The sequence below is a fragment of the Oryctolagus cuniculus genome, chromosome 1 (genome assembly GCF_051225735.1).
Source record: "Oryctolagus cuniculus isolate XC-2025 breed Fujian yellow rabbit chromosome 1, ASM5122573v1, whole genome shotgun sequence".
Classification (NCBI taxonomy): Eukaryota; Metazoa; Chordata; class Mammalia; order Lagomorpha; family Leporidae; genus Oryctolagus; species Oryctolagus cuniculus.
The window spans coordinates 117,484,335-117,556,423 of record NC_142867.1 but is presented as its reverse complement, the minus strand read 5'-3'; the positions used below and the strand labels follow the sequence as shown (position 1 = coordinate 117,556,423).

Sequence of the window (72,089 nt, the reverse complement as noted above, 5' to 3'; positions counted from 1 at the left end):
AGTGAGATGGCATTGGTACATGCCACCGTGATGGGAGTGAATTGGAATCCCCTGGTATGTTTCTAACTCTACCATTTGGGGCAAGTAGCTTGAACATGTCCCGAATTGCACATCTCTTCCCTCTCTTATTCCCACTCTTATATTTAACAGCGATCACTTTTCAGTTAAGTTTCAACACTTAAGAATAACTGTGTATTGATTACAGTATTCAACCAAAAGTATTAAGTAGAACAAACAAACAAACAAAAAAACTAAGAGGGATAACGTATTAAGTTGTTCATCAACAGTCAGGGCAAGGGCTGATAAAGTCACCGTTTCTCATATGTTCATTTCACTTTAACAGGTTTCTTTTTTGGTGCTTGGTTAGTTGTCACTATCAGGGAGAACATGTGGTATTTGTCCCTTTGGGACTGGCTTATTTCACTCAGCATAATATTTTCCAAATTGCTAAGAGGGATCACTTTTCAGTTAAAATTTAAACACCTAAGAATAATTGTGTGTTACTTACAGAGGTCAACCAATAATACTAGAACAAAAAAAAAATACTAAAATGGATAAAGTATTACATTGTGCAAAAACAGTCAGGACAAGAGCTGATCAAGTCACTGTTTCTCATAGTGTCCATTTCACTTCAACAGGTTTCCCCTTTGGTGCTCAGTTAGTTGTCACCGATCAGGGAGAACATATGATATTTGTCCCTTTGGGACTGGGTTAGTTCACTCAGCATGATGTTTTCCAGATTCCTCCATTTTGTTGCAAATGACCGGGTTTCATTGTTTTTGACTGCTGTACAGTATTCTATAGAGTGAATATCCCAAAATTTCTTTATGCAGTCTACTTTTGATGGGCATTTGGGTTGGTTCCAGGTCTTAGCTATTGTGAATTGAGCTGCAATAAACATTAATGTGCAGACAGCTTTTGTGTTTGCCAATTTAATTTCCTTTGGGTAAATTCCAAGGAGTGGGATGGCTGGGTCGAACGGTAGGGTTATCTTCAGGTTTCTGAGGAATCTCCAGACTGACTTCCATAGTGGCTTGACCAGTTTGCATTCCCACCAACAGTGGGTTAGTGTCCCTTTTTCCCCACATCCTTGCCAGCATCTGTTGTTGGTAGATTTCTGTATGTGAGCCATTCTAACCGGGGTGAGGTGAAACCTCATTGTGGTTTTGATTTGCATTTCCCTGATTGCTAGTGATCTTGAACATTTTTTCATGTGTCTGTTGGCCATTTGGATTTCCTCTTTTTAAAAATGTCTATTGAGGTCCTTGGCCCATCTCTTAAGTGGTTGTTTGTTTTGATGTTGTGCAGTTTCTTGATTTCTTTGTAGATTCTGGTTATCAACCCTTTATGTGTTGCATAGTTTGCAAATATATTTACCCATTCTGTCAGTAGTCTCTTCACTTTCCTGACTGTTTCTTTTGCAGTACAGAAACTTGTCAATTTCATGGAATCCCAAATGTTAATTTTGGCTTTGACTGCCTGTGCTTCTGGGGTGTTTTCCAAGAAGTCATTGCCAGTACCTATATCTTGCAGGGTTTTTCCAATGCTCTCTAATAATTTGACGGTGTCAGGTCATAGATTTAAGTCTTTAATCCATGTTGAGTGAATTTTTGTGTAAGGTGAAAGGTAGGGGTCTTGCTTCCTGATTCTGCACATGGAAATCCAATTTTCTCAGCACCATTTATTGAATAGACTGTCCTTACTCCAGGGATTGGTTTTGGAACCTTGATCAAATATGAGTTGGCTGTAGATGTTTGGATTGATTTCTGGTGTTTCTATTCTGTTCCATTGGTCTATCCATCTGTTTCTTTACCAGTACCATGCTGTTTTGATAACAACTGCCCTGTAGTATGTCCTGAAATCTGGTATTATGATGCCTCCAGCTTTGTTTTTGTTGTACAAGGTTGCTTTAGCTATTTGAGGTCTCCTGTGTTTCCATATGTATTTCAGCATCATATTTCCAGATTTGAGAAGAAGGTCTTTGGTATCTTGATTGGTATTACATTGAATGTATAATTTGCTTTTGGGAGAATGGACATTTTGATGATACTGATTCTTCCAATCCATGAGCATGGAAGATTTTTCCATTTCTTGGTATCCTCTTCTATTTCTTTCTTTAAGGTTTTGTAATTTTCAAACAATTCAACCTAGAATACTATACCCTACAAAGCTATCATTTATTAATGAAGGGGAAATAAAGATCTTGCAAGACAAACTGAAACTGAAAGAAGTTGTATCCACATGTCCAACCCTACAGCACTTGCTCAAAGATGTGCTGCACACAGAAATACAAAAACAAGAATATCACTATAAACAAAAGCAAATGTAGAGTAAGGTACAAACAAAGTTCAAAATACATAAACAGCTGATTTCAGGAAACATGACTGGGAAAAGACAGTACCTGACAATAATCACATTGATGTGAGTGGTCTTAATCTATTACCAAGAGACACAGACTAGCTGATTGGATCAAGAAAGAGAACCCATCTATATGCTGCCTTCAGGAAACACACCTTATCAGTAAAGATGCATGCAGACTGAAAGTGAAAGGATGGAAAAAGATACTCCAAGCTAACAGAAATCAAAAAAGAGCTAGTGTGGCCATGCTAATATCAGAAAAAATAGACTTTAACATAAAAACTGTTAAAAGAGTCAGAGAAGGCCTCTATATAATGATTAAAGCATCTATCGAACAGGAAGACATTACTATTATAAATGTATATGCACCTATTACAGGGTGCCTGGCTACTTGAAAGAATTACTAAAGGATTTAAAGGGAGATATAGATTCAAATACAATAGTAACAGGGGACTTCAACACTCCATTCTCACTAATGGACAGATCAACCAGACAGAAATTCAACAAGGAAACAACAGAGCTAATTGACACTATTGACCAAACAGACCTAATAGATATCTTCAGAACTTTCCACCCCATAGACACAGAGTTCATGTATTTCTCCCCAGTACATGGAACATTCTCTAGGATCGACCATATACTAGGCCATAAAGGGAGCCTCAACAAATTCAAAAAAATTGAAACTTACCATGCAGCTTCTCAGACCATAGCACAGTGAAACTCGAAATCAACAACCCAAGAATCTCTACACCATATGCAAACATATGGAGAATGGACAACATGATCCTGAATGAACAGTGGGTTATCAAAGAAATTAAAAGAGAAATCAAAAGATTTCTAGAAACAAATGAAAATGATAACACAAGCTATAAAAACCTGTGGGACACAGCAAAAGCAGTGCTAAGAGGAAAGTTTATAGCAATTGGTACCTACATCAAGAAGCTGGAAAGGAACCAAAGAAATGAACTCTCCATGCACCTCAAGGATTTAGAAAAACAGCAGCAAATCAAGCCCAAACCCAGCAGGAGGAAAGAAATACTAAAGAGAAGAGAAGAAATAAATAGAATTGAAACAAACAAACGAAAAAACAATACAAAAGATCAACAAAACCAGGAGCTGGTTCTTTGAAAAATGAACAAAATCGACACACCATTGGCCCAACTAACCAAAAAAACGAGAGAGAAGACCCAAATCTGTAAAATCAAAGATAGTAATGGAAATGTAACAACAGACACAACAGAAATAAAAAGAATCATCAGAAACCACTACAAAGAGATGTATGCTAACAAATTGGGGAGACTTGAATAAATGGATAGATTCCTGGACACACAGAACCTTCCTAAACTGAACCGTGAAGATATAGAAAATCTAAACAGACCCAAAACCATGGAAGAAATTGAATCAGTAGTAAACGCACTACCAAAAAAGAAGAGCCCAGGACCAGATGGCTTCACCGCTGAATTCTACCAAACATGTAAAGAACAAATAACCCCAGTTATTCTCAAATTATTCAAAACAATTGAAAGGGAGGGAATCCTCCCAAACTCTTTCTATGAAGCCAATATCACCTTAATTCCTAAGCCTGGAAGAGACACAACAGAGAAAGAAAACTACAGACCTATCTCCCTGATGAACATAGATGCAAAAATACTCAACAAAATTCTGGCAAACTGAATTCAACTGCACATCAGAAAGATCATTCACGCAGACCAAGTGGGATTTATCCCTGGTATGCAGGGATGGTTCAATATTCTAAAGTCAATCAATGTAATACATCACATTAATAAATTGAGAAACAAAAATCATATGGTTATCTCAATAGATGCAGAGAAAGCATTTGACAAAATACAACACCCTTTCATGATGAAAACCCTAAGCAAATTGGGGTTAGAAGGAACATTCCTCAACACAATTAAGGCAATTTATGACAAACCAATGGCCACCATCATATTGAATGGGGAAAAGTTGGAGGCATTTCCATTGAAAACTGGCACCAGACAGGGATGCCCACTCTCACCATTGCTATTCAATATAGTCCTAGAAGTTTTAGCCAGGGCCATCAGGCAAGAAAAAGAAATTAAAGGGATACAAATGGGAAAGGAGGAAGTTAAACTATCCCTATTTGCAGATGACATGATACTATATATAGGTGACCCAATAAATTCCTATAAGAGACTATTGGAACTCATAGAAGAGTTTGGTAAAGTAGCAGGATACAAAGTCAATGCTCAGAAATCAACAGCCTTTGTTTACACAGTTAATGCTGTGGCCAAGAAAGAACTTCTAAGATCAATCCCATTCACAATAGCCACAAAAACAATAAAGTACCTTGGAATAAATTTAACCAAGGATGCCAAAGACCTCTATGATGAAAACTACAAAACACTAAAGAAAGAAATAGAAGATGACACACAAAAAAATGGAAAAACCTGCCATGCTCATGGATTGGAAGAATCAATATCATCTAAATGTCCATTCTCCCAAAAGCAATTTACAAATTTAATGCAATACCAATCAAAATACCAAAGTCATTCTTCAAAGACCTAGAAAAAACGGTGCTGCAATTCATATGGAGAAACAGGAGACCCAGAATAGCTAAAGCAATCCTTTACAATAAAAACAAAACTGGAGGCATCACAATTCCAGACTTCAAGACATACTACAGGGCAGTTATAATCAAAACAGCCTGGTACTGGTACAAAAACAGATGGATAGACCAATGGAAAAGAATAGAAACACCAGAGATCGATCCAAACATCTATAACCAACTCATATTCGACAAAGGACCTAAAACCAACCCCTGGAACAAGGACAGCCTCTTCAACAAATGGTGCTTGGAAAACTGGATGTCCACATGTCGAAGTATGAAGTAAGACCCCTAGCTTACACCTTATACAAAAATCCACTCAATATGGATCAAAGAACTAGAGATGCACCACGACACCATGAAACTAATTGAGAGCATAGGGGAAACCCTTCAAGATATTGGAACAGGCAAAGAATTCCTGGAGAAGACCCCAGAGGCACGGGTAATCAAAGATAAAATAAACAAATGGGATTACCTCAAATTGAAGAGTTTCTTTACAGAAAAGGAAACAGAAAGTAAAGAGGCAACTGACTGAATGGGAGATGTTATTCACAAACTACACAACAGATAAAGGATTAACAATTAGAATCTATAAAATGATCAAGAAACACCACAGAATCAAAACAAACAACCCAATAAAAAGATGGGCCAAGGACCTTAACAGACATTTTTCAAAAGAGGAAATCCAAATGGCCAACAAACACATGAAAAAATGCTCAGGATCCCTAGCCATCAGGGAAATGCAGATCAAAACCACAATGAGGTTTCACCTCACTCCGGTTAGAATGGCTCACATACAGAAATCAACCAACAACAGATGCTGGCAAGGATGTGGGGAAAAAGGGACACTAATTCACTATTGGTGGGAATGCAAACTGGTCAAGCCACTATGGAAGACAGTTTGGAGAGTCCTCAGAAACCTGAATGTAGCACTACCACAGGACCCAGCCATCCCACTCCTTGGAATTTACCCAAATGGAATTAAAGGGGAGAAAAAAAGAGCCATTTGCATTTCAATATTTGTTGCAGCTTAATTCACAATAGCTAAGACCTGGAATCAACCTAAATGTCCATCAACGGATGACTGGATAAAGAAACTATGGGATATGTACTCTATGGAATACTATACAGCAGTAAAAAACAGTGAAATCTGGGCATTTACAACAAAGTGGAGGAAGCTGGAAAATGTCATGCTGAGTGAAATAAGCCAGTCCAAAAGGGACAAATATCATATGTTGTCCCTGATCGATGGCAACTAAACGAGCATCTAAAATATACCCACTGAAGTGAAATTGACACTATCAGAGACAATGACATGATCAGCCCTTGTCTAGACTGTTGAGGAACAACTTACTATTTTATTCCTTTTAGTATTTTGTTGTTGTTGTTGTTGCTCTTGTTCTACTTAATACCACTGGTTGAACTCTGTAATCAATACACAATCATTCTTAGGCGTTGAAAAATTAACAGAAAAGTGATCTCTGTTAAACATAGGAGTAGGAATAAGAGAGAGAGGAGATATATAGCTTGGCACAGGCTCACTAGGACTTACCTCCAATGGTGGAACTAGAAATGTGCCAGGGGATTTCAACTCAATCTCATCAAGGAGACATGTACCAATGCTAGCGCACTTGGTAAAGTGATAAGTATAAGTACACAACCGATCAAAAAAAGATAGGGTAAGTGTTGAAGAGATTTTACAAACAAGACCAGTATAAGTAAATAATGAAGGATTGAATTAAAAGGGAGAGAATGATCCTGCAGGGAAGGCAGGAAATACAGCAGACTCATAGAATGGCAAATGCCCAAAACAGTACTCCGGCCTCAGAATCAACTCTTGGGGCATTCGGATCTGGCTAAAAGGTCCATAAGAGTCTCACAGGCATGGAAAGCCATGACATGGTGGCAAAAACAACCTAAATGAAAGATCCTGGTGAACAAGACCCCAGCAGAAGGAACAGACCATCAAGGAGAGAGGCACCTTTCTCTGAAGGGAGGAAGGAACCTCCACTGTGATACGGCATTGACTAAACAAGTTCAGAGTTGGTGAACTCAAGGGGCTTCCATAGCCTAGACAGCTCATGGCAAGAGCCTCGGGTGATTGCTGACGCCATAAATAACAGTGCCAATTGTTAAATCAACAATGGGAGTCACTGGGTACAGGCTCCCCATGTAGGATCTCTGTCCTTAATGTGTTCTACTATGAAACTTAAACACAACACTACTAGTCAAACAGTACCCTATACCTTGTGTGGTTGTGTGAGTGCAGCCTGTTGAAATCCTTGCTTAGTAAATACTAAGTTGATCTTCAGTATATGAAGGTAATTGAAAATGAAACTCGATGAAGGGTGGGATGGGAGAGGGAGTGGGAGAGGGGAGGGCTGCGGGAGGGAGGGAGGTTGTGGGGGGAAGCCACAACAATACAAAAGTTGCACTTTGTAAATTCACATTTATTAAATAAAAAAAGAAAAAAAAAAGAACTAAATGGGACTCTGTCCTAGGAACTCTGGTAAAAATAAGGGATTTGGATGTTGGAAGTGGTATCTTAACTCCTAGGCAAAATGCCCACAACTGGGCTTTAGTTTTAATGTAACTGTTTCTTCTCTTCTCCTAGAAATATTTCAAGGAAGAATGGCCTCAGGAAATGAGTCTTCAGTGACCCAGTTTATCCTGCTGGGATTAACTCAATGGCCGGAACTGCAGCTGCCTCTCTTCTTCCTCTTCCTGGGAATCTATGTGGTCACTGTGGTGGGGAACCTGGGCTTGATTGCTCTGATTGGTCTGAACCCTCATGTACTACTTCCTCTGCAACCTGTCCTTCATTGATCTCTGCTACTCCTGTGTCATAACCCCCAGAATTCTGGAGAGTTTTGTGAAACAGAACATCATCTCCTATGCTGAGTGCATAACTCAGCTCTTTTTCTTCTCTTTCTTTGTAATTGATGAGTGCTGTGTGTTGACATCGATGGCCTATGATAGATATGTAGCCATCTGTAAGCCCCTGCTGTACAAGATCACCATGTCTCCTCAGGTCTGCCTCATGCTGACGGTATGTGCATATGTCATGGGTTTTGTGGGTGCCATGGCTCACACTGGATGCATGCTGAGACTCACCTTCTGTGATGGCAACATCATTAATCATTACCTGTGTGACATCCCTCCTCTCCTCCAGCTCTCCTGCACAAGCACTTTTATCAATGAATTGGTTATTTTTATTGTGGTGGGCATCAACATAACAGTGCCCAGTCTTACTCTCTTCATTTATTATACTCAGATCCTCTCCAGCATTTTGTGCATCCATTCTACCAATGCCAGGTCAAAAGCTTTAAGAACCTGCAGCTCCCACATAATCACTGTTTGTCTTTTCTTTGGATCTGCATCTTTTATGTATTTTAAGCCTTTTCCTGCTTGGTCTTTGGCTCAAGATAAAGTATCCATTATTTTTTACACCATTGTGGGCCAATGATGAATCCTTTCATCTATAGTCTGAGAAACAAAGATGTTCATGTTGCATTGAGTAAGACTTTGAAGAATAGCATACTTTCCTGACTTGGAGCAGTCTTTGTTATAGATGCCAATTCCTAGTAAAAAGCACATGATATGTAAATCCATGGAAAGAAGGGTAAGAAATCAAGATCAAATGGTAATATTTGGAAAAGAGGTAAATTAATTTAATTACATAGATCACTTCATGAGTCAAGACAATGGATGCAAGTGGAGTATCAGACCTTCAACATTTCAGAGAGCCTGGAGAACTTTTCATTCTGTTATTCTCAGGAAAAAATGTAGTAATGATATCACTGTAAGAGGGAAAAGTTGAATGATGTTAACTCCATAAATGGTAAGACTGAATTTTTAGACTCTGACACATCTAGGATTTCTGTGCAACTTTGTCATGGAGATATTAACTTCTGTGAATCTAGATTCATTCACTTATTCATAAGTTGAACAACATTCTGTGTAATGTTTTGGAGGCTTTTGTCTTGGGAGATTGCTTTGTTTCCATTAAGGGAGAAGTGTGATACTCTTCACACTCTGGTCTCTGGTCCACTTTCATTGTCATCTCAAGGGATGGTAAGACTTGGAAGGTTTCTGTCTTGTTCTGGTTAAAGATAGGAAGCAAAAATGATCTTTTAGAATATCTAGATAAAGAAGACCTCCACTGTGTTTAAACACTTGGACTTCAGGGCAGGTGGTTACTGGAACATGCTATGAGTTCATTGGGAATAATTTTACTATAAATATTTACTAACTGTTAGTGCAGAAATTTTTCCTCTCTCCAAACAGATTTTAAAATCTTAAACCATTATCTGTCAGCAATTTCTCTTTATTATCTTCATTTTCCTTTTTATGGAGGAGACTTACATGGTATAAATAATGACATGTTCATCAGCAGATATTAGCTGAGCATCTGCGTTGTAACAGGTTATTTTTAAAATTCAAAGATCTAGTAGTGAAGATCACAAAACATCTATGCTCTCAGAGGGCTAACTGTTTATAGCAAGGTAGAATAGGTTGCAGGTGTTCAGAAGGAGACATGATGAGTGAGCAGATACCTGCGAACATATCATGGAAATGTTATGCAGAATGATATATTAAGGTAATGATACAGAGAGTACCTGTGAGTTGTACTTTAGATGGGGTCATCAGGCCTTCCTGGTGAAGTGAGATTCTTGTCAGCAGCTCATAGTGGTATTTTTTTTCTTTTTCTTTAAAAAATCCATCTAGTCACTCTAGGTTATTTTTATTTATTAAAAAGGCCAAGAATAAAGTAGAAGAAAATATTTGTGGCTAACATCTTATAAAGTTTACACTCAGAATACCTAAAGTAATACCCAAATTCAATAATAGGAAAGCAAACAACTTAAATAAAAATGTACAAAATTTGAGAAGTTACTTCATAAGAGTCAAGTGGATGGTAAATTGCTTGAAAAAAATGCTCCATGTTATTAGTCATTAGGGAAATAAATATTAGGGCAATAAAATTTACTCCCCAAATGTCTGCAATAGCCAGAAGCCTGGAATTCAATCTGAGTCTCCCATGTAGGTTACAATGACTCAAGTACTGTGCCATCACTGCTATCTTCCATTGTATGCCATAGTACAAAGCTGGAATTGCAATAAAATGCTTGCTGTTCACTATTCAGTCTTTTCTGATTTGCTTTTCAATTCTTTCTTGAGGCAAAGTCAAGGACCTGGGTGCTGGGCAGCTCTCACTGTCTGGCACCATCTTCCAGGGCAAGCCATCCAAAAGGCTACAGTCAACTAAGAGACAATGGAGCCTAATCCAGCTAAATTTGAGACACCCACACCTCATTCAATCCTCTCTCATGAATTGGCCTGACTGCCTGACTACTGATGACTACTATCTTTTTTCCTTCTCTTTTATGGTACTCAGTGGGGCCCCAAATCTTTCACTGTGGGTGCTAGATTCTGGGAGGGTTCTCCAAAGGCTGGAATTATACTCTAGACAGATACTCTAGGACACTTGAGTAGATCTGATTTTTCAGTGACTTCCTTTAGAGCTATAATCTCATTCCCATCCAGGAACCTTAGCTGCCTTATATCCTAGGGTGGTGAGAGTGCATACTCTACACTGTACTGATTAAAGCAATCCTAGTCAAAGCCTAATGTCAATCTTGGATGCACTAGTAGGGCACATGCCCATGCTGTGCAGGTTGACTAGGATCTATCTCTTTTTCATTTGTTCCTCCTTGTTCAGGTCATGGCTATATCTGACTGTCAGTCCTGGCTTATATGAATCTTTCTGCTTTCTTCACTCTGTTCCTCTCCCTAGTTTCCAAACCACTGTTGCCTCTGTAAGGATGATCAAATGGCTCTATACTTATCCAATGACTTCAGGCAGGACTTTCTTCCTCTTTCCTCCTTTGGGGCCCTCAAATGCATTCTCCACTACACTGGGGAGGGCCACTTAATTGGAAACTCTAAGGAAACTTCTATTCTTTCATATTTCTACCACTTCCAAAATCTTTGGAAACATAACTGCCCCTTGCTCAGTCTTCTTACTCTTTTTACCTCTGAGAAACTCTTAAGAAGGGCATAGAAAACTCCAGACACATAAACTGCAGCCCTCACTCCTGGGGATAAATTACAATTATTGAAACAGCAGCAGCTTTTCCACAATCCATTTCTCTATCACTTCTTTGATTTGCCTCTTAAGCCTGAGCAAATATTTCAGGCTGTAGATATTGCAAATCACTATTGCCCAATCACTTCTCTATGCTATTTTCTATTAGGAATTTTTCTTTGAAGTTGTCCTCCACAAATACCATCCTCTCGTCTTCTGTCTCTTTAAACATGCTTTCTGTGTTGTGGCTTTGGGTGCCACTTTTCAATACCCCCTCTTGCACCTATCTAGAGTTTAGGAATAAGTGCTATGCACTTCTTTGTAGTCTTCGCAGGAACTGACAATACTATTGTTGTTGATTCTTTAAGAAAGAGAGGTACCTGTGGCAGAGGATATAAAGCAACTGAGACTACATCAAAGAGAAAATAAACCTAGCATCAAGTAAGAGATAGAACCAAAAACAGAGAACTCTATCCCTAGGGACTCCACATTAGGGTGCATCTTGGCTGAATGGGACAAATTTAAATTGGAAAGTCTAAAGAAAAAGGGGCTCCTTTTTCAATAACATAGCCTGGCCTGGATGCAAGCTGGAGGACCAGGAATACTTGCCCAATAAATGAGTGCACTAGCTATAATACTATTCTCCAATTGGATCAGTTTTGTAAGAGAGGAGGGAAATGGGCAGAGCTTCCAAATAAGCCTTTATGGCCCTATATCAGGATCCTGACCCAAACAAGCATGTAGGGTTTGTCTGGCTCCCATCAAGTTTCCCTTTTTTAAGCAGGAGCCTGATTAGTTAGATAATTCTTTACCATGTGCTCCTCCAATGAGGTCCACTTACTTTCCCATTTCTTCTTCACCCTGACCTCTAGAGCAGGAGGATCCTATACTTCTTCTTTCCTGGGTTGTTTCCTCATTCAACTGGGTACTCTTTTTTCTTCTCCTTTTAGAGGTCTTTTCCACCCCTACCTTCAGTACCCTCCAGTCAGGATGATGAGAGTCCTAAGTCCAGCAAATACTTGCAGTGAGCCATGATATAAAAAGTCTGAAAGAAACCTCCTCCCTCTGAGAGAGGTCTCCAATGCGGACAGAGATAACATCAAGGCCCACATTCTTTCTCTATGTCTTATATCTCCTTAAGCAAGGAAAAGCCTGTATGATTTTTTGAGAACCAATAAAAAATCATGCAAGAATTTACTTGAGTTACTATGACTTACAACCTGACTTGGCAAGACAGAGAGGTCCTACTGTCTATGAGTTAAAACACACAGTGGAGGAAAAGTGAAGGGTAGCTGTTGGGGCTGCCTAAGGTCAAGTGAAATAGGGCAGCACCCAGGTGGGATTCATGGCCCTCCCCATAACTGTTCCTGGTTGAAATTACCAGATGGGATCTCCTTATCTGGACAATAGGAATTACTTCATAACTTACCTCTTAGTGGGAATGAAAAAAAGGTGTAGTAAAACCAATAAACTACAGGGAGTATTGGTTGAAGACTTTAGAAACTACAATAATGACATGTAATTATGCCAGGATGGTCAAGTACTGGGCACTCACTTCACTAGTGAGTCCACACCTGATAATAGGTGAAAATTACAAAATGGCCAGACCATGGATCTGAGCCCTAATGGTCTTTAGATAGCACTAAATCAAATGGTAAACACAGTGCTTGGAGATAAGGTAGGACTGAAATGGGACTGAGGAGGAAAACTGGGATCACAGGAGGAGAGATGCAAGGCCAGACTTCTTATGGTACACAGCTTAACTGTCACCCAGGAGACACCCAGGCCAAGAGAAGTTTGGAGGCATGGGATCTGGGCAATAGGTATTAGAGCCACCATTCTCTGGTACCAAATATTAGCATTGTAAGGTAGAGGGCCATTGGATAAAGAACTATCCTTGCTTGCATGGAAGAGGGAAGCTTCCTGGGCCTTGCCGTCTGTGCCAACAGGAAGGGCACTAGAGATGAGATTGCCTGGAGTCCTGAATATGGCATGGATCGGCCTGTACCTTGTGGCGGAGACTGCTGAGGACTCAAGAGGCCCAAAGACACCCACTGGCTTCAGTGGAATATTTGACCTTCCCTGCTGAGGTGCCTAAAGTGATCCTTGACATGACAGGTTGATGATTGAAATCTTATTAGACATGGGAGTGGCTTGCTCTGTCCTAGTTGACTTCTCTGGACCCTTGACATGTCAGTCTTGCACCAAATCTGGAGTAGATGGGAAGAAAAGGCCAAAAAAGTTACTTCTCTCTATAGCTGTGCAATGGGATACTTGACAGTTTCTCATAGTTTACTCATAGAATCAGAATGCCCAATATCCCTCTTAGGGAGACATCTATTGAGTAAATAAGGAACCATTATCCAGATGATCTCCTCATCTGTAATCCTATTAGAAAACTGATGAAAATGCCATAAGGATGTTAAATTTCCTGGGAGAACATGGCTGTTGCTTTTTCTGTGAAAATCCAAATCTTATCACAAGAGATAAAATATCCAGGACATACAATTGCTCCCTGAAGATGGGATTTGACAATTGACTACATGGAGGCAATCTCTCAGTGCTGCCACACTTAACAGGTAGGCAACTCAGGACATTGGTAGGAATGACAAGCTTTTGAAGAAAATGTGGATTCCTAGATTTGAGGACATAGTGAAGCTCTTATATGAGCCTTAAATAAACAGAATAGGAGCCCCTGGAATGGACTGGGGGATTCCAGAGAACATTCTAGAACTGAAGTAAAAACTAAAACTGCTCTTGCCCTACAGCTCCCCAGTGTAGAAAAGTCATTTTCTCAGTACATAGAGGAAAGGAAGGGACTAGCCTTAGGTATCCATAGTCAGAAATTGGGGACTTAGCCAGTGGTCCACTGTAAACAGCCAGATTATGTGGCAGCAGGATGTCCAGAATACCTGAGGACTGTAGCTGCTACTGTTACAGTGGTTGAAGCAATATCCAAATCAACTCTTTTTTTTTTGACAGGCAGAGTGGACAGTGAGAGAGAGAGACAGAGAGAAAGGTCTTCCTTTGCTGTTGGTTCACCCTCCAGTGGCCGCCGCGGCCAGCGCGCTGTGGCCGGTGCACCGAACTGATCCGATGGCAGGAGCCAGGTACTTATCCTGGTCTCCCATGGGGTGCAGGGCCCAAGCACTTGGGCTATCCTCCACTGCACTCCCGGGCCACAGCAGAGAGCTGGCCTGGAAGAGGGGCAACCGGGACAGAATCTGGTGCCCCAACCGGGACTAGAACCCAGTGTGCCGGTGCCACAAGGTGGAGGATTAGCCTAGTGAGCCGCGGCGCCAGCCCCAAATCAACTCTTGAGGAACTATCCCTCATCAAATACAGGGGGTCCTTGATGCTAAATGTTATCAATGGCTAACTAGAGGTTAACTCTTTTTCTCTTAAGATTTATTTGTTTATGCATTTGAAAGGAAGAGTGACAAAGGGGGGAGGGAAGGACATACACACACACAAACACACAGAGCACTTCTACCCACTGGTTTATTTTCCAAATGGCTGCAACAGCCTGGTCAAATTGAGGAACCAGGAACTCCATCTGGGTCTCTCACATGGGTGGCAGGGACCCAAGATTTTGGGCCATCTCCTGCTGCTTTCCCAGTTGCATTATTAGGAAGCTGGAGTTAGAAATGTGTCAGGGGATTCCAATTCAATCCCATCATGGTGGCATGTACCAATGCCATCTCACTAGTCCAAGTGATCAATTTCAGTTCACAATTGATCATACTACTAGGTCTAAGAGTCAAAGGGATCACATAAACAAGACTAGTGTCTGCTAATACTAACTAATAGAATAAAAAAGGGAGAGAACAATCCAACATGGGAAGCGGGATACACAGCAGACTCATAGAATGGCAGATGTCCTAAACAGCACTCTGGCCTCAGAATCAGCCCTTAAGGCTTTCGGATCTGTCTTGGCATGGAAAGTCAAGACACTGGCAAACAAAACAAAACAAAACAAAAAAAAAAAGGAAAAAAACCTAAATAAAAGATCTCTGCAAGTGAGATCCCAGTGGAAAGAATGGACCATCAAAGAAGGAGGTACCTTTCTTTGAAGGGAGGAGAGAACTTCCACTTTGACTATGACCTTGTCTAAAAAAGATTGAAGTCGGCAAACTCAAAAGGCTTCCATAGCCTTGGCAGCTCATGACAAGAGCCTAGGGTGATTACTGAGGCCCTAAACAAGAGTGTCAAATTGTTAAGTCAACAACAGGAGTCACTGTGCACTTACTCCTCATGTAGGATCTCTGTCCTTAATGTGTTGTGCAATGTGAATTAATGCTATAACTAGTACTCAAACAATACTTTACACTTTGTGTTTCTGTGTGGGTGCAAACTGATGAAATCTTTACTTAATATATACTAAACTGATCTTTGTATATAAAGAGGATTGAAAATGAATCTTGATGTGAATGGAATGGGAGAGGGAGTGGAAGATGGGAGCATTGTGGGTGGGAGGTAAATTATGGGGTGGGGAGGAAGCCATTGTAATCCATAAGCTGTACTTTGGAAATTTTTATTGTTAAATAAAAGGTAAAAAAAGTGGAGAAACTAGGACTCTGACACCCTGATTTGGATACTGACATCCAAATCAGAGACTTAATAAGCTGCACACAATACTGTCTTCTTGAGGTCAATTCTTAAGCTATCAGGCCATGTTGTAGGACTCCCCTGAGTCCTCAAATCCTCAAAACCTGTCAAACCTTAACTCCAGTCAACATTTTGCCTGAAACAGATGGTAGGGAATTATCACACTCTTGCACAGAAACTATGGAACAGACATACTCTAACAAACCAGGTCTAGAGGATGCGCAATTACTTAATTCTGATGCTGAATGTTTTACTGGTACAAAGAGTTACACATATAAAAATCTGGAAGGACATTGTTAGCCTACAGGATGTTGTAGAGGGAAAAACCCTGCCACCCAATTTCTTTGCCCAAAATGTTGAACTTGCTGCTCGTATTTGGGCTCCACAACCAGTGAAGGGATTGAGATGAAATATGTAGGAGACTCCAAATACACTATTCTAATCTTACACACCCATGGTGCTATCAGGAAGGAAAGAGGTCTGCCTAATGCAAAGAGCTTCCCAACTAAATATCATGATGAAATATTAAAACTACTATAGGCAGTATTGATGCCTGGGGAGATTGTGGTAACTCACTGTCAGAGACATCAAAAGAGGATACTCAGATCATTAAAGGAAATAACTTAGCTGTAGGGCTGCTAAGATGTCAGCCTTCCAGGCCATAGAAACTCAAGCTGTTTTGATGCTTGTCTCAGGAGACTTACCTATAAGTTCACAATACCCTTTAGAAGAGGAGACATGGGCAAATGAAAAGGGACTTAAGAAGGATGCTGGTGGATGATTAAAACATGATGTCAAGAATTTTTTTCCTCAAGCAGGAAATTATTAAATATTTAAATAATGCTCTTCACTTGGGAAGAGATTTCATGACTGCAGTGTGGTACTGTGATTTGTAGGAAAGAAGACCCCAGCAAGACTGTTAAAGAAGCAATGAGGGCTTGTGAACTATGCTTCCAAAATGAGCCAGGTTATCCTCAATTTTTCCTACTTCCACCTGAGCCATGCAACATCAACACACTCATCCAGGGGAAGACTGGCAAGCGGAGTTTACTCAAACACCCTCTACTGGACAGTTTAAGCACTTCTAGGTCTTTATAGATAGCTTCACTGGATGGTTAGAAGCCTTCCCAAGTCACACAGAAAAAGCAAGAGGAGTGGCTGAATTCTTACCAAAACATATTATTCCATGCTTTGGGTTCCCAGGCACCCTGCAGAGCAACAGTCTCCCTTCTTCACTGCTATGATAACTCAGCAAATATATAAAGCCTTAAGAATTACATGCAAGACACATTCTTCCTACAGGCCATAATATCCATGAAAACTAGAAAAGGTAAATCAGTTTTTAAAGTCAACTATGCCAAGAAACCTCAGAAATAGTTAAATCTATTCCCTAATGCCATCTTAAAAATAAGAACAGCTACTAAATCAGTTCTTAAATTCAGTCCTTTTGAAATGTTATATGGAAGACTTTTCTTGTGTGATTTAGATCCCAATTAGACAGTTGATCATGTTATCATTTCATGTTTATTTTAAAAGCAAAGGTGGGACAGGGAACAGTTGGGTTGGATAAGAGAGATACAGAGACACACGGACAGAGATGTCCTGCTTGCTGATTTTTCCCCCAATGCTTGCAACAGTGGGGCTAGTTCAAGCTGAAACCAGGAGCTGGTAACTCAATTCTGGATCTCCTACATGAGAGATAGAGACCCAATTGCTTGGACCATTTAACTGCCTCCAAGGGTGTGCATTAGCAGGAAGCTAGTTTAGAAGTGGAGTTGGGACTTACACTCTGGCAATCTGATAGGAGATGTGGATTTACATAGTAGTTTTCCATGATAAATGTATAAAAATGGAAAAATGTTAGTGGTTTCCATGTATTAAGGGAGAAATGGAGGCAGGAAAGAACTGAGTATAAAAGGGCAACATGAAAATTTCTTGTAATGAAAATACTCTATATTTTGTTTGAACCTATGAAAATAAGCTACAATTTTCTTTAAATTAGAAATACTTTCTGTAGAAATGAGCACCTGATAGTTTATTTTTATTTATAAACAATTCCTTTACATTATAGAACTTTGGTCATGACATTAAAATATATTGGCCAGTGGTACTGCATGTTCTAGAAGGTTAATTTAGTTTGACATGATCCTGCAAACCATAAGTCCTCTTAGTTAAACACATTTTTCTTTTCTGCATGATATAGTGTAATATAAAGCTTAAATTACCACTGATTTGGCAAGTTAGAACATATGGGCTTCCATTACCTAAAAGAAGTCAGAAATGAGTGCTTAGTGTTACGATGTATCTCAGTGAAAAAGATGAATCATTTGCCATACTTTGTTATAACTGAGTTACTCTCATGTGGCCATCATGAAAAAAGGAAGGGAGGTTGCAGGCAAGATGGCAGAATAGGAAGGGAGCACACTGATAGTCCGGGGAGAGACAGTTTAATAAAAGTGGAGATACTGCAGGTTCAAGGAAGAGTAGGGGAAGAAACAGCAGAAGAAACTCTTCCGGAACTAGTGATTCACAGTGGACCTGCGTGGAGAGCATGGGAGCCCATAGTTTGGGACACCAGCGGCAGACTCAACACACCAGTGCTGGAATGCGAGGTGAGCTGAACCGCAATAGCCCGAGACACTGGCAGGCAAGCGGAGAGAGACTAGAGGGAACGACCCCTGGGGGAAAAGTTCACCAGGCTAACTAGAAGAGAGAGAGAGAGAGAGAAAAAAAAGTGACCGATACGGACACGGGTTTCTCTCTCTCTGCTCACCTCTCAAAGGTGAGCAAGACAAAGCAGGCGCCATCTTGGACATACGTCATAAGCAGAGCGACCTCAGGTCTGCACCGGCCCTGAGCCTAGCAGAAAAACCTGACTCTGGGAGGGGTGAATTAACAGGAGATTAGGACCTAGTGAATTTGTGGTGCTACTGAACTGAGACTGTGTAAAAAGAGACGGTGGGGAGAGAACTCACAGAATTCATGTGAGTACTCTCCAGAGACGCTACAGTTCTGTAACTTTGGCAACCCAGTGGGAGGCTGAAGGAGACTTTGAGCCCACTCTGAGGGCCGAAAAGATTCCCTGTGTAGCCCTTGGGAAAGAGCTTCTGATCTCTGGCTCCTGTGGGTATATCATTTGCCTGCTAACTACCTCCAACTTCGTTCAGCTGTGCAGAATAACTTCCCTTTTGAATCAAAAAAAGAAAGAAAGAGAGAGAGAGAGATCTACCATGCCTAATCTGGGAGTGTCACCTTTGGCACACCAAACAGAGCTCTCAGGCCACACCCATCTCAAGCCTCTAAGGCTCCATCAAAAACAGTCCACTTAATCTAGAGTCATAGTATAACAAGAAAAAGCACCACAGTGAAGAAACCAAATATCTCCAATATGCCAAATAACAAACGCAAAAACCAAGGTAATAAAAACAAGGAAGTCACCATGACGCCCCCAAATGAAAAAGACACCCCAATTCAAGATTATGAAGATGATGAGATAGAAGAAATGCAAGAAGCAGATCTCAAAAAATTGATAAGAACATTAAGAAGTTCTCAAAAACAAATTCTTGAACTACAGAAATCCTTAATGGACAAGATAGAAAATCTCTCTCGTGAAAATGAAATATTAAGGAGGAATCAAAATGAAACAAAACAACTAGTACAACAGGAACTGTGATAGTGACGAGAAATCATAATGAAGTGAGGAATTCAATAGATCAAATGACAAACACATTAGAGAGCCTTAAAAACAGAATGGGTGAAGCAGAAGAGAGAATATCGGACTTAAAAGATAGAGAACAGGAAAGGATACAGTCAAACCAAAGAAAAGAAGAGGAAATTAGAAATCTAAAACATATTGTCGGGAATCTTCAGGATACTATTAAAAAACCCAACATTCGGGTTCTAGGAGTTCCTGAAGGCATGGAGAGAGAGAAAGGATTAGAAGGCCTTTTTAGTGAGATACTAGCAGAGAACTTTCCAGGTTTGGAGAAGGACTGAGACATCCTAGTACAGGAAGCTCATAGAACACCTAATAAACACGACTACAAGAGATCCTCACCACGACATGTTGTAATTAAACTCTCCACAGTGAAACATAAAGAAAAAATCCTAAAATGTGCAAGAGAGAAATGTCAGATTACTCTCAGAGGATCTCCAATCAGACTCACAGCTGACTTCTCATCAGAAACCCTACAAGCTAGGAGGGAATGGTGAGATATAGCCCAGGTACTAAGAGAGAAAAACTGCCAGCCCAGAATATTATATCCTGCAAAGCTATCATTTTTGAATGAAGGTGAAATAAAGACTTTTCATAGCAAACAGAAATTGAAAGAATTTGTCGCCACTCGTCCAGCCCTGCAAAAGATGCTTAAAGATGTGTTGCACACAGAAACACAGAAACACGGTCATCAGTATGAAAGAAGGTAAAGGAAGGAAACCTCACAGCAAAAGATCACAGGGAATTCAAAGCATATATTAGAACCTATCTTTGGCAAATGGCAGGGCATAGTTACCACTTATCATTAGTCACATTGAACATTAATGGCCTGAACTGTCCAGTTAAAAGACACCGATTGGCTGACTGACTTAAGGAACAAAACCCATCTATTTGCTGCTTACAAGAAACACATCCTTCCAACAAAGATCCATACAGACTGAAAGTGAAAGGCTGGAAAAAGATATACCATGCCAACAGAAATGAAAAAAAGAGCGGGCGTAGTCATCTTAATATCAGACAACATAAACTTTACCACAAAAGCTGTTAAGAGAGACAAAGAGGGACACTAATGATTAAGGGATCAATTCATCAGGAAGATATAACAATTATCAATGTATATGCACCTAACTACAGGGCACTGGTTTATTTAAAAGATTTGTTAAGGGACTTAAAGGTAGACTTAGACCCCAATACAATAGTACTGGGGGACTTCAATACTCCACTCTCAGAAATAGACAGATCAATAGGACAGAAGATCAACAAGGAGACAGTAGATTTAAACGACACTATAGCCCAAATGGATCTAACAGATATCTACAGAACTTTCAGTCCTACAGCTAAAGATTTTACATTCTTCTCAGCAGTACATGGAACCTTCTCTAGGATTGACCACATACTAGGCCATAAAGCAAGTCTCAGCAAATTCAAAAGAATTAGAATCATACCTTGCAGCTTCTCAGACCATAAAGGAATGAAGTTGGAAATTAGCAACTCAGGAATCCCTAGAGCATACGCAAACACATGGAGATTGAACAACATGCTCCTGAATGAACAATGGGTCATAAAAGAAATTAAAAGAGAAATCAAAAATTCTCTGGAAGTAAATGAGGATAACAGCACAACATACCAAAACTTATGGGACACAGCAAAAGCAGTGTTAAGAGGAAAGTTTATATCAATAGGTGACTACATCAAGAAATTGGAAAGGCACCAAATAGATGAGCTTTCAATTCACCTAAGGATCTAGAAAATCTGCAGCAAACCAGACCCAAATCTAGTAGGAGAAGAGAAATAATTAAAATCAGAGAAGAAATCAACATTGAATCCAAAAAAAATTATAAAAAATCATCCACACGAGGAGCTGGTTTTTTGAAAAAATAAACAAAGTTGACACCCCATTGGCCCAACTAACTAAAAAAAGAAGAGAAAAAACCAAAATCAATAAAATCAGAGATGAAAAAGGAAACGTAACAACAGACACCACAGAAATAAAAAGAATCATCAGTAATTACTACAAGGACTTGTTATGCCAGCAAACAGGGAAACCTATCAGAAATAGATAGATTCCTGGACCCATGCAACCTACCTAAATTGAACCAGGAAGTCATAGAAAACCTAAACAGACCCATAACTGAGACAGAAATTGAAACAGTAATAAAGGCCCTCCGAACAAAGAAAAGCCCAGGACCAGATGGATTCACTGCTGAATTCTACCAGACATTTGAAGAAGAACTAACTCCAATTCTTCTCAAACTATTCAGAACAATCGAAAAAGAGGGAGTCCTCCCAAATTCTTTCTATGAAGCCAGCATCACCTTAATTCCTAAGCCGGGAAAAGATGCAGCATTGAAAGAAAATTACAGACCAATATCCCTGATGAACACAGATGCAAAAATCCTCAATAAAATCCTCCCAATAGAATGCAACAACACGTCATAAAGATCATCCACCCAGACCAAGTGGGATTTATCCCTGGTATGCAGGGATGGTTTAATGTGCACAAAACAATCAATGTGATACACCACATTAACAGATTGCAGAAGAAAAACCATATGATTATCTCAATAGATGCCGAGAAAGCATTTGATAAAATACAACACCCTTTCATGATGAAAACTCTAAGCAAACTGGGTTTGGAAGGAACATTCCTCAATACAATCAAAGCAATCTATGAAAAACCACAGCCAACATCCTATTGAATGGGGAAAAGTTGGAAGCATTTCCACTGAGATCTGGTACCAGACAGGGATGCCCACTCTCACCACTGCTATTCAATATAGTTCTGGAAGTTCTAGCCAGAGCTATTAGGCAAGAAAAAGAAATTAAAGGGATACAAATTGGGAAGGAAGAACTCAAACTATCCCTCTTTACAGATGATATGATTCTTTACTTAGGGGACCCAAAGAACTCTACTAAGAGACTATTGGAACTCAAGGAGGAGTTTGGCAAAGTAGCAGGGTATAAAATCAACGCACAAAAATCAACAGCCTTTGTATACACAGGCAATGCCACGGCTGAGGAAGAACTTCTAAGATCAATCCCATTCACAATAGCTACAAAAACAATCAAATACCTTGGAAAAAACTAACCAAGGAAATTAAAGATCTCTACGAAGAGAATTACAAAACCTTAAGGAAAGAAATAGAAGAGGATACCAAGAAATGGAAAAATCTTCCATGCTCATGGATTGGAAGAATCAGTATCATCAAAATGTCCATTCTCCCAAAAGCAATTTATAGATTCAATGCAATACCAATCAAGATACTGAAGACCTTCTTCTCAGATCTGGAAAAAATGATGCTGAAATACATATGGAGACACAGGAGACCTCGAATAGCTAAAGCAATCTTGTGCAACAAAAACAAAGCTGGAGGCATCACAATATCAGATTTCAGGACATACTACAGGGCAGTTGTAATCAAAACAGCATGGTACTGGTACAGAAACAGATGGATAGACCAATGGAACAGAATAGAAACACCAGAAATCATTCCAAACATCTACAGCCAATTTATATTTGAACAAGGATCCAAAACCAATCCCTGGAGCAAGGACAGTCTATTCAATAAATAGTGCTGGGAAAACTGGATTTCCATGTGCAGAAGCATGAAGCAAGACCCCTACCTTTCACCTTACACAAAAATCCATTCAACATGGATTAAAGACCTAAATCTATGACCTGACGCCATCAAATTATTAGAGAGCATTGGAAAAACCCTGCAAGATATAGGTACCGGCAATGACTTCTTGGAAAAGACCCCAGAAGCACAGGCAGTCAAAGCCAAAATTAACATTTGGGATTGCATCAAATTGAGAAGTTTCTGTACTGCAAAAGAAACAGGAAAGTGAAGAGACTACCAACAGAATGGGAAAATATATTTGCAAACTATGCAACTGATAAAGGGTTGATCACCAGAATCTACAAAGAAATCAAGAAACTCCACAGCATCAAAACAAACAACCACTTAAGAGATGGGCCAAGGACCTCAATAGACATTTTTAAAAAGAGGAAATCCAAATGGCCAACAGACACATGAAAAAATGTTCAAGATCACTAGCAATCAGGGAAATGCAAATCAAAACCACAATGAGGTTTCACCTCACTCCGGTTAGAATGGCTCACATACAGAAATCTACCAACAACAGATGCTGGCAAGGATGTGGGGAAAAAGGGACACTAACCCACTGTTGGTGGGAATGCAAACTGGTCAAGCCACTATGGAAGTCAGTCTGGAGATTCCTCAGAAACCTGAATATAACCCTATCATTCAACCCAGCCATCCCACTCCTTGGAATTTACCCAAAGGAAATTAAATTGGCAAACAAAAAAGCGGTCTGCACCCTAATGTTTATTGCAGCTCAATTCACAATAGCTAAGACCTGGAACCAACCCAAATACACAACAACAGTAGACTGGATAAAGAAATTATGGGACATGTACTTTATAGAATACTATACAGCAGTCAAAAACAACAAAATCCGGTCATTTGCAACAAGATGGAGGAATTTGCAAAACATGCTGAGTGAATTAAGCCAGTCCCAAAGGGACAAATATCATATGTTCTCCCTGATTGGTGACAACTAACTGAGCACCAAAGGGTAAACTTGTTTAAGTGAAATGGACACTATGAGAAAGTGACTTGATCAGCTCTTGTCCTGACGGTTGATGTACAATGTAATACTTTATCCATTTTAATATTTTTTTTGTTCTAGTACCATTGGTTGAACTCTGTAATTAACACACAATTATTCTAAGGTGTTTAAATTTTAACTGAAAAGTGATCCCTGTTAAGAATTTGGAAAACATTATGCTGAGTGAAATAAGCCAATCCCAAAGGGACAAATACCACTTGTTCTCCTTGATAGGTGACAACTAACTGAGCACCAAAAAGGAAACCTGTTAAAGTGAAATGAACACTAGGAGAAATGGTGACTTGATCAGCCCTCACCATGACTGTTGATGAGCAACTTAATATGTTATCCTTCTTAGTATTTTTTTGTTTGTTCTACTTAATACTTTTGGTTGAATACTGTGATCAATACACAATTCTTCTTAAGTGCTGAAACTTAACTGAAAAGTGATCGCTGTTAAATGTAAGAGTGGGAATAAGAGAGGGAAGAGATGTGCAATTTGGGACATGCTCAAGCTGACTTACCTCAAACGGTAGAGTTAGAAACATACCAGGGGATTCCAATTCAATCCCATCACGGTGGCATGTACCAATGCCATCTCACTAGTCCCAGTGATCAATTTCTGTTCACAATTGATCATAATGATAGGACTAAGAACCAAAGGGATCACATAAACAAGAATAGTGTCTGCAAATACTAGCTGATAGAATAAAAAAGGGAGAGAACGATCCAACATGGGAAGTGAGATACACAGCAGACCCATAGAATGGCAGATGTCCTAAACAGCACTCTGGCCTCAGAATCAGCCCTTAAGGAATGCGGATCCGGCTGAAAAACCCATGAGAGTATTTCAGGCATGGAAAGCCAAGACACTCTGGCCAAAAAAAAAAAAAAAAACCTAAATGAAAGATCTCCGCGAGTGAGATCCAAGTGGAAAGAACGGGTCATCAAAGAAGGAGGTACCTTTCTCTGAAGGGAAGAGAGAACTTCCACTTTGACCATGGCCTTGTCTAAAAAGTATAAGAGTCAGTGAACTCAGGGGGCTTCCATAGCCTTGGCAGCTCATGACAAGAGCCTAGGGTGATTACTGATGCCATAAACAAGAGTGTCAATTTGTTAAGTCAACAACAGGGGTCACTGTGCACTTACTCCTCATGTAGGATCTTTGTTCTTAGTGTGCTGTACATTGAGATTTAATGCTATAACTAGTACTCAAACAGTATTTTTCACTTTATGTTTCTGTGTGGGAGCAAACTGTTGAAATCTTTACTTAAGGTATGCTAAACTGATCTTCCGTATATAAAGAGAATAGAAAATTAATCTTGATGTGAATGGAAGGGGAGAGGGAGTGGGAAAGGGGAGGGTTGCGAGTGGGAGGGATGTTATGTGGGGGGAATCCATTGTAATCCATAAGCTGTACTTTGGAAATTTATATTCATTAAATAAAAGTTAAAAAAAAAGAAAAAAAAAAGAAAAAAGGAAGGGAATGAGATATTTTTGCAATGCAAAGAAAGCCCAGAATTTTTCTACATTCATACTGTATCTGCTTCCAGGTGCCCTGGCTATATTGCAGATGAAATAATGACTTTCATTCTAAGCTCTAGCTTAAATTACTGGAATAAAACTGTTATTGCAATGTGATTTGATGCAACATGAACTTCCATGGAATGTTTCTGACTCTTCTTTTTTACTTAAATAAGAGCTCTTAATATTTCCATAGAAAATATACATTTTAATGAATAACTAAGGTCTTGATCATTTCCATAGATAAAGAAATATCAATCTCATGGGATAATTCTCAAGTTTTCCCTTAAGGACTTTTGGTCTCCTAACAATTTTGAAGAGTCTGAATATAATAATTGGGATGCATTTTAGTAATTATCGAGTTGCAAATTATCCTAATAGTGAAATAAAAATAGGTGTTTTACATTTTTCTTGCCTCTGCTTTTTTCTACTTTTCTCTTTAACACTTTATCCATGACTTATTTAAAAAAAATGATTAGTTAATTAATTCAAGAGTTGGGGTCAGAAGAGAAAGCAAGAGGGAGAGACAGAGGGAGAGAAAGTGTGCCCATCCACTGGTTTACTCCCTAAATTGCTTCAGTGGCCTGAGGACTGATGCCTGGGGCCAGAAATTCAATCCAAGTATCCCATATGTGTGGCAGAAATACAACCACTTGAGACATCACTGTTGCCTCCCAGGGTCCATATTAGCAGGAATCTGGAATAAGAAACCAGAGCCTAGAGTCTAACCTAGATACTTTAATGTCAGAAGCAGATGTTCTTATGGTTGCCGACACTCTAAGTAATCATCGTCTCTGCACCAGTCCCATAACTTTAATATCTATGGAAATCACCCCCATACATTTTCTCCATGTTCTAACCTTTACCTGAGCATAGACCTACTGTATACTTCTACTTGGATGTCCATTTGGCAACACAAGCCCACCAACTTCGAAACTGAATGTACAAATTTAACCAATGTTCCTACTTTTTGTGCATTCTTTCTGTTTGCAGCAATGACATCATTTACTCAAACATATAGGTTACAATCTTTGGGAAGTTTTTTCTATTTTAACTATAAATATGAGAAATTGAATCTTCCATTGTAACACTTCTTCCACAAGTGTATTTTTAGAACTACTCACAGTAGCACTGCTAATTCAGGGTTTTTTGTTGAAAATCATTCATGGGCTGATGAATTATAAATGTTAATTGTCTGCTGAGGTTCATTCCTTCAGATTCCCACCATATTAATCTTCCTACATCTGCACCGTTACTATTTCAATTCTGTGCTAAAAAATGAAAATAAAGATAAAAACCTTCTGTAGTGAATGGCTCCTTGGTTTTTGCACTTGAGAACTTTCTCTACTGATCTAAATGTGGCTTTGACCTGCAGTTTTGTTCTGGCAGTCCTGTAGGGGGCACATTGAGAACTTTTGAGAGACTAAAAATTCTCAGTGTAATGTTCAGGGAGGATGGAAATTATAGTCTTTTCCTGCACTCATCACCACTAATTTGAAGTTCTCCTGCATGACCTCTGAGAGTTCAGAAATGGCCTTTTACATGCTCCTCCTATGTTATTTTGTGTTAAATTCAAGTCTACAAGAAACATTGAGACTACATATGCCTGTTCTTTGGGGCTAGAAATTTGTTATGGGTTTCATGAGTAATGGAGAGGGGATTATCATTCTTTCATTCCTTTACTATAAAATATTTATTGAGTAATTAATATGTGTACCAGGTATTTCTCAAAGGTGCTACAGAAATAGCATTGAAGGAAATAGATAATGTACCTGATATTTTTGTGCTTATATTAAAATATTTGTGAGTTCTGAATGTGTGTTTATGTGTTGTAGAAAGAAGAACATGATGGGGCCAGCGCTGTGGCACAATTAGTTAATGTCTTGGCCGGATGCACCGGCATCCCGTATGGGTGCTGGTTCTAGTCCCGGCTGCTCCACTTCTGATCCAGCTCTCTACCGTGGCCTGGGATAGCAGTAGAAGACAGCCCAAGTCCTTGGGCTCCTGCACCCATGAGGGAGACCCAGAAGAAGCTCTTGGCTCCTGGCTTCGGACCATCACAGCTCCGGCCATTGCGGCCATCTGGGGAGTGAACCATAGGATGGGTTGCGGGTGGGAGACGTTATGCGGGGGGGGAAGCCATTGTAATCCATAAGCCGTACTTTGGAAATTTATATTCATTAAATAAAAGTTAAAAAAAAAAGAAGAATTTGGAAATTTATATTCATTAAATAAAAGTTAAAAAAAAGAAGAATTTCTACCAATGGATGAGTGTAAAGATACAGTATGATATGAAACTTTCTAACAATAAAGTTTTCTTTTTATTAAAAAAAAAAGAAAAGAAAACCACTCTCTCTCTCTCTCTTTGCCTCTCCTCTCTCTGGGTAACTCTGACTTTCCAATAAATAAATAAATCTTAAAAAAATAAGAACATGAAACAAACAGATAATTTACAGTATTTCATATAGAAAGAGATGCAGGTGTAGGAGAGGTCATCCTGGTTCTGTTTTGGGATAGGACTCATTTGGTAGGAAAGCAAGTGTGTGTAAAGTTGCTGTTGGAAAAAGGAATGTCATTATCATGAACTAGTCTGTAAATGCAGTGGAGGCAATTAATGTTAGCTCCAAAGCATGATCTCTGGGGAAACAGAAGACAAACATAAGTTTTCATATTTTTAATGAGGTCCCTTGGATTTCCTAACTCATAAAAAACCCTTGGGTCATTCTAGGAGGTGGCTCTTTTGGTATCAGCAAATCCCTTTTATCACAACATATTCTCACAAGAAAACACCGGTCAAAGCCACCATGAGAAACCATGATCTGTGACTCCTGGCTTCCCAGAGCCTGGGGTACTGAACAATGTGCTCTGGTTCCCTCAATCCCAAACTTGATCAGAACACAGGAAAATCATTCTGAACTTCTCACTGCCCAAACTTATCAGTGCCACTTGCCCCTGTGTAAGAATAGGGGAGTGGAGTTAACAAAGTCCTCTTTGAGCCCTGAGGGAAAAGGGTGAGTGTTGACTGTATCTGTCCTGCTAAGTACTCACAAACCTCATCTGTGGGAGCCCAGAAATACTCAAAATGGCTCACCTTCTCTGCTGATGCCACCATTGACTCTGAGGAGGGCAAAACGTGGCCTGGAGGGGCTGTACAGTTTAGAGTGGTTGAAGAATCCCAGGAGCTCCTCCCTATAGAAGTTGCTTCCAGGTCTTCTTGACATTAAGTGCTCAGAAGGGTGGGCTTGGGTTCATTCCTTCATTCTGGGTCGTAATTCATTAGTGTTGGATTGGGTGAAGAGAACAAGGTTCCCATATTTCAATGTTTCTGTTGTACCTCTAATCACAGGTATGTGTGAAGAAAGAATGGCCTCAGGAAATGAGTCTTCAGTGACCCAGTTTATCCTGCTGGGATTAACTCAACAGCCAGAACTGCAGCTGCCTCTCTTCTTTCTTTTCTTAGGAATCTATGTGGTTGCTATGGTGGGGAACCTGGGCTTGATTGTTCTCATTTTTGTGAATCCTCACCTACACACCCCCATGTACTACTTCCTCTTCAACTTGTCCTTTGTTGATCTCTGCTACTCCTGTGCCATAACCCCCAGAATGCTGGTGAGTTTTGTGAAACAGAACACCATCTCCTATGCTGAGTGCATGACTCAGCTCTTTTTCTTCTGCTTCTTTGCTATTGATGAGTGTTATATCTTAACATAGATGGCCTATGATAGATATGTGGCCATTTACAAGCCCCTGCTGTACAAGGTCATCATGTCTCCTCAGATCTGCCTCATGCTGACGGTGTGTACATATACAATGGGAATTGCAGGTGCTATGGCCCACACTGGATGCATACTGAGACTCACCTTCTGTGATGGCAACGTCATCAATCATTTCATGTGTGAAACACCTCCTCTCCTCCAACTCTCTTGCACAAGCACCTACATCAGTGAGCTGGTGGTTTTCATTGTGTTGCTCATCAACGTAACAGTGCCCATTCTCACTCTCTTTGTTTCTTATACCAGGATCCTCTCCAGCATCCTGCACATCCATTCAGCCCATGCCAGGTCGAAAGCTTTGAGAACCTGCAGCTCCCACATGATCACTGTTTGTCTTTTCTTTGGAGCTGCATCTTTTACATATTTTAAGCCTTCTCCTGCTGGGTCTCTGGCTCAAGATAAAGTATCCACTGTTTTTTATACTATTGTGGGACCAATGATGAATCCTTTCATCTATAGCTTGAGGAACAAAGATGTTCATGTTGCACTGAGTAAGACTTTGCAGAAGAAAAAGTTCTTTTCCTAAATAAAATGGTATTAGTTATCAATGCCATTTCTGGGTAAGGACACATGATATGTATATTCATGGAAAGAAGAGTAAGAAATCAAAATAAAAATGTGAATAATTTAGAAAATAGGAATAATTTAGTTATATAGATCACAAATGAAGAAAATATAAAGAAGTGGAGTGTCAGAACTTCAGCCTTTCAGAGAAAGTCTGAAGAAGAGTTCATTCTGTTCTTAAGATAAATTTCAGGAATTATAATGTGTGTTTTAAATAGAAAAAGTTGCATGAAAATTACACCAGAAATGATAAGACTGTGAGCTTTTTGACTAGGAAATTGTGCAGCTTTTTTTTTTCATGGAGATATCATGTTTGGTGGACTTAAATTCATTTATTAATTTAGCAACCCTCTGTTGAAAGTTATAGGAGATTTTGTTTTGGGGGATTGCTTTGTTTTCATGAATGCAGAACTGCAAAGGATGCTTTTCTCCCTCTGGTCTCTGGTCTGTTCTCATTGTCATCTTAGGAGAGGGTGAGATATGGAGACCAAGGATTTTCTTCTGGGTCTGGTTAAGAACAAGAAATACAAATAAACTCTCTCTGTCTCTCTCTCTCACTGTCCACTCTGCCTGTCAAAAATAAAAAAAAATAAAAATTAAAAAAAAGAAATACAAATAACCTTATGGAGCAGCCAGATAAAAGGTTTAACTGGTTGTATTTCAGGGAAAGAGTATAGGTACTGAAGCATCATATGTGTTCATTGGGAAGAATTTTACCATAAATGTTTACCAATTATTGGTAGAGAAATACTTTTCCTCTCTCTAAATAGATGTCAAAATCTTAAATAATTATAATTTTCTCATTATTTTCATTCTTCCTTTTTTCCTCAGTGGTTTATGTGATATAAATAATGCAGTATTTTAATAAGCAGATACATAATGTGTATGTACCCTGTACCTAGATGTTTTTAAAATTCAAAGATCTCCTGGTGATAAAGACAGGAGATGACTGAGCTGTCAGAGGGCTGATTGTTTACAGCAAGGTGTACATGGGTTGGCGTTCATAAGACATGATGAGTGAGCAGATACATGCAGACATATCATGGAAATGTTATGCAGAATGATATATTAAGGTGATGATAGAGTACCTGCAAGTTGTACTTTAGACAGAGTGGTCAGGAAGGGCTTTTCTGAGGAGGTGATATGTCCTATGAGTGCTGACAGACAAGAAGGAACTAAGCACATGGAGTACTCTAGGCAGAGGGAGTAGCGGGGGCAAAGGCTCAGAGGCAGTGACCATCCCAGCGGGTACAACGGTCAGTGTGACAGTGGTGTGGTGGAGGAGGGGTGCATGTTGACTGATTTAAAAGTCACATTACAGTAATTCTATGCACTTTTCTTTTTACCTAATGTCCCAAAATCAATATGTATCTTATAATCAGTGACATTTTACACTCATATCTGCCTGCTGGCAGTTGTACTGTAGTTGTCATTGCTTTTGCATGGACAAACTTGTTTGTAGCTATTCATGTTCTGTAGTTGAGAAGAATTACTCATCAATATGTGTGGAGTTTATTTCCTTTGAAATTATTTAGTTTTTAATAAATATTTCTTAGAAAGCTTATTTCTACAGTTTGTATAACTATAACTTCAATTATATATTTAATACAACATTGAAGTTAAAAGCATTATATTTACAGAAATATGTGGTTACAAGTGCAGTGGATATAAACTTGAAAACAACAGTATTGTACATTATTGATGGTACAACTGTAATTTTACTTATCATTTATTTATTTCAAAATCAATCAAAAGAAGTCCTAAGAAGGCAAGATGTCTAAAAGACAATTCCATTGGGTTGCATTTCATTCTTGAGACACATACAAATGAGTAAGTTGTACATTAAATGCAATGTAACTGAAGGAAGGACAAATTATTGAATGTTTTTTAGAGTGGACATTTGGGAAAGTGAGTAAGCTGATACTTGGCTTGTCTGAAAGCCATTTTGTATTGTTTTGATTTGGGGAGTAAACCAGTGAGTGAGAGACTCTCTCTGTCTGAACCTGTTTTTTTTTTTTTTTTAATTGATTGATCAAATAATTAATTAATTATTTTCCCCAGAAACCTTTTTTTTTTTTTTAAACTTTTATTTAATGAATATAAATTTCCAAAGTACAGCTTATGGATTACAATGACTCTCCCCACCATAACTTTTCCAGAAACCTTTTTTAAAAGATTTATTTTATTTATTTGAAAGACAGAGTTACTGAGAGAGGTTGTCTATCTGCTGTTTCACTCCCCATATGGTTGCAAAGGCTGGAGCTGTGCCAATCCAAAGCCAGGAGCCAGGAGCTTCCTCCAGATGTACCATGTGGGTGCAGGGGCCCAAGGACTTGGGCCATCCTCCACTGCTTTCCCAGGCCATAGCAGAGAGCTGGATTGAAAGAGGAGCAGCCGGGACTAGAATCGGCACCCATATGGAAAGCTGGTGCTTCAGGCTAGGGCTTTAACCACAGCACTGGCCCCCCAAAAACTTTTACTTAAGATATACAAACTTCATCCATTTCATAAATATAACTCTAAGAACAAACGGACTCTCCCCACCTACACTCTCACCCTTCTTCCTCCTCTCTTTCCTATTCCCATTCTTGTTTTTTTTTTTTTACCAAGATCTATTTTCAATTAACTTTATACACGTAAGATTAACTCTATACTAAGTGAAGAGTTCAACAAATAGTATGAAAAAAAGCTGTTGCTAGTCTTTCTCTGCATTTCAAATAAATAAAATCAGTGAATAAAACTTTTAAAAATAAAGGGACATTTTCATTGAGTGTAAAGCAGAAATTCCATGTGGCAGCCACATAATATACTAGTTGCCAATTTATATTTTTTCCTTTTTAGTAATGCAAAACAATGTTATGGTCTTGTATTGTGGTTCGGTGCTTCAAGTTGCCCCTTGTGATGTCCCAGTTTGAATCTGCTTCCTATCCAGCTTCCTGCTACTATGCCTGGGAAGGAAGCAAAGGATGGCCCACATACTTGAGTCATTGCCATCCATGTGGGAAACCCAGATGGAGCTCCAGACTCTTGGTTTTGGTCTGGTCCATCATATTTAGTGAAATAAGCCAGTCCCAAATGGACAAATGCCATATGTTCTCCCTGACCTGTGATAACTAAGAGAGCACCTAAAAGGTAATCTATAGAAGCAAAATTGACACTTTTGTGACATGCAATGACTACCTGTCAAATAAATAAAAAATACTAAAAAATATAAAAAGATGTATATAAAATATCAATATAAAATATAATATAAAATATAAGACTATTTTTATTTATTTGACAGATAGAGCTATAGACAGTGAGAGAGAGAAACAGAGAGAAAGGTCTTCGTTCTGTTTGTTAACTCCCCAAATGGCTGCCATGGCCGGTGCTGTGCCGATCCGAAGCCAGGAGCCAGGTACCCCTTCCTTGTTTCCCATGTGGATGCAGGGGCCCAAGTCCTTCCAGGACACAGCAGAGAGCTGGACTGGAAGAGGAGCAACTGGGATGAGAACCTGGTGCCCATATGGGATGCCAGCGCTGCAGGTGGAGGATTAACCAAGTGAGCCACAGTGCTGGCCCCTATATAAAATATTTTTAAGACCCATGTGGGAGACCTGGAAGAAGCTCCTTGCTCCTGGCTTCAGATTGGTGCAGCTCCAGCCATTGCAGCCAACTGGTGAGTGAATCAGTGGATGGAAGACTTCCTCCTCCCCTGCTCAGTGCCTCTCCTCTCTCTATGAGAGAGAAAGGAAGCTTCCATCTGATGATTCACTCCCCAAATGTCCTACATAATGGAAGCAGGGCTAAACTGAAGACAAGAGCCTGGAACCCCATCTGGATCTCCTGTATGGGTGGCAGGAACTCAAGTTCCTGCAGTATCAGGGTGCTCAGCAAGAAGTGCAACAGCCAGGACTTGAACCAGCACTCTGATATAAGAAGCAGATATCCCAAGCAACTGTAACCCACTGTGCCACAATGCCTACTCCTTGTTTCCCATTTTCTTGCCTCCACAAGGGTTATTTGATATTTTTTTCAGAATTCAAATTTGAGGCCGGCGCCGTGGCTCACTAGGCTAATCCTCCGCCTAGCGGCGCCGGCACACCGGGTTCTAGTCCCGGTCGGGGCGCCGGATTCTGTCCCGGTTGCCCCTCTTCCAGGCCAGCCCTCTGCTGTGGCCAGGGAGTGCAGTGGAGGATGGCCCAGGTGCTTGGGCCCTGCACCCCATGGGAGACCAGGAAAAGCACCTGGCTCCTGGCTCCTGCCATCGGATCAGCGCGGTGCGCCGGCCGCAGCGCGCGGGCCGCGGCGGCCATTGGAGGGTGAACCAACGGCAAAGGAAGACCTTTCTCTCTGTCTCTCTCTCTCACTGTCCACTCTGCCTGTCAAAAAAAAAAAAAAAAAAAAAAAAAAAAAAAAAAAAAAAAAAAAAAAAAGAATTCAAATTTGAGTCATCTATAGTGCTCTGAATTTTATTTCTCTCTATATGTTTAGTGTTTACCATAGATATCACAACATGTAACTTACGCAACTGACAGTACTTTAAGAAAACTGTAAAAATCTTACTTCTATTTAATTACTTTTACCTTTTCCTATTTTGAAAAATTATCTTAAGTATTTCCTCTATGTAGATTGAGTGCAATATCAAATGATATTTTTGTTCCAGCTGCAGGCGGTGGATTTACCCACTATGCCACAGCACCTGCCCCAAATAAATAAATCTTAAAAAAAGTTAGGGTACTGACACTAAGACCTGGTGGTGACTAGTGGTGCCCACAGTGCCAGAATCCCATATGGACATGGGTTAATTTCCTGGCTGCTCCATTTCTGATCCAGCTCCCTGTTAATGATTCTAGGAAAGCAGCAGAAGATGATTAATTCTTTGGATCCCTGCACCTGCATGGGAAATCCTGAAGAAACTCCTGGCTCCTGGCTTCAAATAGGTTCTGTTGCAGCCATTTGGGGAGTGAAGCAGTGGATGGAAGACCTGTCTCTCTATTACTGCCACTCTGTAACTCTCCCTTTCAAATAAATACATAAATAAATCTTAAAAAACATAAAGTGGGAAACAAAAGAGTGAGAAAAAGGAACAAGAGAAAACAGAATACAAATATGGAGTAGTTCCTAAGACATAAATAAGTCAATAAATTATTTAAATAAATTAAATGGAAGGCTCAACTAAAGGAAAGAGTGTCAAGTGCATTTAAAAGTGATCAATCTATATACTGTCTATAACTTCAAGTACAACAGTATGAAGCTACTTCAAAATATTTCTGAAAAATGGAATTAAAAGATCAAGCTGTTTTGGTACAAAATTTTTAAATGTGGAAACAGCCTTGTGGCATAGCAGCTAAAGGCACCCATCTGGTATTCTGGCATCCCATATGAGCACTTGTTCATGTCCTGGCTGCTCCACTTTCTTTTCTAAGAATTATTTTATTTATTTGAAAGGCAGAGTTACAGAGAGAGGTATTCTGTTCCTCTGGTTCACTCCCCAAATGACTGCAATGGCTAGAGCTAAGCTAATCTAAATCCAGGAGCCAGGAGCTTCTTCTGGGTCTCCCAGGAGGGTGCAGAGGACCCAAGAATTGGGGCATTTTTGTACTGCTTTCCAAGGTGATAGCAGAGTTGTGTCAGAAGTGGAGCAGCTGGAACTCGGACCTGGTGGCCATGTAGGATGCCGCTCTACAGGCTGGGGCTTTAACCCACTACACCACAGCACTGGCCTCTGCTCCACTTTTGATCCAGCTCCTTTATAATGGCCTGGGAAAAGCAGTGAAATATAACCCAAGTACTTGGGCCTCTGCATCCATGTGGGAGACCAGGAAGAAGCTCCTGGCTCCTGACTTTGATCTGGCCCAGTGCTGGCCAATGTGGACATCTGAGAAGTGAACCAGCAGATGGAAGATCTCTGTCTCTGTCTCTTTCAGTAACTTTGCCTTTCAAATGGATAAATAAATCTTCAAAAAAATTAAATGTATGCATTTTCCATGAATTTTGTGAACTGTCCTCATATAAGTAGATTGAAAGTAAAAGAATAGTAGAATACCTAACATATATGCCAGACATTTCTCAAAGAAGGTGCAAAAATAATATTGAAAAAAGTACAAAACATTTCTGTTGTTTTGTAGCTCAGATTCAATTATTTGTGGGTTCAGAATGTGTATTTATATGCTGTGGGGAGAATAAGAGCAAGAAACAAACAGATAAATGTATAAATATGGACAAATGATGTGAATTCTGCAGTGATCATATTGCTTTTCTATTTGGGAGTGTGGATGTGATTCATTTGGTAGGAAACCAAGTGTATGTAGAATGTTGTTCCAAAAAGTGAATGTCATTATCTTAAACCAGGCTGTAGATGCAGGGTAAGTAATTTCTGTCAGCTGCAAATTCTGATCTCTGGGGAAGCAGATGAGGCGCATAGGTCTTCCAACCTTTAATGAGATCCCTTGGATTTTATCAACCATAAAAACCCTTGGGCCATATTAGTAATTGGCATTTCTGGTACTGGAAAACACTACTTATTATCCACTAGGCTGGCAAGAAAACTCTGGTCAAAGTCACCACCCAAAACAATGACCTGTTATTCATGGCATCCTAGAGTCTGGAGAACTGAGGAATGTGTTCTAGTCTCTAATTCCCAAAGTAGCCTCAAACAGAAAGTATCTCCTTTCTGGTCTGTTCATTGGTAAAATTGATCAGTGTCACTTGCTCCTTCATGAAAACAGGGGAGAAGTATTAACAAGGTCCTCCCTTGGATCTCAAGACAAGAGGGTGAGTGTTGATTGTGTCTGTTCTGCTAACTCCTTCCAAATCCTATTTGTGGAGCCTGGGAATCCTTGTAATGTCTTATCTTTTCTTTGCTGAGAACTCTATTGACCCTGAGGTAGGCAGACATGGACTGGAGATGCTAGAGAGGAAGAGTTGTCTTAGAGACCCTGCATCTCTTTCCTGCAGAAATTGCCTTCCCAGATGTACTCGACACTAATCTTTACACATTCTCTCCATTGTATAAACTGCAAAAAATGAAGATGCACAGAGGATAGGCTGGAGTTCTCTTCCCCATTCTGGGTTTCAATGTCATTAGAGTAGGGATGGGTGAAAAGATCTGGGTTCTCATATTTTTAAATTGCTATTTTTTTCTCTTTTCACAGATATGTCCAAGGGAATAATGACCTCAGGAAATGAGTCTTCAGTGACCCAGTTTATCCTGCTGGGATTAACTCAACAGCCAGAACTGCAGCTGCCTCTCTTCTTCCTCTTCCTGGGAATCTATGTGGTCACTGTGGTGGGGAACCTGGGCTTGATTGCAATGATTGGTCTGAACCCTCACCTGCACACCCCCATGTACTATTTCCTCTTCAACCTGTCCTTCATTGATCTCTGCTACTCCTGTGTCATAATCCCCAGAATGCTGGTGAGTTTTGTGAAACAGAACATCATCTCCTATGCTGAGTGCATGACTCAGCTCTTTTTCTACTCCTTTTTTTGTAATTGATGAGTGCTGTATGTTGACATCGATGGCCTATGACCGATATGTGGCCATCTGTAAGCCCCTGCTGTACAAGGTCAGCATGTCCCTTCAGGTCTGCCTCATGCTAACAGTATGGACATTTGTAATGGGGTTTGTAGGTGCTGTGGCTCACACAGTGCATGTATGCTGAGACTCACTCTGTGACAGCAACATCATCAATCATTTTTCATGTGACATCCATCCACTTCTCCAGCTCTCCTGCACAAGCACCTACATCAATGAGCTGGTGGCTTTCATTGTGGTGGGGATCAATGAAACAGTGCCCAGTCTCACCCTCTTTGTTTCTTATACTCAGATCCTCTCCAACATCCTCCACAACCATTCGACCCATGGCAGGTTCAAAGCCTTCAGTATTTATATCTCCCATGTAATTGCTGTTTGTCTCTTTGGATCTGCAGCATTCATGTTCCTAAAGTCTTCTTGTGCTGAGTCTCTGCCTCAAGAGAAAGAATCCCCTATTTTTTACACCATTGTGGGGCCAATGATGGATCCTTTCATCTATAGTTTGAAGAACAAAGATGCCCAAGTTGCACTAAGACTTTGAAGAAAAGCATCCTTTCTTTAATCATAGCTGTATTTTTGTTATAGATTCCAATTCCTAATAAGGGCACATTACAAATAAATTCAGAGAAAGAAGAGTAGAAAATCCAAATAAAAATGCAAATGATTTAATGATATGAAAAGTAATTAGTTGTTGGTGTCATTTCACAACTCAAGAAAATGTATGTAAAAGCAGTATTAGGCCTTAGATCATTCAGAATCTGTAGAATAGTTCCTCCTATTATTCTCCAGCTTCCTTTAAGTAATTATGATGTTATAAGGAGAAAAAGCTGGATGACACTAACTTCTAGGGCCTCAGGGTTGGAATATAGATGCTGAGTCATGCTATATATTCACTGGGAAGAACATCCCTACAAATGTTTTATGATCCATTGTGGAGAAATTTTTCCCTTTCACAAAATAGATTTTAAAATCTTAATTTACCATCAGTCATATTTTCCCTGTATTATTATTGTTTATTTGAAATACAGAGCAAGAGTGAGAGTGAGAGAGAGAGAAATCTTCCATTCGCTGCTTCATACTCCCCAAATGACTGAAAAGGCAGGGCTGGACCAAGCTGAAACCAGAGACCAGGACCTCAATCCAGGTCTCCTATGAATGTGATTGGGACCCAACTGTTGGAGGCATCACCTGTTATCTCCCAGGGTGTACATAAACTGGAAGCTAGATTACAGTATGGAATGTAGGCATTCCACGCAGCAGCTTAGCTGGTGTACACAAATAGCAAGCTGCTCCAGTTCTGATCCAGCTCCCTGCTGATGTGCCTAGGAAAACAGAAGATTGGCTCTTGCACGCATGCGGGACACCTGGATGAAACTCCTGGATCCCAGTTTTGGCTTGGCTCATCCCCAGCTGTTGTAGCCATTTTGGGAGTAAACCAGTGGATGGAAGGCCTCTCTTGTTGTCTCTTCCTCTCTCTCTGTAATTCTGCCTTTCAAATAAAATAAATAAATCTTTTAAAAATTTCAGAGCTATTTAGTGTTATTTAAAAGATAATGTTTAGTGGATTTCACTACAGATCACCATGGAACCCTTGACATAACTCCAGGATGTGTTAAAAATGAGATAAGGTGGGAGGAGAAAGAAGAGTTAATGTTTTTTGTGTGATTAGTATCAAATAAGTTAGTTTTGGGTGAAAATAACAACCACTTTTCAAAGGTTGCAAAGCCTTGATCCCTAAAGTTTATTTCCTAAATCTTTGTCTGCACACATAATATCCTATTATGTACCCCTCCTAACCACACCACTGTCACACTGTTTGTCACACTCATCAGATGGTCTGGGACTTTGCCTCAGCCACTCTGTATGACTGGAATGTTCCATGTACTTGGCTCCCTCCTGTCATTCAGTTCTCAGTGTAAATTTCACCTCCTCAAAAAGCCCTCCCTGGCCACCCAGTGTAAAGACATCACACAAGTACTCTCTGTATCATCATCTTAGTATAAGACTCTATATAACACTCTAGGATAGGTACACATATATCTGCTCACCCATTGTGTGCCCTTATTCAAAAGTTTAATCTATTAACTGGCTTTTACTCTGAGTGAGATAAGGTATTTGTGAAATCACTATTTTATAGTTCATAAATTGACTTGAAAAATCAGAATTAAGAAAGCAGAACTGAGTAACACCTGTAAGAGAAATGGTTACATTGTAACATTAATGATTACATTGTTGAAAAAAACTTGCTTTATCCACATTATAGTAACACAATAAAATATTTATTTTGGAAAAATAAAATTGGATACATGTCACAGACTCATATAAAACTGTGTACATTTACATCAAGTCTCATGGTCAAAAAGGCAAACCACTCTGATTTATTTTTGTTGATACCCTAATCCCTCTTTATCTGACTGAGAAGTCCTTTTTCTGATACACATTTTTTATATATTTATATTTTATTTAATGAACATAAATTTCCAAAGTACAGCTTATGGATTACAATAGCTTCCCCCCCCCAATAACTTCCCTCCCACCCACAACACTCCCCTCTCCCACTCCCTCTCTCCTTCCATTCACATCAAGATTAATTTTCAATTACCTTTATATACAGAAGATCAATTTAGCATATATTAAGTAAAGATTTCAACAGTTTGCACCCACACAGAAACACAAAGTGTAAAATACTATTTGAGTACTAGTTATAGCATTAATTAAACACGTAAGAGTAATTGTGTATTAATTACAGAGTTCAACCAATAGTTTTTTTTTTTTTTTTTTTTTTTTTGACAGGCAGAGTGGACAGTGAGAGAGAGAGACAGAGAGAGAAAGGTCTTCCTTTTTGCCGTTGGTTCACCCTCCAATGGCCGCCGCTGCAGCCGGCGCACTGCGCTGATCCTGGCAGGAGCCAGGAGCCAGGTGCTTTTCCTGGTCTCCCATGGGGTGCAGGGCCCAAGCACCTGGGCCATCCTCCACTGCACTCCCTGGCCATAGCAGAGAGCTGGCCTGGAAGAGGGGCAACCGGGACAGAATCCGGCGCCCCAACCGGGACTAGAACCCGGTGTGCCGGCGCCGCAAGGTGGAGGATTAGCCTATTGAGCCACGGCGCCGGCTTCAACCAATAGTTTTAAGTAGAACATAAAAATACTAAAAGGGTAAAGCATTAAGTTCTTTTTTTTCTTTTTCTTTGTTTGTTTGTTATATAGTTATTTTTTTATTTAATAAATGTGAATTTACAAAGTGCAACTTTTGCATTGTTGTGGCTTCCCCCCACAACCTCCCTCCCTCCCGTGGCCCTCCCCTCTCCCACTCCCTCTCCCATCCCACCCTTCATCGAGTTTCATTTTCAATTACCTTCATATACTGAAGATCAACTTAGTATTTACTAAGCAAGGATTTCAACAGGCTGCACTCACACAACCACACAAGGTATAGGGTATTGTTTGACTAGTAGTGTTGTTTTTAAGTTTCATAGTAAACCACATTAAGGACAGAGATCCTACATGGGGAGCCTGTACCCAGTGACTCCCATTGTTGATTTAACAATTGGCACTGTTATTTATGGCGTCAGCAATCACCCGAGGCTCTTGCCATGAGCTGTCTAGGCTATGGAAGCCCCTTGAGTTCACCAACTCTGAACTTGTTTAGTCAAGGCCGTATCACAGTGGAGGTTCCTTCCTCCCTTCAGAGAAAGGCACCTCCCTCCTTGATGGCCTGTTCCTTCTGCTGGGGTCTTGTTCACCAGGATCTTTCATTTAGATTGTTTTTGCCACTGTGTCATGGCTTTCCATGCCTGTGAGACTCTTATGGACCTTTTAGCCAGATCCGAATGTCCCAAGGGTTAATTCTGAGGCAGGAGCGCTACCATTCTATGAGTCTGCTGTGTGTCCTGTTTCCCCCGCAGGATCATTCTCTCCCTTTTAATTCTATCCTTCATTATTTGCTTACACTGGTCTTATTTGTGAAATCTCGACACATACCCTATCTTTTTGTCTGATACACATTTTGAAAATACACATTTCTCACAGTTTAGTGTGACTTTTTATGTTCTTAATCATATCTTAAAAGTTAACATAAAGAAAAGATATTGCCAAGTCATAAAATAGGCACAAAATCTAGGCTGACATTTCACTCAAGAAGCCATGAAAATGGCTAATAAGTGTGTGAAAAAGATGTTGACTATCACAATGTGTTAAGTACATACAAATCAAAATCAAAATGAACTACAACTATGTACTCATTAGAATGACAGTAAATAAAAATAGCAATGATGCCCAGTGTTGGTGAAGATATGGATAAACTCAACACTCATATTTAGCTGGAGGAGACATAACATGGTAGAGTTTCTTTCAAAAATGTCAGATTCAAATAAAGCTAAACCTAACCTTCCCATTTAACCTAGCAATTTCACTTCCCACGCTTTCTTTTCACTTGTTGTTTTGAAAATATATTCTTCTTCTAGCTAGAATGCACTTTTAATTTTTTAATCTATTTGAAAGGCAGAAGAGAGGAAACAACACAGAAAGAGAGAGAGAGAGAGAGAGAGAGAGAGAGAGATTGTCCATCTTTTGTTTCACTCTGAAGATAACTGCAAGGCCTAGGCCTGGGTTGGAATCTAGAATCCAGGAACTCCATTCTTGTCTCCCACATGGGTGGCAGGGTCCTAACCCTTGGGTCACCTTGTGTTGTGTGTCAGCAGGGAGCTAGATTGGAAGTGGAGCAGCCAGGCCTGGAACTGATTCAGCACTTACATGGGATGCTGGCATCCCAGGGTGCAGCTTAACCTGCTCTGCCACAATGCCTACCCCAGGAATTCCAAAATTTTTAAAGCACATTATAAGGTATTATTCCTTCCCCTACCCCCACCATTCTTTTAAAAAAATGAGTTATATTTTATGTTTTTTGATAAAAGCCACTTTGAGGTAGAAATTGATATATCATTTTGATTTTGGTAGCATTTCCCTGAAGATTAGTGTGGAAATGACCAATAACAAATTGGAACCATTTGTGTCAAAACCCTGATAAAAATCAAATGACAGGTGTACCTAAGGAAGGTATCTTGAATTGGCATTGCGACAAGTGGATCGAGCTGCTGTGTGAGATGCTTGCTTCCTATATGGGAGTGCATGGGATCAAATCTCTCCTCCTCTTCCACTTCAGCTCCTGCTTATGCACCTGGGAGACAACAGATGATGGCCCAAGTACTTGGGTTCCTGCCACCTACATGAGAAACCAGGATAGAGCTCCTGGTTCTTGACTTCAGCCTGTCCAGCCCTGGATTGGAGAATCAGCCAGTGTGTGGAAATGCTGTCTCTCTTTCTCTCTTCCCGTCTCCATTTCAAATAAATAAACTTTTATCTATAAAGAAGAGGTATTTTATGTTCATTCCAGAAACACCTGTGTATTGCACTTCTCCTTATACCAGATATTATCATAGCAAATTTCTCTGGCCTGCAGTATTTTAGACAAGGTCCTGGTATCAGTAAAGTTGCCTAGAAGAACTGCATCTGAGGAGGAAAAAACACTCACTCCTGCACTATGTTCTTTGCCCAGTGAGCTTTACTGAAAGGAGCTTGCATCTACTTCACTCTCTAAAAGTTACTCTTTTGTCCTGATTTCCTCAGATGTATCCAGGAATTTGATAGCATGCCCAAGCTGGATTGCAACCCTTCTGCTATTCCAAAATAAAATCTCATGTACATTTGGACCTGTATCTCTGAATATATGATTTTTTTTTTTGACAGGCAGAGTTAGACAGTGAGAGGGAGAGAGAGAAAGGTCCTCCTTCTGCTGGTTCACTCCCCAAATGACCGCCAAGGCTGGCATGCCGCGGATCTGAAGCCAGAAGCCAGGCACCTCCCCCTAGTCTCCCATGTGGGTGCAGGGTCCAAGCACCTGGGCCATCCTCCACTGCCTTCCCGGGCCACAGCAGAGCTGGACTGGAAGAGGAGCAACCGGGACAGAATCGGCGCCCCAATGATTATATGATTTTTTTTTTAAAAATTGACACTAGTATTGCATAATACTAATACTGCATAAAACGAACAGTTTTTCTCTGGATTAAGAGTCCCAAGTGCTCACCATTCTACAACAGGACAACTCCAGTTGTTTTTCTCTATACTCACAGTCAACATGAAACATTTCTGTGAGGTGTGTGAGGTATTTCCCCACCAACCAATTCTCTCACACCTGGGTTTCCTATAATTTACCTCCATTCTGACCCTGTCTATCAGAACTTAGTGTTAAATCTCAGGTTGTGGGTGAGTGTCACAAGAACAACCCAAGCACAGCCTGTGCAAGGGCAGGCTGTTAGCTGTGCTTCTGACCGACTGGCTCTAAATCAGTTGCACTTTCCATTCTCATGTTCCATCATGAAGGTGATCATGATCAGCATGATCATGAGAGTCATCATGGCTCAGAGGACTCAGGAAAGCTCTTTATTTACACACGGGTTATACAGCTGAGGAACAGCAGATGAAAGTGATGCTAAAGAGAAGTTTGGAAGGGTCCTCAGTACATATGCTTTATTCCTGTAGGGCTGGGGAGCATCATGAGGCAAGCAGATGTGTTCTTGTTCACCAACTCAGAAGCTCCCTGAATTCCTTCCTTTTGGTTTTCTTTGGACGTATCATTAAATAGACAAGATTAATTAAGTCATTGGCTATTGGTGACCCACTCAATATTCCACATCTCCTTTCTCCCTGAGGACCAAAGAGTGGGACTGAGAATAGGGCTGATAGCTGTATGTACTCACATGAGTGTTTCCCATGCAGCCAGTCCCCATCCTGTCAGTATCCAGGAGCCCTAGCCATCTGCAATCTCATTAGCAGGAAAGACATCTGTCCTTGACAAATACCTGGATGAAGAACAAAAATGTTTTCTTATTGTCAGTACAATTTCACAGTGATATTGAAGCAGCTTTTGATATTGAAGCTCCTTTTCATATACAATCTGTCCATTATACATGTATCTACCTTATGGAAATGTCTATTAAACTCATATAAATATTAGACTATTTTATTTTACTTTTACTATTGAGTTTTAGGAGTCCCTTTTATTTTATGGATATTAAGCCTTTTTCAGATACATTGTTCGAACATTGTTCAATGTCTTTTTAGCTTTCTTTTTTCTTTTTTGTTGACAATTTCTGTACTTATTTTTACATTTTTATTGATTATTTGTCAAGGAGGGGGGATAGGGAGAGAGAGAGAGAAAGAGAAAGAGAAAGAGAAAGAGAAAGGCAGGAAGGATGGAAGGCAGAAACAGAGACAGGGGCAGATAGAGAAGAGACACAGAGTGAGATCACCCATTCTTTGATTCATTACTCAAATGCTCACTGCAATTGGGGCTGGCCCAGGCTAAAGCCAGGAGCTAGGAACACAAGCCTGTATCTCCCATATGGGAGAGGGACTCAATTACTTGAGCCATTACCTGCTGCCTCCCAGAGTGTGTATTGGTAGGCAGCTAGATTGGAAGTAGAGCTGGGACTCAATACCTGATACTTTGTTCTGTATTAGCTATGAGTGTATATAGCAGTTGTAAATGACAAATGTATAGAAATGGAGAAATTATTAATGATTCCCAGGAGTTATTGTAGGAATGAAGGCAGCGGCAAAGACTTGACTAAAAAAGATTATATTGCAGGGAAATAATGACTTTAATTCTAAGCTCTACATTAGAATCCTGGATAAAATATTTCTTGCTATGTGATTTGATGTAGCATAAACTTCCAGGGAATATTTCTGACTCTTGTGTCACCTAAATAAGAGTTGTTAACATTTTCATAGTGAGCACACAGTTTAATTAATCACTAAGGTCTTCATCATTGTTGTAGACTAAGGAATATCACTCTCATGGGCTCAATTGCAAGTTTTCCCTGACGAATTTTGAAGATCCTGAAAATAGCAATTGAGATATATTTTAGTAGCGATGGTGTTTTAAATTATCCCAATAGTAAAATTAAAAATAGGGGTTTCACTTTTTTTCTTGCCTCTGCTCTTTCTTTTTACTCACCTAATCCCATGAATTTACTAAAATAATTAACTAATTTAAGAGTTGCTGTGGGGGACAGAAACAAAAAGAGAGAAAGTTAATGAAAAAGCCCCCAACAACTGGTTTATTCCCTAAATGACTTTAATGGCCATGGGCCTGAAACCAGGAGCCAGGAAGTCAATCTGGGTCTACCATACACATGGCAGGAATCCAACCATTTTAGGGATCACCACTGCCTCTCAGGTTCCATTATTAGCAGTAGCTGGAATCAGGAACCAGAGTCTGGGGTTGAGTCAAGAGATTCCAAAGTGGGACACAGGCATTTCAACTGTCTAAGAAGTAGGCCAAATGCTACCCTCGTCCTATAGTATTTCTGGCAATCATCTCCATATGTTTTCCTCACATTTTAACCTTTCTAGCTCCCTTTATTTTTGCATTTACCTGTCACGTATTTCTGTGTGGCTGTCTAGTTGGTAACTGGATTCTACCATATTCAAAACTGACTGTGTTTTTTTTTTTTTTAACCAACATTCCTATTTTTTCTAAATTTGTTTGTAACAACAACATCATTTACTAAAACATATGGGTTAGTATATTTGGGAAGTTCTTGTCTATTTTTAATTCAAATTATAAGTTCTGGTGAATATTCACTTGTAAACTTATTGCACATGTCTATTTCTTAGAACTACTCACAGTGGCATTGTTAATTCAGGACAACTTGTTGAAAATAATTCATAAGCTGATGAATTAAAAATATAATTGCTACATGAAGCTCTTTACATTAGGTTTTCACCTACAATAGTTTCTTACTTCACATTTTCACTATTTCAATTCTGTTCCAATAAAGAAATAAAAATCTTAAGTGATTCCTGATGAACAGATCCTTGGATTTTGCACTTGAGAGGTTTCTATATTGATCCAATTCTGGTCTTGTTCTGAGTTCATGCTCTTTTTTTTTTTTTAATTTTATTTGACAAGTAGATTTGCAGACAGTGAGAGGGAGAGACAGAGAGAAAGGTCTTCCTCCCATTGGTTCACTCCCCAAATGGCTGCCATTGCCAGCACTGTGCTGATCTGAAGCCAGGAGCCAGGTACTTCTTCCTGGTCTCCAACATGGGTGCAGGCACCCAAGCACTTGGGCCATCCTCCACTGCCCTTCCGGGCCACAGCAGACAGCTGGACTAGAAGAGGAGCAATCGGGACTAGAACCCGGTGCCCACATGGGATGCTGGTGCCGCAGGTGGAGGATTAACCAAGTGAGCCATGGTGCCAGCCCCTGAGTTTGTGCTCTTGTAGTCCTGTGGGGAGAGACAATGGGACCTCTCGGGGAGCCTGTGCAAGTTCTCAATATGAGGGTCAGAAAGGAGAGAAACGTGAGTCTTTAACTGTGCTCTTTACCTCAACTCTGACGTTCTCTTTGGTGGCCTCTAAGTGTATACGTGCCCTACCCAATGTTTTTCCTATGCTACATTCAGGTCTATAAGTATAAACACAGAGACTACTTAAATTTCTGCTTGAGGAACAATACTTCTTAGCAACTGTAGGTTAAAGGAAAGATGTAGAGGAAATTATAATTCAATTATTCTTTTATTTTGTGAGTACCTAACGCATATGCCAGATACTTATTGAGTACCTAACAGATGTTCCAAGTATTTCTCTGAGTTGCTGCAGAAGTAACATTGCAGAAAATGGGTAATATTGCTGCTCTTTAGGAGCTTAAAATCAAATGATTTTTGGAGTAGGATATGTGTTTATGTGATATCAGAAGAATAAGAAAAATAAACAGATGAATTTATAATATTTCATATATGAAGAGTTAATGTGGAAGCAGGAGAGGTTACCCTGCCTTTCTTTTGAAAGAAAGCCTGACCTCTGGGATAATCACTGGAGAAACACTGGTTTTCCAGTTTTTAATTAGGTCCCTTGGATTTCCTAACTTATAAACATCTTTGAGTCATATTAGCAAGTGGCTTTATTGGTGCTGGTACATGCTATTTAACACCCCCAAAGCTGTGAAGACACTCGAGGGAGAGCCACTGTGAGAATCCTTGATCTGTTTGTCTTATGGCTTCCCAGATCCTGGGAGACAGGAATGTGATTTGGCTATCTCAGTTGCCAACTTGCTCAAAGCAAATGTAAATCTCTTTTCTGGGCTGCTTGCTTCTACAATCAATCAAAGCTAATTTCCCCTGTGTATTAAGCATGAAGAGTTAAAAAGGCCCTCCCCTGACTCCTGTGGCAGAATGGTGAGTGCTGATGTATCTTTCCCATTATTTGCCTCCAAAATGTTCTTTGTGGAAACCAAGGAGTCCTCAAAATGCACCATCCCCTTTCATGTGAGACCACAATTGACCCTGAAGAAGGCACAGGTGGACTGGAGATGCTGCAGAGTCAAGAGTGAAAAAGAGTCCCTGGATCTCCTTCCTACAGAAATTGCCTATAGGTTTCTTTACATTCATCTTTACACTTTAATTCAGTTAAAAAATTGTAGAAAATGAAGTTGCATAGAGGGTGGGCTTTAGTTAACTTCTCTATTGTGGGTACAGCTGGAGTACACTACCTCTTCTGTGTTGCACTCCCATTAGACTCAAGTGAGTGGAGTCAACATTTTAATATTCCTATTTTTCCACTTCTCACAGATATGTCTGAGGGAAGAGTGGCTTTGGGAAATGACTCCTCAGTGACTGAGTTTATCCTGCTGGGATTAACTCAACAGCCAGAACTGCAGCTGCCTCTCTTCTTCCTTTTCTTAGCAATCTATGTGGTCACTGTGGTGGGGAACCTGGGCTTGATTGTTCTGATTGGTCTGAACCCTCATCTGCACACCCCCATGTACTAATTTCTCTTCAACCTGTCCTTTGTCAATCTCTGCTACTCCTGTGTCATAATCCCCAGAATTCTGATGAGTTTTTTGAAACAGAACATCATCTCCTATGCTGAGTGCATGGCTCAGCTCTTTTTCTTCTCCTTCTTTGTAATTGATTAGTGCTATATATTGACATCGATGGCCTATGACCGATATGTGGCCATCTGCAAGTCCCTGTTGTACAAGAACACCATGTCCCTTGAGGTATGCCTCATGCTGACGGTGGGTGTGTATGCAATGGGGTTTGTGGGTGCCATGGCCCACACTATGTGCATACTGAGACTCACCTTCTGTGATGGCAACATCATCAATCATTTTGTGTGTGATATTTATCCACTTTTTCAGCTGTCCTGAACAATCACCTATGTCAATGAGCTGGTGGCTTTCATTGTGGTGGGCATCAATGTAACAACGTCCAGTCTCACACTCTTTGCTTCTTATACCTGGATCCTCCCCAACATCCTCCACATCCATTCTACCCATGGCAGGTCCAAAGCCTTCAGTACCTGCAGCTCCCACATAATTGCTGTTGGCTTTTTCTTTGGATCTGCAGCATTCATGTTCCTTAAACCTTCGTCTGCTGGGTCTCTGGCTCATGATAAAGTGTCCACTACTTTTTATACCATTGTGGGGCCAATGATGAATCCTTTCATCTACAGTTTGAGAAACAAAGACATTCACATTGCATTAAGACTTTGAAGAAAAGTGTCCTCTTCTAACGTGAAGCTGTTTTGTTACAGAAGTCAATTCCTAGTTAAGCACATGTTATATAAATTCATGGAAATATGAGTAAGGACTCATAATAAAAATTCAAATGATTTAGTAATAAGGAAAATTAGTTACAGATGTCAATTTCATCATTTCAGAGAGTTTGAGAGTCATCCCTTCCATTGTCCTACAGCTTCATTTTATGATTTATAATTATGTAAGGCTAAAGAGCTGGATGAGACTAACTGCTGGGTCTTCAGAGTAGAAATACAACTACATGGACATGTTATGTGTTCACTGGGAAGAACTTTATTACAAGTGTTTAGAATCATTAGTGGAGGAATTTTTTCTTTTCACTGGATTGATGCAAAATATTAATTCATTATCATTCATATTTCTCTTTATTATTTTCTTCCTTTTTTCTCATGAGTTTTATATGATATAAACAATGTGGCATTTTCATAAGCAAATATTATTGAGCATCTACCCTGCACTAGGTTTTATTTAAATTCAAAGATCTTGTGGGGGTGTGAACACAAGGTGTCTGTGCTCTTACAGGGTTACTGCTCATAGCAAGGTGAGATGGAGTGCAGGTGTTCATTAGGAGGAGACATGATGAGTGAGCAGATATAAGAGGATATACCCTTAATGTGTTATGCACAGTCACATGGATACGAAGATACAGAGAATACTGTGTGATTACTTTACACTGGTCATCAGGATTTTTTTTTTTTTTGAGGAGGTGACATTTACAGTGACAACTGACTTACAAGAGGGAACCAAGCACAAGGAACACTCTAGGCAGTGCGAGTATCTGTGGTAAAATCCCAGAGACAGTGACCACCCTGCAGAGTGAGGGCTGTGTGGCAGTGGTATGGTGGAGGGCAGGTACCTATTAGGATATGCATGTGGTATACAGGAAAAGAAACAACTGGAACAAGTCAAGGTATCCTCATCAGATGACTGGATAAAGAAAGTGTGGTATAGAAGCAGTGGAATATCATTCAACCATTAAAATGAATGAAATCATGCCATTTGCAGGAAAATAGACTGTACGACATCCTGCTAAGTGAAATAATCCAGTCCCAGCAAGACAAATATTCCATGATCTCACTCACATATGAGAGCTGAAAAAAATCCCTAAATATGAACATGGGATGTGATTTACAGAGGGTGACAATGGTGGGAGGCATAGACAGAGTTTGGATTAAAAAAAATAGGAGAAACTAGGTGTAGTTCATTAATTGTGACAAATAAACTAATATAAGATATTAATATTAGAAGAATCTAGGCATGGGACATAGGTGAATTCTCTATGCTACTTCATAATTTTTGCTTGTAAATTTAAACCTATTTTTTTCTTTTTAAAAATTATACAGAGGCCAGCACCATGGTAGAGTAGGCTAATCCTCTACCTGAGGTGCTGGCATCCCATATGGGTGCTGGTTCTAGTCCTGGCTGCTCCTTTTCCAATCCAGTTTTCTGTTGTGGCCTGGGAAAGCAGTAGAAGATGGCCCAAGCACTTGGGCCCCTGCACCCACACCAGGAAGAAGCAGCTGGCTCCTGGGTTCAGATCAGCGCAGCTCTGGTAGTTGCAGCCATTTGGGGAGTGAACCAACAGAGGGAGGACCTTTCTGTCTGTCTCTCCCTCTCACTGTCTATAACTCTACCTCTCAAATAAATAAATAAAATCTTTTAAAAATTATACAAAGAGAGCAAATTGCATATATTTTTTAAAACTTTATTTATTTAGGCTGGCGCCATGGCTCCATAGGCTAATCCTCCACCTGTGGCGCAGGCACACCTGGTTCTAGTCCCAGTCCAGGTGTTGGATTCTGTCCCAGTTGCTCCTCTTCCTGTCCAACTCTCTGCTGTGGCCCGAGAGTGCAGTGGAGGATGGCCCAAGTCCCTGGGCCCTGCACCCGCATGGGACCAGGAGAAGCACCTGGCGTCTGGCTTTGGATCAGCATGGTGCACCGGCCACAGCATGCTGGCTGCAGCGGCCATTGGAGGGTGAACCAACGGAAAAGGAAGACCTTAATCTCTGTCTCTCTCTCTCTCTCTCACTGTCCACTCTGCCTGTCCAAAAAAAATTAAATAAATAAAATTTTAAAAAAAGATTTATTTATTTATTTGAAAGTCAGAGTTACACAAAGAGAGAAGGAGAGGCAGAGAGAGAATGAGGCCTTCCATCCTCTGGTTCACTGCCCAACTGACCTCAATGGCTGGAGCTGTGCCTATCTAAAGCCAGGAGCCAGGAGCTTCTTCCGGGTCTCCCATGCAGGTGCAGGAGCCCAAGGACTTGGACCATATTATACTGCTTTCCCAGGCCATAGCAGAGAGCTGGATTGGAAGAGGAGCAGCTGGTCTCAAACCAGGATGCCGACACTGCAGTTGGAGGCTTCACCAGTTACACCACAGCGCTGGCCCCAAAGTTCATATATTTCATGCATACAGTTTGAAGAGTGTGACACTTCCCACACTTCTCTCCTTTCCTCACTCTCAACTTCCCTTCTCCTTATTTTCTTATTTATCTTTTCATTTTTAGAATGACATAATTTCCATTTACTTTATAATCACAAGATTAGCTTTTTACTATATAGAGTTCAACAAGTAGTTAAGTGGAAAAACCACTGTTCCACAAGAGTATAGGTAAGGGCTCTAAACACAAATCAAATCTCAAAATTTTGCTCTTATACATTAATTTTTGTGTACTTTGTATATTAGTTATCACCAATCAGGGAAAACATATGAAGATTACCTTTTGGGGACTGGCTTATTTCACTAAGCATAATGGTCTCCAGTTGCACTCTGAAACCATACTGAAATTTAAAGTGTATTAAAAATAATGGACATCAGCGGCAGACTCAACACACCAGCGCTGGAACGCGAGGTGAGCCGAACCTCAATAGCCCGAGACACCGGCAGGCAAGCGGAGAGAGGAGACTAGAGGGAACGACCCCCGGGGGGGAAGTTCACAAGGCTAACTGGAAGAGAGAGAGAGAGAGAGAGAAAAAAAAAAGGTGACTAGTACGGACACGGGTTTCTCTCTCTCCGCTCACCTCTCAAGGGCGAGCAAGACAAAGAGCAGGCGCCATCTTGGACATACGTCATAAGCAGAGTGACCTCAGGTCTGCACCGGCCCTGAGCCTAGCAGAAAAACCTGACTCTGGGCGGGGCGAATTAACAGGAGATTAGGACCTAGTAAATTTGTGGTGCTACTGAACTGAGACTGTGAAAAAAGAGACGGTGGGGGAGAGAACTCACGGAATTCACGTGAGCACTCTCCAGAGACGCTACAATTCCGTAACTTTGGCAACCCAGTGGGAGGCTGAAGGAGAATTTGAGCCCACTCTGAGGGCCGAACAGATTCCCTGTGTGGTCCTTGGGAAAGAGCTTCTGATCTCTGGCTCCTGTGGGTATATCATTTGCCTGCTAACTACCTCCAACTTCGTTCAGCTGTGCAGAATAACTTCCCTTTTGAATCAAAAAAAAAAAAAAAAAGAGAGAGAGAGAGAGATTTACCACGCCTAACCTGGGAGTGTCACCTTTGGCACACCAAACAGAGCTCTCAGGCCACACCCATCTCAAGCCCTAAGGCTCCATCAAAAACAGATAGTCCACTTAATCTAGAGTCATAGTATAACAAGAAAAAGCACCACAGTGAAGAAACCAAATATCTTCAATATGCCAAATAACAAACGCAAAAACCGAGGTAATAAAAACAAGGAAGTCACCATGACGCCCTCAAATGAAAAAGACACCCCAATTCAAGATTATGAAGATGATGACATAGAAGAAATGCAAGAAGCAGATCTCAAAAAATTGATAAGAACATTAAGAAGTTCTCAAAAACAAATTCTGGAACTACACAAATCCTTAATGGACAAGATAGAAAATCTCTCTCGTGAAAATGAAATATTAAGGAGGAATCAAAATGAAACGAAACAACTAGTACAACAGGAAACTGTGATAGTGACTGAAGTGAAGAATTCAATAGATCAAATGAAAACCACAATAGAGAGCCTTACAAACAGAATGGGTGAAGCAGAAGAGAGAATATCGGACTTAGAAGACAGAGAACAGGAAAGGATACAGTCAGACCAAAGAAAAGAAGAGGAAATTAGAAATCTGAAACATATTGTCGGGAATCTTCAGGATACTATTAAAAAACCCAACATTCGGGTTCTAAGAGTTCCTGAAGGCATGGAGAGGGAGAAAGGATTAGAAGGCCTTTTTAGTGAGATATTAGCAGAAAATTTCCCAGGTTTGGAGAAGGACAGAGAAATCCTAGTACAGGAAGCCCACAGAACCCCTAATAAACACGACCAAAAGAGATCCTCACCACGACACGTTGTAATTAAACTCTCCACCGTGAAACATAAAGAAAAGATCCTAAAATGTGCAAGAGAGAAATGTCAGATTACTCTCAGAGGATCTCCAATCAGACTCACAGCTGACTTCTCATCAGAAACTCTGAAAGCTAGGAGGGAATGGCGAGATATAGCCCAGGTACTAAGAGAGAACAACTGCCAGCCCAGAATATTATATCCTGCAAAGCTATCATTTGTGAATGAAGGTGAAATAAAGACTTTTCATTGCAAACAGAAATTGAAAGAATTTGTTGCCACTCGTCCAGCCCTGCAAAAGATGCTTAAAGATGTGTTACACACAGAAACACAGAAACACGGTCATCACTATGAAAGAAGGTAAAGGAAGGAAACCAAGGAAGGAAAGCTCACAGCAAAAGATCACAGGGAATTCAAAGCATATATTAGAACTTATCTTTGGCAAATGGCAGGGCAAAGTTACCACTTATCATTAGTCACTTTGAACGTGAATGGCCTGAACTGTCCAGTTAAAAGACACCGATTGGCTGATTGGGTTAAGGAACAAAACCCATCTATTTGCTGCTTACAAGAAACACATCTTTCCAACAAAGATCCATACAGACTGAAAGTGAAATGCTGGAAAAAGATATACCATGCCAACAGAAATGAAAAAAGAGCGGGCGTAGCCATCTTAATATCAGACAACATAAACTTTACCACAAAAACTGTTAAGAGAGACAAAGAGGGACACTATATCATGATTAAGGGATCAATTCAACAGGAAGATATAACAATTATCAATGTATATGCACCTAACTACAGGGCACCAGTTTATCTAAAAGATTTATTAACGGACTTAAAGGGAGACTTAGACCCCAATACAGTAGTACTGGGGGACTTCAATACTCCACTCTCAGAAATAGACAGATCATCCGGTCAGAAGATCAACAAGGATACAGTAGATTTAAACGACACTATAGCCCAAATGGATCTAACAGATATATACAGAACGTTCAATCCTACAGCTAAAGATTTTACATTCTTCTCAGCAGTACATGGAACCTTCTCTAGGATTGACCACATACTAGGCCATAAAGCAAGTCTCAGCAAATTCAAAAGAATTAGAATCATACCATGCAGCTTCTCAGACCATAAAGGAATGAAGTTGGAAATTAGCAACTCAGGAATCCCTAGAGCATACGCAAACACATGGAGATTGAACAACATGCTCCTGAATGAACAATGGGTCATAGAAGAAATCAAAAGAGAAATCAAAAACTTTCTGGAAGTAAATGAGGATAACAGCACAACATACCAAAACTTATGGGACACAGCAAAAGCAGTGTTAAGAGGAAAGTTTATATCAATAGGTGCCTACATCAAGAAATTGGAAAGACACCAAATAGATGAGCTTTCAATTCACCTCAAGGATCTAGAAAACCTACAGCAAATCAGACCCAAATCTAGTAGGAGAAGAGAAATAATTAAAATCAGAGAAGAAATCAACAGGATTGAATCAAGAAAAACATTACAAAAAATCAGCCAAACGAAGAGCTGGTTTTTTTGAAAAAATAAACAAAATTGACACCCCATTGGCCCAACTAACTAAAAAAAGAAGAGAAAAGACCCAAATCAATAAAATCAGAGATGAAAAAGGAAATGTAACAACAGACACCACAGAAATAAAAAGAATCATCAGAAATTACTACAAGGACTTGTATGCCAGCAAACAGGGAAACCTATCAGAAATGGATAGATTCCTGGACACATGCAACCTGCCTAAATTGAACCAGGAAGACATAGAAAACCTAAACAGACCCATAACTGAGACAGAAATTGAAACAGTAATAAAGGCCCTCCCAACAAAGAAAAGCCCAGGACCAGATGGATTCACTGCTGAATTCTACCAGACGTTTAAAGAAGAACTAACTCCAATTCTTCTCAAACTATTCAGAACAATGGAAGAAGAGGGAGTCCTCCCAAATTCTTTCTATGAAGCCAGCATCACCTTAATTCCTAAGCCAGAGAAAGATGCAGCACTGAAAGAGAATTACAGACCAATATCCCTGATGAACATAGATGCAAAAATCCTCAATAAAATTCTGGCCAATAGAATGCAACAACACATCAGAAAGATCATCCACCCAGACCAAGTGGGATTTATCCCTGGTATGCAGGGATGGTTTAATGTGCGCAAGACAATCAATGTGATACACCACATTAACAGACTGCAGAAGAAAAACCATATGATTATCTCAATAGATGCCGAGAAAGCATTTGATAAAATACAACACCCGTTCATGATGAAAACTCTAAGCAAACTGGGTTTGGAAGGAACATTCCTCAATACAATCAAAGCAATCTACGAAAAACCCACAGCCAACATCCTATTGAATGGGGAAAAGTTGGAAGCATTTCCACTGAGATCTGGCACCAGACAGGGATGCCCACTCTCACCACTGCTATTCAATATAGTTCTGGAGGTTCTAGCCAGAGCTATTAGGCAAGAAAAAGAAATTAAAGGGATACAAATTGGGAAGGAAGAACTCAAACTATCCCTCTTTGCAGATGACATGATTCTGTATTTAGGGGACCCAAAGAACTCTACTAAGAGACTATTGGAACTCATAGAAGAGTTTGGCAAAGTAGCAGGGTATAAAATCAATGCACAAAAATCAACAGCCTTTGTATACACAGACAATGCCATGGCTGAGGAAGAACTTCTAAGATCAATCCCATTCACAATAGCTACAAAAACAATCAAATACCTTGGAATAAACTTAACCAAAGACGTTAAAGATCTCTACGATGAAAATTACAAAACCTTAAAGAAAGAAATAGAAGAGGATACCAAGAAATGGAAAAATCTTCCATGCTCATGGATTGGAAGAATCAATATCATCAAAATGTCCATTCTCCCAAAAGCAATTTACAGATTCAATGCAATACCAATCAAGATACCGAAGACCTTCTTCTCAGATCTAGAAAAAATGGTGCTGAAATTTATATGGAGGCACAAGAGACCTCGAATAGCTAAAGCAATCTTGTACAACAAAAACAAAGCCGGAGGCATCACAATACCAGATTTCAGGACATACTACAGGGCAGTTGTAATTAAAACAGCATGGTACTGGTACAGAAACAGATGGATAGACCAATGGAACAGAATTGAAACACCAGAAATCAACCCAAACTTATATTTGATCAAGGATCTAAAACTAATTCCTGGAGCAAGGATTGTCTATTCAATAAATGGTGCTGGGAAAATTGGATTTCCACGTGCAGAATCATGAAGCAAGACCCCTACCTTACACCTTACACAAAAATCCACTCAACGTGGATTAAAGACCTAAATCTACGACCTGACACCATCAAGTTACTAGAGAACATTGGAGAAACCCTTCAAGATATTGGCACAGGCAAAGAATTTCTGGAAAAGACCCGGGAGGCACAGGCAGTCAAATCCAAAATCAACTATTGGGATTGCATCAAATTGAGAAGTTTCTGTACTGCAAAAGAAACAGTCAGGAGAGTGAAAAGACAACCGACAGAATGGGAAAAAATATTTGCAAACTATGCAACAGATAAAGGGTTAATAACCAGAATCTACAAAGAGATCAAGAAACTCCACAAAAACAAAACCAATAACCCACTTAAGAGATGGGCCAAGGACCTCAATAGACATTTTTCAAAAGAGGAAATCCAAATGGCCAACAGGCACATGAAAAAATGTTCAAGGTCATTAGCAATCAGGGAAATGCAAATCAAAACCACAATGAGGTTTCACCTCACCCCGGGCAGAATGGCTCACATGCAGAAATCTACCAACAACAGATGCTGGCGAGGATGTGGGGAAAAAGGGACACTAACCCACTGTTGGTGGGAATGCAAACTGGTTAAGCCACTATGGAAGTCAGTCTGGAGATTCCTCAGAAACCTGAATATAACCCTACAGTTCGACCCAGCCATCCCACTCCTTGGAATTTACCCAAAGGAATTTAAATTGGCAAACAAAAAAGAGGTCTGCACCCTAATGTTTATTGCAGCTCAATTCACAATAGCTAAGACCTGGAACCAACCTAAATGCCCATCAACGATAGACTGGATAAAGAAATTATGGGATATGTACTCTTTAGAATACTATACCGCAGTAAGAAACAACGAAATCCAGTCATTTGCAACAAAATGGAGGAATCTGGAACACATCATGCTGAGTGAAATAAGCCAGTCCCAAAGGGACAAATACCATATGTTCTCCCTGATCGGTGACGACTGACTGAACACCAAGAGGGAAACCTGTTGGAGTGAGGTGGACACTATGGGAAATGGTGGCTTGATCAGCATAGCCCTGACTGTTAATGAACAACTTAATACATTATCCCTCTTAGTAGATTTTTATCTGTTCTACTTAATATGACTGGTTTAGATCTGTAATTGATGCACAGTTATTCTTAAGTGTTGAAAATTAACTGAAATGTGATCCCTGTTGAACATGATGGTGGGAATGGGAGAGGGAAGAGATGTATAATTTGGGACATGCTCAGGCTGACTTGCCCCAAGTGGTGGAGTTGGAAGCCTACCAGGGGATTCCAATTCAATCCCATCGAGGTGGCATGTACCAATGCCATCTCACTGTTCCAGGTGATCAGTTTCAGTTCACAGTTGGTCATGGTGAAGGGACTGGGAGTCAAAGGGAGCACATAGACAAGTCTAGTACCTGCTAACGCTAACTGATGGAGTAAATAAAGGGGAGAGTGATCCAACATGGGAAGTGAGATACTCAGCAGACTCATAGAATGGCAGATGTCCTAAACAGCACTCTGGCCTCAGAATCAGCCCTAAAGGCATTCGGAGCTGGCTGAAAAGCTCATGAGAGTATTTCAGGCATGGAAAGCCAAGACACTCTGGCAAAAGATCTCTGCGAGTGAGATCCCAGTGGAAAGAACAGGTCATCAAAGAAGGAGGTACCTTTCTCTGAAGGGAGGAGAGAACCTCCACTTTGACTATGACCTTGTCTAAACAAGATAAGAGTCGGAGAACTCAGAGGGCTTCCATAGCCTTGGAAACTCATGACTGGAGCATAGGGAGATTACTGATGCCATAGACAGGAGTGTCAATTGGTAAAGTCAACAACAGGAGTCACTGTGCACTTACTCCTCATGTAGGATCTCTATCCTTAATGTGCTGTACATTGAGATTTAATGCTATAACGAGTACTCAAATAATATATTTCACTTTGTGTTTCTATGGGGGTGCAAACTGTTGAAATCCTTACTTAATGCATACTAAACTGATCCTCTGTAAAAAAAAAAAAAAAAAAGAAAAAAAAGAAATTATCAATTCCCAACTTGCCTCTCACTGGGATTAAACATGACAATAGGTCTGCTCTGATTTCATCATCATTTAAAAAAAATCATCTATTATTTTTCACTTTATGTTTCTGTGTGGGAGCAAACTGTTGAAATCCATACTTAATGTATACTAAGCTGATCTTCTGTATATTAAGATAATCGAAAATGAATCTTGATGTGAATGGAAGGGGAGAGGGAGTGGGAAAGGGGAGGGTTGTGGGTGGGAGGGACGGTATGGGGGGAAGCCATTGTAATCCATAAGTCGTACTTTGGAAATTTATATGCATTAAATAAAAGTTTAAAAAAAAAAGAGAAAAAAAAAGCCCAACTTAAAAAAAAAAAATAATGTTCAACATAATGTAAGGAAGTGAATATTCTTGTGCTGTGCACAGTTAGTTCTTTCTATTAAATTTTATGGGAACCTAGGTTATAGGACTGGTCTTATATGTTTATATCTCAAAGTGTACAACCATAACCATGCAAAACTGGTGGTGATGATGGATGTGGTAAATGCTGAGACACTTGCTTATCTCCCCTTGAAGAAATTTATTTACTTTCAAAGGACAAGAATCTAGATTTAACCTTTCTCTACACTAGATAAGTATGTTCACATCAGGGAGACTTGACTTCTCCCTCTCTCGGAATGGAGGCAGGCTTCTGGGCAAGCCTCTTATGTTCGCTGAAGGGTTCATTCTCTCAAATCATTCTCCAATGCAACAATGTCTGGCCTTACAGGCAGGAAAAGCCAGACTGGCTCTCATCATGTTATCCTGGAAGGGCTGGGGCAAGGCAGATGGATGCAGCTGTTGCCTAAAATACCAACAATGTTCCTTGATCCAGGAGCCTCATGGTTGCTTTCAGGATAATATAGACAAATATTGCTTTTTACAACTTATCCTGGTGATCTTGCAACAATATATTAAGCATTCTATAGGATGTTCTCAAGAGTTCAGAACATGTTCTAAAAGGAAAAACAGATCTTTGGATTAAGTCTAATATTTGGAAATTTAAATTATTATCCTAAATTGTTTCTAGATGCTTTTGACCTAGAGGCAATAAGACCAGCTACAGGTTGGGAGAAAACATTTGGAAATTTTACATTTGGTGAAGAACCCTGGAATGTATCTGGAAAGCATCAAAATTTCAAAACTCAGCAGTTTAAAAAATACCAAGCATCTTATTAGAGAATAGAAAAATATTTTAAAGAGCAAGTTCACTGAGGAGGATATTAACATGGAAAATAGCACCAAAAATATTAAGCATTCAGAAATGTTCAAGATCACTAGATATTATGGAAATAAAAATTCAACCAGAATGAGATATTACTCCACAACTGTCTGGATGGCTAAAATAAAATATAGTTACTGCATTAAATGTTGGCCCAGATGTGGAGAAACTAGTTCACCCATGCATTGCTGGAGCAGATGCTAAATGGTATCATAGCCACTTTGGAAGACAGTCTGACATTTTCTTAAAACACTAAACATAAAACTTCAATTATGCAGTCACTGTATTCCTGGGCATTTATCTTAGACATATAATTGCACAAAAAACACCCTGTACTCAAATGTTATACCAGTTTTTCTCATCATACCCCCAAACTGGAAGTAACTGAGATATATTTCCAAGTGTTAATGGCTAGACAAACTATTGTACTTTCATACCATGCAATAGAAAAAAAGTCAACCATTGATACACACAACAATCTGTATGAATATTCAGAGGACATTTATACAAAGTGAAAAAAATATGCAAAATTATGGAAATATAAACCAGTTGGTCTTGGCCAAGTGTCATGGAAGAGGCAGCATTGGAACAGAGGAGCATGTGGCTATAGAAGACCATTGTTAAGATCTTGGTTGTGATATTGTGCAATTGTCATGCAAGGTGTTCCCAGGAGGAAAATCTATGCAAAGGGTCCATAAGATCTCCATTATTTACTACACACATGGGCATGTAAATATATCAAAACAAAACTTTAATTCAGATATAGAGAGGGTGTTCAGAGTAGTGTTTAGCTTGCTTGCATTACCCGTCTGAATATCTGGTTCAATATCTGGTTCTTGCTCCTGACTCTAGCTTCTTACTAATGTGGACCCTAAGAGGCAGTGATGATGGTCAAGTAACTTGGTTCCTACCACCTCCCCCAGCCCCACCATCCCCTGACTGTATTCCTGGCTCCTGTTTCTGCACTGATCCAGTCTTGGCCATTGAGGGCATTTGGAGACTGAAACAGCAGATGGGAGCTTTATCTCTTGCCATTTGTTATATTCTCCTTCTGTGTGTGTGTGTGTGTGTCTCTCTCTCTTTCCAATAACCAAATTAAAAGAAACTCCTAAGAAAGCACTACTTCCAGCAATGTATCAAAATTATATTGAAAACAGTTAACAAGGTTACCTAATAAAATTTATCTGATACCATTAATATTTTGCACTTGCTAAAATTTTTTATTTGCAGAAGTTTAATTTCATTAAATTTTTTCAGAGTAACCAAAGAGAATTTAGACAACTAAAATTTGTAATATGTGAAATTAAAACTTTCACAGAATAAATTTAAGTGTAGATTAGAGATACAGAAATAGTGGCCTCCAAATAGAAGCAAAGTTTCTACACTTTCCTCAATGTCATAAATTGTTAATGCAATGTAGACATATGGTCTACAGATGTAGACCATATGATTAAATATTGTATGCCTAAGGTAAATACTAAACATTTACCCAGAGAGATAAAATTCAAGTCACCACAGATGACTCAAAATTTAATTCTGAGAAAATATTAAATAACCCCTAGCAAGCCAAGTGCATCGCAAAAGAAAGACTGAAAAACAAAGGGTAGAAATAGACACTGATGACTACCATGGTAGATTCCCTCTGCAGACATCTAAACCAACATAGCCTAAATAAATTAAATTATAAGGCCAATTAAAAGGCAGGTTGTCAACGTGTATTGACGTATGAGGTAACCGCATGTTGCCTACAAGAAACTCACTCAAATATAATATGAGGGTACTGCATAATGTTTGTGGAAAATGGATTTAAACATTAGGTCATTTTGGTACAAAAATTTTTAGAAATGCATGCATAGTTTTTTTTTGTAATACATTTATCTTTCATGAACCTTTGAATTACTCTCACATAGGTAGGTTGAAAGTAAAGGAATGATAAATAATATGTTACACAAATATAATATATTTAAGATTTGTTTATATTTTCTTAGAATAAGTCATTTATCATAATATTTATAGGGTTTTTTAATGTTTGATTTTTATTCAAGGCAAAGTGACAGGGAGAAACAAAGTGAGAAAGAGATCTTCCATCTGCAGGTTCATTCCTTAGATGGCCATAGGAGCGGGGGCTGGGTCTGGTCAAAATTAGGAAACTGGAATTCCATTAAGATCTCCCACATAAGTGGCAGGGGCTCAGGTACTTGGGTCACCTTCCACTGCTTACCCAGGCACACTAGATGGGAGCTGGATGGGAAACCGAGCATCTGGGATTGGAGCCAGTTCTCCAATATAGCATGTTGGCATCACAGGCAGTGGCTTAACACACTGTGCCACAATACCAGCCCAGATATGTATTTTGACAATGTATTCTCCCAATTTGCAGCTTGGCTTTCCTTATACTTGTCTTTTGCAATTAAAAAAAATTTTTTATTACATAATGAGCATAAATTTCCAAAGTACAGCTTATGGATTACAATAGCTTCCTCCCCCCGTAACTTCTCTCCCACCCACAATGCTCCCCTCTCCCACTCCCTCTCTCCTTCCATTCACATCAAGATTAATTTTCAATTATATTTATATATAGAAGATCAATTTAGCGTATATTAAGTAAAGATTTCCACATTTTGCTCCCACACAGAAACACAAAGTGTAAAATACTATTTGAGTACTAGTTATAGCATTAATTAAACACCTAAGAGTAATTGTGTATTAATTACAGAGTTCAACCAATAGTTTTAAGTAGAATATAAAATTCAACTTTTGTATTGTTGTGGCTTCCCCCCACAACCTCCCTCCCTCCCGTGGCCCTCCCCTCACCTACTCCCTCTCCCATCCCACCCTTCATCACGTTTCATTTTCAATTACCTTCATATACTGAAGATCAACTTAGTATATACTAAGCAGGGATTTCAACATGCTGCACTCACACAACCACACAAGGTATAGGGTATTGTTTGACTAGTAGTGTTGTTTTTGAGTTTCATAGTTAAACACATTAAGGACAGAGATCCTACGTGGGGAGCATGAGCCCAGTGACTCCCGTTGTTGATTTAACAATTGGCACTCTTATTTATGATGTCAGCAATCACCCGAGACTCTTGCTATGAGCTTTTGCAATTTTAATATGAATGAGAGAAATTACCAAATCAGGAAATAGGCACCACATTTAAACTGACATTTCACAAATGAAGGCATGAAAATGGCTAATAAGTATATGAAAAAAGCTCAATATTTGTGTGAATTAAGAATGTATAAGGTAAAATCTAATTCAAGTACCACTACATACCCCTCAGATGGCTATAAAGAGATCATAATACCAAATGTCTGTGATGATAGGAATAAACCCCACCCTCATATATTGTTGTAGGGGATATAGCATAGTAAAGCTTCTTTTGAAAATAAATGAACAGATTAAAAAAAATTAGACCTAAACTCCACTTAGCCTAGTAATTTCACTCTCCACACTTTCTCTAACTCATTCTTCTCAAAAGTGTGAAGCATCCATCAATGGCCAACAGCACCAGCTCTTCACACCACCCACCTGTCACTAATCTCTGTTTCCAGACATTTTTGTTGACTTCAGCAGCCTGAATCCTTTTTTTGATAATTGGTGCTGAAATACTTTGACGAATATGAGAAAAAATGAACTTAGATCAGTAATGCTTCTGTATGCAAAAATTATTTCAAAATATACTGTGTGAAACTTAAAGGCTTAAAAATCCTGAAAGAATACATAAGAGAAAATTCTTGGGAGTTTGGGATTAGCAAGAAGTTCTTAGATGGAACCCCAAAATAATAAAGCATATTAAGAAATTGAGAAATTAAAATTCAACAAAATTAAGATTTTCTGTTCTTTGAAAGATACCATTAAGAGAATGAAAAGGAAAGACAGACTAAGATATCTGACAATAATATCTAATATAACTTGTGTTCAGAAAACCTAAAAAAAATCAAAACTCAACAATGAGAAAATTAACAGTCCAACTGAAAATTGACAAAAATTTGAACACTTTACCAAAGAAGTTACAAGGGTGGTTAGATAGAACATGAAAAGTGCTGCATGATATTTGTGTCATTGGGAAAATACAAATTATATAGAGATATACTATGTACTTACTTGAATATTTGAAATTATAAGACTGACCATTTTCATATTCGTGACTAAATGAGGATGATTGGGAGGACCTGGACCTTTCATTCACCACAGACAGGAGTGTGAAATAGTAAACACTTTGGCAGAATTTTCAGAAGGTAAACATAGAAGTAGGGGCTGGCACCGTGGCACAGCAGGTTAAGTGGTTGCCTGTGATAGCTGTACCTCTTATGAGAGTGCTGATTTGAGTTTATGCTGCTTTGCTTATAATATGGTCCCCACTAATGCTCCTGGGAAGGCAGTGAGAGATGACCCATGTGCATAGGCCCCTGCCCCCCATGTGGGAGAACTGGATGGAGTTCCTGGTTTCTGGTTTCAGTCTGGCCCAGCCCCAGCTGTTGTAGCCATTTGAGTAATAAACAAATAGACTGAAGACCTCTCTATCTCTTTCCCTGCAATGGTACTTGAAATAAATAAATAAATAAATAAATAAATAAATAACTGTTAAAAAGTATAAGTAATATGGGGCTGGCGCTGTGGCGCAGTGGGTTAAAGCCCCAGTCAGTAGTGCCGACATCCCATATGGACACCTGTTCAAGTCCTGGCTGCTCTTCTTCCAATCCAGTTCTCAGTTATGGTCTGGGAAAGCTGTACAAGATGGCCCAAGTCTTTGGGCCCCTGCACTCATGTGGGAGACCTGGAAGAACCTCCTGGCTTTGAATCAGCTCAGCTCTGGCCATTGTGGTCATTTGAGGAGTGAACCAGTGGAATGCAAGATCTCTCTCTCTCTATGGCTCTACCTCTCTCTGTAACTCTGTCTTTCAAATAAATAAAATAATTCTAAAAAAAGTAGAAGTAATATATGGCCCAGCTATTCTACTCCTACATATTTACTCAGGATATATGAATGCATAGAATACAAAGACTAGCACACAAACATTTATTTCAGCCTTATTTGCGCAGAAAACAAATGTTTATCAACAGGGCTGAAAAATATTAGAATATATCTAGACAATTGGGGAAAATATTCGCAAACTATGCAACAGATAAAGGGTTGATAACCAGAATCTACAAAGAAATCAAGAAACTCCACAACATCAAAACAAACAACCACTTAAGAGATGGGCCAAGGACCTCAATAGACATTTTTCAAAAGAGGAAATCCAAATGGCTAACAGACACATGAAAAAACATTCAAGATCACTAGCAATCAGGGAAATGCAAATCAAAACCACAATGAGGCTTCACCTCACCCCGGGCAGAATGGCTCACATTCAGAAATCTACCAACAACAGATGCTGGAGAGGATGTGGGGAAAAAGGGACACTAACCCACTGTTGGTGGGAATGCAAACTGGTTAAGCCACTATGGAAGTCAGTCTGGAGATTCCTCAGAAACCTGAATATAACCCTACTGTTCAACCCAGCCATCCCACTCCTTGGAATTTACCCAAAGGAAATTAAATTGGCAAACAAAAAAGCGGTCTGCACCCTAATGTTTATTGCAGCTCAATTCACCATAGCTAAGACCTGGAACCAACCCAAATGCCCATCAACAGTAGACTGGATAAAGAAATTATGGGACATGTACTCTATAGAATACTATTCAGCAGTCAAAAAGAACGAAATCTGGTCATTTGCAAAAAGATGGATGAATTTGGAAAACATCATGCTGAGTGAAATAAGCCAGTCCCAAAGGGACAAATATCATATGTTGTCCCTGATCAGGGACAACTAACTGAGCACCAAAGGGGAAACCTGTTGAAGTGAAATGGACACTATGAGAAACAGTGACTTGATCAGTTCTTGTCCTGACTGTTGATGTACAATGTAATACTTTATCCATTTTAATATTTTTTTTTTGTTCTAGTACCATTGGTTGAACTCTGTAATTAACACACAATTATTCTAAGGTGTTTAAATTTTAACTGAAAAGTGATCCCTGTTAAATATGAGTGGGAATAAGAGAGGGAGGAGATGTTCAATTTGGGACATGCTCAATCGGACTTGTCCCAAATGATGGAGTTAGAAACTTGCCAGGGGATTCCAATACAATCCCATCAAGGTTGCATGTACCAGTGCCATCTCACTAGTCCAAGTGATCAATTTCAGTTCACAATTGATCACACTGATAGGTCTAAGAGTCAAATGGATCACACAAACAAGTCTAGTGTCTGCTAATACTAGCTGATAGAATCAAAAAGGGAGAAAATGATCCAACATGGCAAGCGGGATATACAGTAGACTCATAGAATGACAGATGTCCTAAATAGCACTCTGGCCTCAGAATCAGCTCTTAAGACATTTGGATATGGCTGAAGAGCCCATGAGAGTATTTTAGGCGTGGAAAGCCAAGACACTCTGGAAAAAAAAAGGAAGACCTAAATGAAAGATCTCTGCAAGTGAGATCCCAGTGGAAAGAACAGGACCATCAAAGAAGGAGGTACCTTTCTCTGAAGGGAGGAGAGAACTTCCACTTTGACTATGACCCTGTTGGAATAAGATTGAAGTCAGCAAACTCAAAAGGCTTCTATAGCCTAGGCAACTCATGACTAGAGCCTAGGGAGATTACTGACGCCATAAACAAGAGTGTCAAATTGTTAAGTCAACAACAGGAGTCACTGTGTACTTACTTCTCATGTGGGATCTGTCCTTAATGTGTTGTGCAATGTGAAGTAATGCTATACCTAGTACTCAAACAGTATTTTACACTTTGTGTTTCTGTGTGGGTGCAAACTGATGAAATCTTTACTTAATATATACTGAATTGATCTTCTGTATATAAAGATAATTGAAAATGAATCATGATGTGAATGGAATGGGAGAGGGAGCGGGAGATGGGAGGGGTGTGAGTGGGAGGGAAATTATGGGGGGGAAGCCATTGTAATCCATTAACTGTACTTTGAAAATTTATATTTTCTAAATAAAAAATAAATAAAATAAATAAAAAAAATATGTAGACAATTGGATACATCTGCAAAAAGTATTTCAATTCTAGTTATGCCTCTATTAACACTGTTGAAGTTGTGCCAAATTTATTTGATATGCTACAGTTTCCCATTTTCCTTTTGAATTGGAATTAAGCAGTTTCTTTGAACCTATCTTGAAGCTCACTGATTTTTTTCCCTTAAAATGTGTTGAGTTTCAATAGCACATCGAAGGAATTCTCATTTTTAAATGTGCATTATTTCGGGGGCCAGAGCCTGGCTCATTTGGTTAATCCTCCTCCTGCGGCACCGGCATCCCATATGGGCTCTGGTTTCTAGTCCTGGTTGCTCCTCTTCCAGTCCAGCTCTCTGCTGTGGCCCAGGAAGGCAGTGGAGGATGGCCCAAGTGCTTGGGCCCCTGCACCCACATGGGAGACCAGGAGGAAACAGCTGGCTCCTGGTTTCGGATTGGTGCAGCACCGGCTGTGGCGGCCATTTGGGGAGTGAACCAACGGAAGGAAGACCTCTCTCTCTCTCTCTCTCTCTCTCTCTCTCTTTTTCACTGTCTATAACTCTACCTATCAAATAAAAAAATAAAGTGCATTATTTCGGTATAATTGACATTCAAAGATCTTGGCATATTTCATGTACATATTTTGATGAATTTAAAAATAAACAAACACTCATGTTATCATGATTACATTCAAGACCATAAACATATCCATCACCTCCAAAAGATTCTCCCACCTTATTTTGTTATCATTAGTAAATTTAAACTTTGGCTTCCAAATAAGAAATGAAAAGAAATAAAAATGAAAGAAATCACAAAACCTGGGGCCAGCATTGGGCATAGTATGGTTTCTTATTGGGATGCTGGTATCCAACAACAGAGTTGCTTGGCTTGAGTCCTAGCTCCTCTTCTTCTGAACCAGCTTCCTTAAGGCACAACCTGGGAGGCAGGAAGCAATGGCTCAGGTACTTGGGTCCCTGCCACCCTGGTGGGAAATGCAATGGAGTTTCTGGCTACTGCATTCAGCCTGGCCAATCTCTGACTGTTGCACATATTTGGGCAGTGAACTAGATAATCAGAGGTCTCTCTTTCTCTCATCTCTCTCTCTCTCTCTATATATATATATATGTATATATATATATCTTTATCTCTATCTCTATCCTTATCTCTATTTCTATTCCTATCTCCATCTCTATTTCTATTTCTATCACCTTCATCTATATCAATCAAGCTTTGTCATCTCTATCTTTCTCTGGGTTCTGCCTTTTAAATAGATGCAAAAATAAACTTTCATATAAAAATTAGAGTTTTGTGGGTACATTCCTGGAATACTGCATAATTCACTCCTCTAGTTAATAGCTTGTGAGGGTTATCACAAGAAATTTCTCTGGTTAGCAGTATTTAGAAAAGCTCCTGTCACCAAAGAGTTGCCTAGAAGAGCTGTCTCCACAAAGAACAAATGCCAATTCCTGACCTGGGCTGCTTTGACCAATGGGAATTGGCCAAAGCAGTTTCTGTGTATTTAAAGGTTATCCTCTTGTTTTGATTTACTCAGATGTCACTACTGTTGCTAGATGTTTTCTCCTACACTTACACTCAGCACAAAATATTTTCATGTGTTGTGTGAGATATTTCCCCACCAACCAATTTTCTAATATCAGCTGGGGATCCTACAGTTTGCCTCCATTCTGAAACTATCTACCTTTAGATAGTGACAGATCTCACAGGTTGAGGGGTCAGTCCCACAAGACTGATCCAATCACAGACACCGTTCCAAGTACAAGCTGTTAACTGTATTGCTGACTGACTTGCTGCAATTCACTTTTGCATATCCTCTGCTCATATTTAACATTTTCAGAATTGCTCACAAGACTTTGAACAGCCCTTTTTTTTTTTAATGTGACATTTTTATTATACAAGAATACGACTCAGGAACAACACATGGAAACAATGCTTAGAGGGAGGTTCCAAAGAGTCCCCAGTGCAGGTATAGTTCCTGTGGAATTGGGATATACCACATGGCAAATGCATGCATTCTTTTTCACCAATCAAGAATCTCTCTGAACTCCATCCTTTTGGATTTTAATGGAGGCATCATTGAATAGGCATGCCTGATTAAGTTGTGGGCCACTGTTGATCCATCAATCTTTGGCCTCTCCTTCCTACCTGGAGATCAAGGATTGTGACTGTGGATAGGCCTGATAATTCCAATCACATGGTAAGTTGCCTTTGCAACAAGTCCCCATCCTTTGGGTATTCAGGAGCCTAACGCTTCCTGTAGTCTCATTGGCATAGAGAGACATGTATCCTTGCCAAGTACTGTGACAAAGGACAAATGTGCTCTCTTCATAATAAATCACAATTGCAGAGGGGCATTGAGTACCTTCTTATATACCATCTATGTCTTTTGTATGGGATATCTATTCAGTTCCTTTAAATGTTTTCGAAATAGATTATTGTTTTAAAAATTTTTCCATTGAGTTTAGGAGTTGCCTGTTTATTAGGGGCAAGAGGTCTTTATCAAATATATTGCTTGGAAATATTTTCTCATATTCTCTGGTTTTATTTTCATTTTCTTGACATTTACTGTGCAATAACTTTTCATTGTGCATATTTATATTTACACTTTTATTTGCTTATCCATTGGAAAATCAGTGAGATAGGTAGAGAGGGGGGAAAGAGAAAGAGAGAGAGAGAGAGAGAGAGAAACAGAGAGGAGACACAGAAAAAGGTCTCCCATCCTCTGATCCTTTCTTCAAATGCTCACAACTGTGACTATGCCAGGCTGAAGCCTGAGAATTCAAGCCTCGTTTTCCATGTGGAAACCACAAAACAAATTATTTGAATCACAAGCAGCTATTTCCCAGGGTGTGCATTAATAAGAATCCAGATTTGAAGTGGAGTTGTGATTTGAACCCTGGCATTTCACTGGCCATAAGATGTGGTTGTGCATAACCATTTTCAATAATAAAGTTACACAATTAGAGGAAACATTAGTGGTTGCCAGGAAGTAATGGGGGACTGGAAGCAGGAAGAAAGCCTTGGGTTTGAAAGGGCAACATGGAGGATTCTGTGGTGATGAAAATATTTTGTATTTGACTGAATCAGTGATAATAAGTTGTGGTTTTCATTTAATTAGCAATAACTATCTGTGAGCATCGGACAATTTAATTTTACTTGAAAAATTCTCCTTTACAGTATAGAATCTAGGTTATTATATTTTAGACATTGAAACTACATGAAAACTATATAAATCATTTTAGACATTGGCCATGATTTCTGGGTATTTTAGCAGGTTAGCTTAGTCTGACATAATCTTGCAAATCAAACATCCATTTATGTAGAACACTTTTTTTTAATGTATCTTCATTGTGTAGTATAATATCAATCTTAAGTTACCAGTTACTTGGCAAGTTAGAAAATATGGGGCTTGAGTTACATAAAAAGAAACTGGGGCCAGTGCTGTGACATAGCAGGTATAGGTGGCAGTTTGAGTGCTAGTAGCTCCACTTCAAATCTACCTCTCTGCTAGTGCACTTAGGAAAGCAGTAGAAGATGGCCCAAGTTCTTGGACCCCTGCACCCATGTGGGAGACCCAGAAGAAGCTCCTTGATTCTGGCTTCAGTCTGGCCCAGCACCAGCTGTTGAGGCCATTTGGGGAGTGAATCAGCATATAGAAGACCTTTCATAAATATATAGATTAACATCTATAAGTTTATTTCTATGTTTATCCTCAATTATGAGAAGTTCTGGAGATTCTTCCTTTGTTACACCTTTTCCACATGTTGGTTTCTAAGAAACATTCATAGTAAAAGTGTAACTCAGAGAATTTTGTTGAAAATCATTGGTAGGCTGATGAATTATAGGTATATTTGCTTCCTGAAGCTCATTCCTTTAGGTTGCCACCATACAAAGCTTCCCACATTTGCACTTTCACCCTTTCAATTCTGTGCCAATAAATAAATAAAAATAATGAGTGGCTTCTGATGATCTTCTATATTGAGCAGATCTTTAGGGTTTGTTCTTGAGAGCTTTCTGTAATGATTCAAACCTACCTTTGATCTGAGTTTATGCTCTTGTAGTCCTTTGGGGAGAGACCTCCTGGAGAGCCTATGCAAGTTCTCCATGTTTTCAGGCAGGAGGGAAATGTGAGCCTTTCTCTGGTTCTCTTTGATGACCTCTTTGAGTATATGTGCCCTACTCATGTTTTATCTTGTGCCACATTCAGGTCTACAAATATAACATGAAAACTACATAAATAATTTTTGAATGGACAAAATTTTATTGAAAGATCAAGTATAGTTAACAAGACAGATGGAGAAGAGATTATCATTCAATCATTCATTTTTTTAAATCAACTAACTGATATATGTGCCAAGTATTTCTCTAAGTTGCTGCAGAAATGACATTGTAGAAAATGAATAGTAACCCTATTCTTTAAGAGCTTGAAGTCAAATGATTGTGGGGGCTTAATGTGTTGTGAGAAGAAAAACAAATAAATGTATAGTATTTCATATATGAATTTTGATGTGGTTGCATGAGTGGCCATCCTGCCTTTTGTTTTGGGGATATGACTCATTTAGTAGAACACCAAAATATGTGCACACTGGAATTGTTCTAAAAAGTCAGTGCCATTAAAATGAACTTGACAGTAAAGGCGGTCTAGGAAACTGTGCTTTGCTAAAAGGCTGACCTCTAGGGAAACACTGGAGAAACATAGGTATTCCAATTTGTAATTAGGCCCCTTGGATTTCCTAACCCATAATATTCTCTGAGTCATATTGGCAAGTGGCTCTGCTGGCACTGGCAAATGCTATTTAACCCCACCTGTGTTGGCTAGGACACCTTGGGAAGAGGCACTGTGAGAAACCATGATTTGTGACTCAAGGCTCTCTACAGCCTGGGAGATTGAAGAATGTGCTCTGGCATCCTCAGTCCCAAATTTACATGAAACAAGAAAGAATCTCTTTTCTGAGCTGTTCACCCCTGAAATTCATCGAAGCCACCTGCACATCAGTGAGAACAGAGGGGAAGAGTTTACAAGATCTTCCTCTGATTCTTGATGCAGAAGGGTGAGTGTTGATTGCATCTGCCCTGCTAGTTTCCTTCTACACCTCATCTATAGCTGCCCAGGAGTTCTTGAAATGCCTCAGCACCTTTCATCTGAGACCACCATTTACCCTGAGGTGGGCGTCATGGACTGGAGACACTGTAGAGTCA

General features: G+C 39.7%; 2 protein-coding genes and 3 pseudogenes across 2 annotated transcripts in view; all 5 read left to right on the top strand.

Moving 5' to 3' along the window:
- The first annotated feature begins 7,568 nt into the window (after nt 1–7,568).
- LOC103349071 (olfactory receptor 8B3) lies at nt 7,569–10,014 on the top strand. Its single transcript, XM_089335081.1, is given in 3 exon segments — nt 7,569–7,734; nt 7,736–8,397; nt 8,400–10,014. Coding segments are annotated over 3 exon segments (915 nt in total). The 5' UTR covers nt 7,569–7,576; the 3' UTR covers nt 8,495–10,014.
- An 18,846-nt stretch (nt 10,015–28,860) lies between these two features.
- On the top strand, nt 28,861–29,811 carry LOC100354335 (olfactory receptor 8B3-like; annotated as a pseudogene).
- Nucleotides 29,812–36,969: 7,158 nt separating this feature from the next.
- Nucleotides 36,970–37,930, top strand: LOC100344789 (olfactory receptor 8B3-like; annotated as a pseudogene).
- Nucleotides 37,931–47,995: 10,065 nt separating this feature from the next.
- LOC138846158 (olfactory receptor 8B3-like) lies at nt 47,996–48,945 on the top strand (annotated as a pseudogene).
- Nucleotides 48,946–70,939: 21,994 nt separating this feature from the next.
- LOC100345298 (olfactory receptor 8B3-like) overlaps nt 70,940–72,089 on the top strand; it is a 2,329-nt gene continuing 1,179 nt past the window's right edge. The window contains exon 1 of the mRNA XM_089304248.1: nt 70,940–70,947. Within this exon, the coding sequence (XP_089160374.1) occupies nt 70,940–70,947 (8 nt within the window). The remainder of the gene's footprint in view (nt 70,948–72,089) is intronic.